At 42.8% G+C, this 54,029-nt stretch overlaps 2 protein-coding genes across 4 annotated transcripts; one reads left to right on the top strand and one right to left on the bottom strand.

The window, feature by feature from the left end:
- Positions 1-6,319: 6,319 nt before the first annotated feature.
- On the top strand, positions 6,320-37,243 carry RBP3 (retinol binding protein 3). Of its 2 annotated transcripts, none has more exons than XM_052798979.1 (4): positions 6,320-9,485; positions 17,037-17,227; positions 20,087-20,229; positions 37,173-37,243. In XM_052798979.1, the coding sequence occupies exons 1-4, from the start codon at positions 6,438-6,440 to the stop codon at positions 37,217-37,219; spliced, it is 3,429 nt and encodes a 1,142-aa protein (XP_052654939.1). In that variant the 5' UTR covers positions 6,320-6,437; the 3' UTR covers positions 37,220-37,243. The 2 variants fall into 2 exon arrangements, with proteins under 2 accessions (XP_052654939.1, XP_052654938.1); XM_052798978.1 differs by lacking the exon at positions 37,173-37,243 and adding an exon at positions 22,091-22,543.
- On the bottom strand, positions 29,729-51,029 carry ZNF488 (zinc finger protein 488). Of its 2 annotated transcripts, none has more exons than XM_052798985.1 (4): positions 50,656-51,029; positions 37,520-37,742; positions 33,127-33,355; positions 29,729-31,278 (listed from the first exon to the last, which is right to left on the bottom strand). In XM_052798985.1, exons 2-4 carry the CDS (start codon positions 37,736-37,738, stop codon positions 30,110-30,112), a joined length of 1,617 nt encoding a protein of 538 aa, XP_052654945.1. In that variant the 5' UTR covers positions 37,739-37,742; positions 50,656-51,029; the 3' UTR covers positions 29,729-30,109. The 2 variants fall into 2 exon arrangements, with proteins under 2 accessions (XP_052654945.1, XP_052654946.1); XM_052798986.1 differs by lacking the exon at positions 50,656-51,029 and adding an exon at positions 49,943-50,440.
- Positions 51,030-54,029: the final 3,000 nt, after the last annotated feature.

Below are 54,029 nucleotides of genomic sequence, written 5' to 3'. Positions count from 1 at the left end.
GTCATGTCTGCACTGGCTGCTGCCTCCGGGCTGCCTCAGGAAAATGCCATCCCTCCGAGCTGCCTCAGAGCTGCTCCTGTTTCTTTTTTGTCCTCTCCCTTAAAGCTTCTGCTGGACCATCAGTCATAATTCAGCTAAAAGCCTCACAGGACAACGGCTTCAGTGTAGCCCTGGAAAATGGTACGCCCTGAGTCAGTCCCCTCACTGAGGCGTATGGTTTGGCTGGAGCCCGGCAGACCGGCCCACCATTAGGCCTCACAAAAGCCCTGACACTGGCCCAGCACACCCAAAGAGCTGAGTGACGAACATCCCAGCAGCCTCGACCTTGGCACCGGCCAGCAACCAAAACTTCTGATCCAGCGGTGGGGTAGAAACCTACTTCTTTACAACAAACTAGGTAGCTTAAGATGCCAACAGCTGGTCTGCCAAGACAGGCTAGGCACTTCCATCCTACGTCAGCATGGCGGACAACAGTGCCAGGATGTGTTAGACCAGTTATCAGAGGTGTCAGGCCCTCAGCAGCACAGTCTGTAGGAATCAGATCAGTTTGGGGGCAGCTGTTTGCGGTGCCTGGCCACTAAACAAAGGCTACTGTGGATGACTGGAGTTCTCACCGTTTCAAATAATGACCTCAGGATAGGAGGGCTCTTGATGCAGTATTTAATATTCATTATTTATTATCGGCTAACTCTGTTTGGTGCACCATGCTGAACAAACATGTAAATCTATCAGAAATGTAGGCTCTAGAGGATACAGACAATATAATACAAACACATAATATACCAATTCTCCAAGGACTGCACATCAATTTCCCCTTTTTGTTGAAAAATTACTTGCCAGAATTCAAAATTATGTTCCTGAATTAGTTCAGGTTAGATAGCTGCAGTGCATTTTCCTGAAACTCTTCTGAATCTTCTGCTTACCTAGAATATGGCAGTTCATCTGTTCAGTGGAGTTGGTCAATGTGAGTTTATCACAGCTGTGCTCTGTGAGCTGTGATGACTCTCCACCTGCTCCTGGCTGAAATTAGAGAGGTTTCAAAATGGGAATATACATTTTCTACCTTCCCACAATCTTTCAATAAAAATATAAACTGTCTTCTCATTCTTTTTTTTTTTCCCTTTTCTCGTTCTTGGTCACTGTAAAAAGAGAGGAAGGGAAGGGAAGGGAAGGGAAAAGGAATATTAACAGAAAAAAATCAAAATCCAACGCATTTTGGATTTAAGTTTTTCTTATTACAAATGTAATCATTAAAGAACTCACTTCAAGTGCTATTTCCATTTTCATAAGATGGAAAGCTTTCAATATTTAAAAAAACATGAATGGAAACTTCCAACAGCTTTAATTTTAATCTATACAGGTTTGCATAGCATGAGAACTGAAGAACTTAGGGACAAAAACCTAACATTACTTCTTTTGGCATGGGAATTATAAAGGAATCTAAGAGTGATATTATTCATTATTTGTATTACTAAGGGGCCTAGAAGCCTGCTCAGGGACAAAGTTTCCTTTGTACCAAACAGTACAAGAACAGAACAGAACAGAAAAGACAGTCTTGGAACATACCTGTGCAATCCAGTCATGCCTGTCACAGACAGACATGAAGTAGCACTGACCCAGACTTGTACATCTATAAAAGTCAGTGAAGGTTTGTCTAGAAATATTTAACCAAAGTCCTGGAAGCATTAAATGTTTCATTAGCATAGTCCTGTGCTTGAGCTAATAAACGCTGCCTCTCAGTATTTAGGAGCACAATATCACCTTTACATTAATTCTAATTCATACATATAATTTAAAATATGGCTGCATTAGAAGGCTCTACTAAAACCAAAAGTAGTTTATTTCCAAATTTAACCTTTATCCTGTGGGCATTTCTGCCAGTGAAAAAACTGCTCTTGCTGCCACTTTCAGGTGAGCCTCATGCCACTGTGGTTTATCAGTGACCAAATGGTCTATATAGGCCTGATGAGGGAATGGTGAGATCAGCCACAGATGAGAACCAGGGAGTATTGGAGCAAAATATATAAAGCAAAAAATATATAGCAAACCATTTAATCTCACTCTGTGGAAGCTTTTTAGCATGTGATCCGAGTGATGCGCACCATGCATGCAGACTAGTGTGGGACAGATAAAAGAAAATACCTCTTCTCAGAGTATGTGGGAAGTTCATACCCACAGGAAGTCAGAAAATGAAATACTTGTGGACAGATTTTAAAGGATCATAAAGTTTTATGAGTTATAAAAACTAGACCTAGGCCTGAGCTATTGAGTTCAGCTCAAAACTAAAATCACAATAGGAATTTGGCTTGGGTTATATTAGAAATTAGAATTGATAGTAGAGTTACATTTTGGATCTAGGTATTCAGAGCTCAGTGAACAGACTTGTATTAAACAACATTTGATAAAAATTTAAGCTATATGCATCAAGAAATGTGTAAGTACGTAGTCATTTTCCAGAGCTTGAAGAATCCACACCACACAAGAAAGGATTCTTACCTTCTAACACCATCTATAAAGAATTACCAAGGTAGCAGTGATACATATCATATTGAATTCAGGGCAAGAGAAATAGATCACTGAACAGATTCAGTGTGGAAAAATAATTTTTTCCACTGTCCTAGCCTTTTAAGTCATGTGTGTTGGGAAAAGCATTGATTTTATGTTTACATTGTGAAGCTAGTTTTGTTTCTGTGTGCTAGTGATAGAGTGCATGAGGAAGAATATGTATCTAAACTTGAGGAATAAATTGAGCTGTGGATTGTTGCCATATCTTGGCTTTTACTGGGTAAAACTAATCACAACCCTGTATATATTTCTCAAAACCCTAGTTTCATAAAATCCTCAGCTACAGTTTCTAGGCCTTCTGATATGAAAATATTTAGAACATGATACAATGCACAATAAATTTTAGAAAAGCGGAGAAAATGTCTTTTTCTAATCTTAAAATTTTACAACAGTCACAGGCAGGAAAGGGCCATTTCATGATTTTTAACCCTAGATAAGGCCTCACTGGAGAAGCATATTGTGAATCTATGGAAACACTTCCTTAAGTGCTAGGAAAAAAATTATCACGTAATGAGTTTAGCAGTGGATATATAGAATTCATTTAGATTTGGAAGATGATTATCTGGCATATACCCTGATTAAAAATGCTCAGTTACTGTCTGTTACTGTCTCCTTTCTGAGTATGATCTTCATGGCAATTCGTCTATGTCTGTTACATTCAGAGTAAAATGAGGTGACTGTTAACACCTCATATATAACATCTGTAACACCCTATAGCATCCTTTGCACAGCAAGTTGAAACAGAGGTAATTTGTGTAATGCTTTGTCATTTCAAGTTATATTAATTTCTATTCTAAAAGCAGAAAGTGGCAGAGTACAGTGAAAAAGAAGGCCCTTCTAAAAAAATAAGGTTTTTTTAAGATTTGCTGATTTAAACAGCAGAATAAAATTACTTTCAAGAAATCCAGAAAATAGGAATTTCTCTAATTTTTGTGGTGAATAATTTAACCTTATTTCCGCCATTATTCCATACTTGGTAAATAGTTTCATATAAATATAAGTGTCCATTATGTACTATGTACTGAAGGATTAAAAAAGAAAGTTCTACATGTACTCCATAAACATGCAATGTCATTCTTTTTTCTGGGATAGAAAGCTGCATGCTTAAAGCTACTGTACAGACAGACAGAAATAGAGATCCATCCTGACATATTCTTAGGGACATGGATTATTGTACTTTTTTTCCCAATTCCTGTCACAATGGATCCACTTTGTAATCCTGCTCCGTGGCTCCTGGGCATGCCCTCCTCCAGCACCCAGCAGGAGTAAAAGGAATAAATAAATAAGAAACAAAAAAGGGGACCCATCAAACAACCCAACCCCCTAGCCCAGCAGGCAAAATATCTAACCCTTCCATGTTTACACATTTTTACTTCATTGTTTTAGATCATACATATGTTTTCTTTATCATTATGCTTTGTTTCCATCGTAACAAAATTAGTTAGTCTGTATCTTCCCTTTCAAGTTAATTGAAAGGTGTTAGAACACACAAAAATTGCAAGTAACATTAAAATGTTAAACACTCCAAAGTGGGAAATGTCAGAATTAAGATTATCTATGCATCATCCCCCTCTTGGTTGTATGCATTAATTACACAATCATAGCTCATAATATTTTTATTTCAGACGTCCCCTGCCTTAGTCAGTGCACAGAGCACATGGTGCTTAAGAATTAAGTTGGGGATTTATGAAGTACAATATCTTGTCTATTGAATTTATCATCTTAACATACACTACAGGGTGCAATTATTCCTGTGCTAATGGCATTTAGAGACGCTATCAGAGGTTGGAAGTAAAGGTCGGGTATGTGGTAGACATTAATGTAGCAAAAGAGATCCCTTGCCCCAAAAACTTTCCAAGCTAGACAGACAGAAGAGCCGTGGGTTAGAAAAGCAATAGAAATTGATTTGCCCAGGGTCCTGTCCACTGTATTGGCCACACAAGGAATTAATACAGCTTTGGCAATAAATCCTGTAGCTCAAAAGTTAATTTCTGGACAAAGTGTGGTTATGCTGGAGAGTTTTTGTTCCAGCTACCTTTGCCCTACAGTGCTGGATTATTCTTTGCAGGAAGAAAGCAAGACAAGCAATTCAAACTGGTGATAATGCCCAATGTGACATTGTCACAATATAGAACAGCCCCCTGAAATTAAGAAGATACAACAGATCTGAATCTCACTGCTTCTCTACCAATGAGGCACACAGTATTTTGCTGTGGCACACTTGGAGCTTAATTACTTATTTATACAGTGTCATCAACAATTTCAACTATATTCTAGGCTTCTCCTTTGACAAGGGAAGTGGCAACATTTTTTAAACTAGGGGTTTTTACAGATGATAGCACGGCCTGATTGCCAGAGATACCTGTGATTATAACATCAAGTTTTTCAGCTTTTGCCATAGACCAGTCCTTTCTCTAATGGACTCTTAGAACAATTTAACTGTTCCCTTTGACGATTTTACATTTGTACATTTACAAACACACAGATAGAAATCAACCATGGGGTGAAATAGTACTTGCATATATAGATGAGGCTATTCCTATATGGACATGTTAAAGGAAGGAACTTTACAAAACTCCTTTATTACTACAACTAAATGACCCAGAAAGAGGACTGCACTAAACTTTGCTCATGTGAGTGGCAGGCTTCACTCATGACACTTAAACATGACACCAACAGAGTACACCCAGCCAGGGTAGACCATCTCTAGACTCTTCCCTCCACATGTATTCATATGTAGCAACAAGTGACATTTTGAAAGCAATACAAAAACACACTCTTCCCAGATTCCCTAGTCTATTCTTGCAGCTACCTCCAGCAAGCAGAATGGCTGGGGTAGCAACTCATTTCAGACTTAAAGCCAAGAATCTGTTCTTGTATGCCTTTGGCATGTCATACTGGAGCTCTGAATGTTGACAACTCACATGGGTACAGCCTGCAGCTGCATCCCACATATTCTGATCCTCTTTCAAACTCTTAATACAATAGGGTCTCAAATACATTGTTAGCAGAAGAAAACAACCCCCCACGTTCTATTTTGGTATGTTGAGCCTAAAGTCTATTGGCTGGGAGCTGTCATCAGACATGACCATATGTTACTCAATGGTATTACAAGTAAATCCTAATTGAGTGCAAATTATGAAGATTAAAGTCACCTCAGATTTAGCTGTATTATGTTGAGGCAAATGTATTTCAAAGTCCTGTTTAAAATGCTGGCAATTCTCAGCACAGAAATTAACAGGCTGTCATTACCTTGGATTTTATGAGCTGTTCTAAATGTCTGCAGTTCCTTGTTTGGAGCCCTTAGTCATAGAATGTAAGAACGGTCCTTTGCAGCTCAGACTGAAAAACACCAAAGACAATGTATTGTCAACAACTTTTGAAAAAATATTAAATATTGATACAACTAAGTCACTGAAGAATCTCTTGGTATGAGCTTTTCATAAATAACGGTAAAAGACTGGATGACTGCTGTTCTGATTGTAGTTAAAATTGAAGTTTTGCATTTAAGCAATCTACTGTCAGGATAAGCCAGAACCAGTTTATAATAGGCAATGCATTACCTTTTGAAAACAATTAACTGCCATAAAGATATTCCTTGATGATTGAAGTTTATTACTGTTTCATAAGAGGGCTATGAAGTAGTAAGGAGCTGAACTTCATCTATTGGTGCATTTCAGATGATGCACTCCATTTTAATGAGATTAAAGGTTTAATGCAGATAAAAGATTTTTATCTGTTCAGTGCACCTGGATTCAACACAGGGATTTCAGTGTGATTCACAAACAGAGACTCATCGGAGAGCTACATTCAACCTGATAAAGAAGAGGTTCTGACTTCTTTCCTTCTTTTCTATTCCATACAGAGACCAAATGACCAGGACACATTTCTTCCTGTTTTCAGCACTGATCATGTGCAGCATATCTGCTGAGGAAATCTTTCAGCCAACGCTAGTGCTGGACATGGCTAAAGTCCTTCTGGATAACTACTGCTATCCTGAAAACCTAGTGGGAATGCAAGAAGCCATTGAACAAGCAATCAAGAGCGGGGAGATCCTGGACATCTCAGATCCAAAAATGCTGGCCAGTGTCTTGACAGCTGGAGTGCAGGGTGCTCTGAATGACCCAAGACTGGTGATTTCCTATGAGCCATCACCACATGCAGCTCCCAAAAAAGAAGCTGAGGCTTCCCCCACTCGTGAACAACTCCTGAGTCTTATTGAGCATGCAGTCACCTATGACAAGCTGGAGGGCAATGTTGGCTACCTGAGGATTGATTATATCATAGGACAGGAAGTTGTGCAGAAAGTTGGAGCTTTTCTAGTGGACAAGGTGTGGAAGACACTGATAGACACATCTGCCCTGGTGATAGATCTTCGTCACAGCACTGGGGGACAGATTTCTGGCCTCCCCTTCATCATCTCATACTTGCATGAAGCAGACAAGATGCTGCATGTTGAGACTGTATACAATCGACCCTCCAACACCACTACAGAGATATGGACACTGCCAAAGGTGTTGGGAGAGAGGTACAGCAAGAACAAGGATGTCATTGTTTTGATCAGCCGCCACACCACAGGAGTGGCTGAAGATGTGGCTTACATCCTCAAGCACATGAACAGGGCTATCACTGTCGGGGAGAAGACAGCTGGGGGCTCACTGGACATCCAGAAGCTGCGTATTGGCCCCACCAATTTCTATATGATGGTTCCTGTGTCACGATCTGTGAGCCCCTTGAGTGGGGGTGGACAGAGCTGGGAGGTGAGTGGGGTGATGCCATGTGTGGCTACTGAGGCAGAGCAAGCCTTGCAGAAATCCCTGGACATCCTGGCAGTGCGCAGAGCAGTGCCTGGCACCCTAAGCCACCTCACAAACATATTAAAGGACTATTACAGCTTAGTGGAGCGGGTGCCAGCGCTGCTGCGGCACCTCGTCGCCTCTGACTTCTCTTCTGTGCAGTCAGCAGAGGACCTAGCCACCAAGCTCAACACTGAGATGCAGACCTTATCTGAAGACCCCCGCCTGTTGGTCCGAGTCATGATGCCAGGTGAAGCTGCTGCCCCCCCTGCCGAGAAGCCAATTGCAGTGGCAGCCAACTTACCTGACAATGAACAACTGCTGCATGCCTTGGTGGATACTGTCTTCAAGGTGTTAGTGTTGCCAGGCAACGTTGGCTACATGCGCTTTGATGAGTTTGCAGATGCTTCTGTGCTTGCTAAGCTGGGACCTTACATTGTCCACAAAGTGTGGGAGCCCCTCCAAAATACAGAGAACTTGATCATGGACCTACGTTACAACCCTGGAGGCCCTTCCTCCTCTGCCGTGCCTGTGCTACTCTCCTATTTCCAAGATCCTGCTGCCGGCCCTGTCCATCTCTTCACAACCTATGACAGGCGCACCAACCATACACAGGAGCACAACAGCCAGGCAGAACTGCTGGGCCAGCCCTATGGGGCTCAGCGTGGCATCTACCTGCTCACCAGCCACCACACTGCTACAGCTGCTGAGGAGTTCGCTTACCTCATGCAGTCCCTGGGCCGTGCCACACTGATTGGTGAGATCACAGCGGGAAGCCTCTCACACACCCGTACCTTCCCTCTGCTGCAGCCTGAGCAGGGAATAACCCGTGGCCTAACTATCACAGTTCCTGTTATCAACTTCATTGACAACCATGGGGAAAGCTGGATGGGCGGAGGAGTTGTGCCTGATGCCATAGTGTTAGCTGAGGATGCACTGGAGAAGGCTGAAGAGGTGCTAGCTTTCCACAAGAACATGGGAGTACTTTTGGAGGGTACTGGGCAACTCCTAGAGGCTCACTATGCCATCCCGGAAGTGGCTGTTAAGGCCAGTGCTATGCTCAGCACCAAACGGGCCCAAGGAGGCTATCGATCAGCTGTAGACTTTGAGACATTGGCTTCCCAGCTTACCAGTGACTTGCAGGAGGCCTCGGGGGACCATCGGCTTCATGTCTTCCACAGCCATGTGGAACCAATACCAGAAGAACAGCTTCCCAACATGATTCCCAGCCCTGAGGAGCTGAGCTACATCATTGAGGCACTGTTCAAAATTGAGATATTGCCAGGCAACCTGGGCTACCTTCGCTTTGATATGATGGCTGAGGCAGAAACAGTGAAGGCCATTGGGCCCCAGCTGTTGCAGATGGTATGGAACAAGCTGGTGGACACGGATGCCATGATTATTGACATGAGGTACAACACAGGTGGCTACTCCACTGCCATCCCAATACTTTGTTCCTACTTCTTTGAGCCTGAGCCTCGGCAACACCTCTACACTGTCTTTGATCGTAGTACCTCCCGCAGCACAGAGGTGTGGACTCTCCCCCAAGTCACCGGCAAGAGATACGGCCCCCTCAAGGACATCTACATCCTAACAAGCCATATGAGTGGCTCAGCAGCTGAAGCTTTCACTCGCTCCATGAAGGATCTACACCGGGCCACAGTTATTGGTGAGCCCACAGTAGGTGGTTCCCTCTCAGTGGGCATTTATCGTGTTGGTAACAGTTCCTTATATGCTTCCATCCCCAGCCAAGTGGTGCTTAGCCCAGTCACTGGCAAAGTATGGAGTGTGTCTGGGGTGGAGCCACACATCACCCTCCAGGCCAGTGAAGCCCTGGCTGTAGCTCAGCACATTGCCAACCTGCGTGCCCTGGTGCCACAGACACTGCAAACTGTAGGCAAGCTTGTGGCAGATAATTATGCCTTTGTGGACATTGGGACTGTTATAGCATCCAACCTCACCAAGAACATCAACAAAGACAGTTATAAAAGGATTAATACAGAAGAGGAGCTGGCCAGGAAGGTGACTGCCAACTTGCAAGCTCTTTCTGATGATGAGCACCTGAAATTACTCTACATCCCTGAACACGCCAAGGACAGCATCCCAGGGATCATGCCAAAACAGGTATAGTTCTCTTGTACCCATCTATACTGATACCAGCTAGAATGGGAGCATTGAGTCAGATATCTTATATTATTTGTAGCCTATATCATAAACCCACCAGGATTTACCTGTACCCAGAAGAGAAGCCAGTGCCTGAGTGGGTTTTGGAGGCTGAGCGCTCTCTGACACTAAGGCAAGTCAGGGTAGTAGCTTTGGTAGTAGATGGTAGTTCTGGATGCATGCATTTGGGAACAACCTTCAGGCTGTGAATCTCTTTCAGTTGCCATCTGCCACAAGCAAATATGCAGGCTTCATGGTTAGAGAAAAGATATCTCATTGTCTCTGTGATCTCCCCTCTTTCAGTGCTATGGCTTTTCAAGCTTAATAAATTAATGCAGAAACCCACTGGTTACAAACCAGGTTTATAATTTAAGAAAAATTTGGTTGGACTAAAGTAAATGAATACACCTGCAAAACATACAGCCATATACTCTTTAATGGATTTTTCTCTATAAAATTGCTGTACCTGACTTCTATTATACCAGAATAACAAACAACTCCTTCGGTAGTGACAGTGGAAATTTGTTCTGATTGTATCTCATGCTCGGCATCAGACAGTTTCCCAGTGACCTAGAAATACTTTGGAAGAAGTATCTGGGTGGAAGTTAGGTGACCCCAGGGAGAAATTGATTTTTAATAATCTACTTTTGCCCTTGCTGTGTGGTTTGCATAACAGTCTGTGCTTTGTTCTGAGCCTGGGTATTTATACACTGGTCTGCCTTGGCAATCCTTTTTGTTCATTGTTGTGCTGGAGGGAGCTCCCAGGAGCACTTGTTAAAATTCCATCTTCAAATTAAAGGCAGGGTTAGGATAACCTGATCCCTTTCTTGGATGAAGTTAGCTCCTTTCTGGCTACTGCTCTAGCATGGCTATATCAGAGACATCTTTTCTCCAGGGACTCATAAAATTACTTTCTGAAGAGAATGCATTTGCCTTTGCAATGAACCAGAGTATACCAAGTGTCAGGTAACTATTAAATGTTTCCTGGGGGAGGAAATCTGTGGGCTTCCACTCTCTGAAGTTTTTGGCATGCATGATTTAAAGTGGGCATGACCTTTGTGGTATTATCTCCAACACTAAGGTTAAGGACAAAGTCTAATCATTGCCAGGGGAGTGCATTTTTTTAAAGTTTGTTAACCAAGAGATGCTGGCCCCATTCTTGCCTCTAAGCTTAAATGGAAATAATTAATTAAAGGATTTTTCTGTTCCATCAATCTCTTTCCCTCCTACATTTGCTGGGTGTAGAAAACTTCACTCTAAAGATGTTTTTGACTGAGTATCCTGCTAAATTATTAGCAACATACCAGTAGTGATACATCATAATTTCTCCCCATTCTACAAAGTTGGCCCATCTTGCAAATTAGTCACTGTTTTCACTGAAGCTGTTAATGGATATTGTTGGCTATTTTTACTTGTTCAAACCTTACTTACTTTATTCAGACCTTGAATGTTGAGAAGAGGATGTACAGGACAAATATCTTATTTGTCACATGACATGAAATTCTGATCCTGATAGAGCTAGTGAGGAAATACCATTATACTAATTAATGCCTCTGTTTACCTCAGTTCGTTGTCAAGCAAAATGATTGGAAGTGGTCAGGAATACATCCATAAGAAGGAAATCACATCAGCGTGGATGAAAATCAGGACAAATGTGAGATTTCTTCAAGGGGAAATAATGTATATACAGCAGAGGATCTCTTATGAGGCTAAAATACTTTCCAAAGTCATATGCATTCCCTCACAGTGCTTGAGAAAATTGGGAGACAGAGACACAAGAGAGCGGTGTTAAGACATTTTAAGGCAAAAGAGGGTGAGTGAATGAAGATACTGAAGTCATTGAAGTAAAAGCTTTTTCTAGTGATAGAGTTGAAAGAAAATTCACTTATTCCACAGAGCACTGGGCAGCAAGAGTACCTTCATTCCTGCCTTGCTTTTGCAGAGCCAAGAGAGGTACTTTGGGTGGAACATTTCAGGAATACTCCATACCAATACCCCAGAGAGCAAATGTCTTAAGATTACAGTGAAGCTTACATGATGGCACTAATTGCATTTGTAATTTTTTTTTTTTTGACAGTCCTATACATGGACGTAGTGGCTCTTCTAACCTGTATCACATTTGTTCCTCAAAAACCTAAAGCTCATTTTTCTCTTGTGCTACCTAACTTCCAAGCCACCCTTTCCCTTGACAGTGGGATTTTCTTGATAATGACCTTGACAGCGAAGCAGATCCAACACAATTAAATGAAAGTGATGATGAATAACTGCAGGAAGGATGGGATGGGACATAGGAGACAGACAAGTGAAATGCGTGTAGACCTTTGCGTCTGCTACACTAGAATAGCTGCTGAAGCATAATACAGGGTAGTGAATATGTCTCCTCTATGACAGCAGCAAGGTCAATATTAGCCAGAGTTGTCTGCTGCATAAATGCCACTTTCCAAAGTCAGACTTCCCAGAGGCAAATATTGTATATATTGTTTGTGATTCAGAAAATAGCATTTTGCTTATAAGGCAGAGCTCTGTAAACTTGCTGATGCTCAGTTCAATAATCCCTACTTCTTATTCTTCTGTTTGCCTCTCTCTCCTTCCAGTCATACCTTCCTTTCCATAGTGAAACACTTGTGTTCTTGAATATCTGAGTATTGTAGACTACTTATGGAAGAACTTCTGCCTGATTTTGGCAAATGTGTTACGTCAATTTTAAGTGACAAGAGTCTCCCTGAGTGACTCTTTTGGCCCCACGATAATGCCCAAATGCTTTTGATGCAGCCTTCACACCTAAGAGAATTTTTGTGTTAATGTTTTAGATAAGCAGCTGAAAACGATGATCAGAGTAAAGGACAAAAAGGAATCCTTTATAAAGAGAAATTGTTCCTGCATTTGAAGTCCTCCTTTTCCCAGATAAATAATATGTATCTATAGCAGAGTATTGTACTTGCTGAAGGAAGCAATAGTTACAGATATTTCACCAGAAAGTGGTATAGTTTGCTTATGTCCCTTCATTGATGAGTGAAATCAAAATGCTCAGCCTCGAAGTGTCAAGATAGATAGTCAAATTGCTACATCTGTTGCTAACAGGTGGAAAAAAATTGTTGTGGGCCCATACAATGCTGATTTATGTCAACATAACCACAGTAAAATCAGTGGAACTATACAAGTTTATGCAAGCCAAAAAAAATGTCTCGTGTTTAACTCTCATTGACTCTTCACCTTTTGCAATTCATGCTTGCTTCTTGTATTTGGTGCAGAAAAGAATATGACACTTTGTTAATCACTTTTGTTCTTTTTCTAGTACCCTTCATCTTCTGATCCTGATACTGAAGCTCAATGCAGCTACATTTCCAGTTACAATCCCACCAGAGAGATCCATTTGTGCTCATTTTTTTCCATTGTCATTAATGTTACAGTAGATTTGGCCATTAGTTTTAAGGATTTCCAGTGGGTTTTGGATGAAAATCAAAACTTAGCTATGAATCATGTTTTCAAATTTTGCTTTCAAATGTAATCTTCCAGGGCATTGACTAGAAAATAACTGCTCACTGTCTTGCAATGAGTATGTTACAAGCTGTGTATTGTCAGAGCAGGCTTACACACCGCTGTGCAGTGCCGCCCTTTGCAGGGTGAAAGTGCAGCTTCTCACTCTGCCCTGCACTCCCTCAATGGGGACTGAGAGCCTTAAATAACCTCTTTTAATCCTTTCCAGAGCACTGTCCCACAGAGTTTCAGCTTTTGCTTGTGGTAGCCCCCCCATCCTGGCTGTCTTGGTGCAATGGAGGGCAGGATTAGAATTCAAAACTACAGTTCTGGAAAAACTGAAGAAATGATCTGTGAAAAGCAGGATGAGGTTAAATAAGAACACATGCAGGGTTCTTACACAGTTTCTAGGGTGATAGTAATTGACTGCACAACTCTGGGAGGAAAACAGCTTGTTTAGGGGGAGTCCTGTAAAAAAGTATATGGGTTCTTCTGCGTTCATAAGCTGAACACAAGTCAATAGAGTCAAGTTGTTACAATAAAAAATAATAATCATCAAACTGGAATGGATAAGGAGGAATATAATCAGTAAGACATGTGAAGTCTTCTGCTACATTCAGCTCTAAAGAAAATTCAGCTAGACTATACTATGTGCAGTCTTGGGCAAAAGTTTTCTGGAAAGATGTGGCTCAAGTGGGGAGACAGCAGAAAAGAGGAACAGGAGTAAAGAGAAAACTGAATAAGAGTCATCTTGAAAAAGTTTAAAAGATTTGAGTTGTTTATTCCAGAGAGAAGAAAACTGAGAGGAGACATGAAAACAGTCTTCAGATACATAAGAGGACATTTCAAATATGAAGAGAATAGTCTGTTCCCTCGTCCGTGGTAAATAGGCCAAGAAGTAACGCACTTAAATTGTAGAAAGTAGTGAACTTAGCTGTTTACACTAGATGTTAAAAACATCGTTGTGATAGTGAGGCTAGTGACGTACTAGACTGGATTGCCTGGAAATCACCCAGTGATATGGATGTTTTTAAGAGCACGTGAGAATCAGTTGTCAGGGATATAGCTGATCCTGCTCAGTTCTTGAGCTGGAGGACCTACTGGGATGGACGTTTCCATTCCAGCCTGTGAGGGTACACAAGGAACCCAAATGTTATTCTAAGAAAGAAAGGCGTAACCCTGCCACATAGCCCCCAAGATCTCATGGTCCTTAAAGCAATCTCAGGATTTGCAATGGCTCAAGGCTGTTGGCTGATAATATTTTAACAGCTGCCAGTTGACAGCACTAGCAACCTTAATGGAAATCAGAATTCCATTAAAATGGTCAGCACAAAATTAGCTAGGAAAATACAGGTTCCATCTAAACAGACAAAACAACTTAGGGCAGAGTTGAAAGGGGAGAAAAGAGGAAAGAGAGGCACAGTTGGAAAAGTAGTTTGCCCATGGTTGGGGTATGTGTCAGTAGCAGAACTGGGGATGAAACTCCATGCATGAGTCCCAGGGCAGCATTCTAGGTCCTATTTTGTGTCACATCATTTGTTCCAGTTAGGCCACTCACTTGTGGAAGGAGGCTGCAGAATAGGGCTGGAGACCCTATATAGTTAACGAAAAACAATTCTTCCTTTGCTTAAGTGGTGTTAGCCTGGAGATCCTTTAGTCTAGCCACATTGCTTATAGTGTTCTTACTAAGGCACCTGAGGGTTTATATTTAACATCAAGTCATTTGTATGTAAACATTGCCTGACTGAACAGCAGGATCTTACTTTCAGCTGCATCCTGTCCCAGCTTGTCCTTGGCCTGCAAACAGAGCCCTGCCTTCCAAAGGAGAGCACACTGTTGCTCTCTGAAGCTAGACTTACTTCCTTAGGTACCAGCAGCACATGGCCCATGTGCCAGTGTCATGAACCTGCAGTATTCTAGGACAGTAACTCTCTCCTGTCCGTCCCAGCCTCCTCCCCTCTTTTGCTTAAAAAATAGGAGGCTTGCCCCACCCCCAAATTACATTCTGAATGCTTTTCATCCAACTTCTGGTCTTAGAGCCTTTAGAATAGATATACTTTCATACCTTTTCCTGCAGCCATGAAGGTGAAGAAGAGTTGAAATCCTTGTACATTCATTTTACCCCATGAGACCTGAGGCTTTAAGAGCAACCTGCCCAGCTTCAAATCTGTAATGAATTTCCAAGAGTTAGTAACACTGCTAGCAAGTACTGAAGTCCTCAGTGAACAAAGATGTGATGCAGCACAGTAAAAGAACAAGTAGAAGAAAAATTTACCAGACAGACAGAGAGGTTGTACTTAATCAACATGCTTATAGGTATGCATCTAGCAATTATTGTTGGAGACAGAGCTAAGAAATCTGTGTGTTCAGTTAAAATATCATTAGTAAGTGGCTGTGAGTAACACATCAATTTTATTTGTAGATGTTACCAATGAATGATGACTTGTTTCTCCTGGGGGGATCAGTACCTCTGAACTAGATATAAGCTGTGTCAGTACAATGCAATGCATGCTGGATATATTCTTCAAAACTGTGATTTGTTAATCAAAGTACAGTGGGCAGATCAAGTAGCATTGTTGTCACTGGGAAGTGGATTGGAAATGACAAACTCAGTAGTGCTGGACTGATATTTTTACAGTCCAGAGACAATGGTTATTTTCACAAGGTACAGTGAGAAAGAAGGGTACAGAAAAGGACTCAGTAGAGTTTGCTTTTACCATCAGATCAACAACTACTGGCCAACAGGGCTTTTAAATTAATGGCTGAAATTTTGGCATACAGAAGGCACTGAATGATGAAGCAGTCCAGGGCAGCCAGAAGTGTGATATGGTGGGTAATTTTCCTGCAGGTAAAGATAAAGTGTTTGAGCTGTGTCAAATACAGCTGCATTCACACACATTGGAAACCCTCTTTCTGCTGTGGCAGACCTGCTTTTGGCAGGAGCGCAACCCCAGGCCAGAGCACTACACGTAGGGCAGGAGATTGCCTGACTCCTCTATAGTTGCAGAAAGCCCAAATACCTCCCAAATCCTGTGGCATATTGCAGGTTGGGAGAGCACCTTTTAGCACATGACTCATTGCTGACTCCTTGTACTTCTGAGTGTAAAAGTATGGATTGTCTGGGGCTGAGCTATGGCAGAGGGCAACTGGTTAAAAAGCAAGTATAAAATAATTTTCACAGCAACCCAGAGGAGAAAGGCCAAATTGCTGAAGGTCACATAAGCCTCATATATCCCAAAGCCTTATCTCCTTAAACTGAAGGAGAGTCTTCCATTTTCATATGCATGCATGCAAAACAGAAGTTTGGCAATAGGAGCAGGCGATGTCTCAATGCATGTAGGGGTTACTAGGATAACTTTATTAGTTGACTACACATTGCTATTAAAAAAATGTCTGCCATTTAATAACATAAGCTAACCAAAATGAAATTAATCACAGCCTAACACGTGAGACTCCAGGCACATGGCCACCATATAAGAGATTTAACACGTCTGCCTCATGGGTATCCTAGCACATGCCCAACACATCAGGTTCCTCACTGTCACAGGGGCTGGGTCATTAAGAGTGGCTGGGGCCAACCTCACCTGTAGCCAGCTGAGGCCAATCAAGAGATTATAGAAGTCCCAAGTGCCTTATTTAGAAAGAACTGCTAAAGGAAACAAGGGGGCTTGGGTGGCAGGCTTGGGATAGTGGCCTATGCTGCAGGCTGGTTCTTGTAGCCTTCTCAGCCTCTTTGGTTCAAGGAAATTCCTGTATTTTTGGAAAATAAACTGAGCCTTGACAAATAGGTGCCTGATACAGATTCTGGGCATGCTATTGATGCACCCTATACTGGGCAAACAATGCAGCAGCCAATGCTAATCTATGTTTAATATGCAAAAATCTTAATATCATTCATTATGTTCTTCAAACTTGGTCATATTCCTCACATATGTCCCACCTGGACTAAAATTGACCCACGTAACTCTTTTTAAATCTTGTGCCAAGCTATCAGTGCCAGAAAATGATTTGTTTTGTTTTTCCAAACTCTTTCAGATCCCTTCCCCAGAAGTATTTGAAGATCTGATTAAATTTTCATTCCACACAAATGTATTTGAAAACAACATTGGCTATCTGAGATTCGATATGTTTGGAGACTGTGAACTTCTAACCCAGGTGTCCGACCTACTGGTAGAGCATGTTTGGAAGAAAATTGTTCACACAGATGCATTAATCATAGACATGAGGTAAACCTTTGAATGGCAAATAACCAAAGCTCTTTCAAAACAGCATTTTATTTGTAACAGCGAATTAGCTTTACATGGCTTACTGTCCTGTTTACAGGCTAACATTGCTGGGATTAAATGAGAAAAGGAAAACAGCCAAGGAAAACAATAACAGTCTGGAAGTATATCTCAAGATAAATTGTATCATCACTTGAGATGTTTAGAACTAAATAGGCAAATTTAAGGAATATGTTGCAGAACACAATCCTGGATGTCACATCTGTTTTCTTTCTCTGATTTCTTTCTAATCTAGCTCTGCATGTGCCTTGTATTAATTATGTATATATATGGCTTAATTAAATCTTTTACTGCGGCCAGTGGTCAAGTGATTGAATAGTCAAAAAACCAGCCCATGCATAAGGTTGTGTTACAACATCTAGTTTGCCATATTTGCAGTGCTAAATTATCCTGGGCAACCAGCCCTGTACAGAATGACCCTTGTGCACAGAGCACAAAGGTGGCTTAAACGTACTGTATCACTCCTAGACCCTGCTGCAGCAAGCTACAACATCATATGCACGCTCTCAGCTTAGAATTCTGTTGGACATGCCAGCGTGTCAACAATGCTCCAAATCTTATGAGCCAGAAAATGGATCTATTTGTTGCCATCTACCAAAGCAGATGAATATAACAAATATACATTTCCCATACAATATTTAGGTAAGCCATTCCCTTGTTTTGGTCAAGAGGTAATGTTTGTGAGCCCAGAACATTAAAAATATCAACTAAAGAAAAGAAGGCCTTTGTAAAAACTCATTTTTAATGCTAGAACCACTTATGTCCATTGCCAACATGGGCCTTTCAATATTTGGTAATCTTCTTAATATTATTCTGGGATCTTCAGCATGTGCAAGAAAAGATAAGCACGGCAATGAGAGCAGAGAGAGAGATCTCACTGTGTAAGCACAGAGGAGGCAGGGCAGCAACCAGAAAAACACACCCATGACTGAATTCAAATTCAGTAAAGGCACCACTGTCTTCCAATAGACTTGAGATAGCAGTGGGACTTTCATCTTTCTTGCCCCAGTTTTCTCCCAGGCTAAAACTCATATCAGGGCCAGGGTCAAAAAAAAAGCAAAGGTGAAATCATGTCTCAGGTACCAAATGGTCTTATTATAGTTCTTTTCTTGGGTTGCTTTAAGTTTTTTTATATTTAATGTATTTCCAGCCCTTTGAGTGCACAGAAAAGACCCAGTCTCTGAAGGCATGTAAAAGAGAACCCCAAATATTTTAACCTTTGAAATTCTCCCTAAACCAATCTTGTGATTTTAAGGCAAGGCTGATAATTTCAATTTTGCATGGGATTAACCATAATGAATAATGTTTCTCATCTTACAAGTTTCCCTCCCTGGAACAGCTGGGCCACTCATGAACTTCATATTTTGATCATTTCAGTTTTGCATGGGATTAACCATAATGCATGTCTCTCACCCTAATAGTTCCCCTTCATGGAACAGCTGTGCCACTCATGAACTTCAGATTTTTAGCCTTCAGAGTATTGAGAAGAGACACTGCTAAACAATGGCTTCCCTAATGTCACACAAGAAGTCTGTAATGAAGTACTTGCCTCCAAAAGTTAAGCTAAAACTCTTCAACCGCCCAGTCATTATTACTGACTAAAGTTTCTACAGTTTCACTGTCTGCAAGAGAGTCCCAGGAAGAGCTCTCCAGCATTGCCTCTAGCTACCTGCTTGCCACTGACTTCAGCCATGATGGCAGCTGTGGGAAACTGGGCTCTGCTGGGTCTAGCTGCCTCCTGGGTTGTGCAGCAGCATCAGGACCTCCTGGCAGCACAGCACTATCTGGGACACACTGAAGAGGCTTATTTCAGTTCTAGCCAGTCACGGTGTGAATCCAGCATACAGCTCCCAAATACTGCAGAATAAAGAGGTAGCTTCACTCTTTGGGACAGAGGCCTTCTGGATTGTCTAATCCTTTTCTGGAGGTGAAAAAAATTTAGTCATAGACTGAACCGAACAAAACTCATTTTCTAGCAGGTTTTTGCTGGAATGTCTGTGCCAGGCACTCCTAACATCACCTACAGGAAAGCACTGTATCTATCTCGTACTAGTGGGCAAAGTACAAACATTTCCAGTGCTGTATGTGCTCTAGTATTAGTGAAAAGTGACAGACAAAAAATAATTTGGTATTCCATTGTGTGTATTCATAGCAGGGGTTCTCCGATGACACTTAGGCTCTTCAGTGGATTTAATCTTCAGAGACTGGTATGAAATTAAACTACAACCACAGTTTTCAAACATGACTGTCCTAAATGAAGCAGCTAACACAATCTTTAGGCACGAAAAGAAATGGCCTGATCTTATAAGGTGCCAAGCACCAAGTATTCTCATTGTGTGCAGCAGGAAATAAGAAGACGACAGTTCTACAAACATATATTGCTTAAATTGGGATCTACATTTATATATTAGGGTTTAGGTATTTACTCATGCTGCCTATGTCAGGAACAGCATGTGTTACTCAGAGTAGAAGAATAACAGGAATCTGATGTTTCTCTGCAGATTAAGAGTCTTTGCTTACTTTCTGAATTTTTTCCAGGTTGAATCAAGAAAAAAATAGATCATTCAGTTTTATGTTTGCTTTTGAAGTCAGTTGTGGGCAATAACAGTCCGAGACTCTTAGACAAGATTTTGTTTCTCTGATAAATGCGCAAATGCTGATAGGGGAGAATGAATGTAAATGTGCCAAAATGTAGCCATAAGCCCTTTCAATACTGATGTTAAGGAACAATACTTGGAAGGGAGAGTTACTGTCTGCCACAAATTTTCAGTTGTTTCCTTAATATATTTAATTTTTTAAAAGGTACAATATTGGAGGGTCCACCACTTCCATAGCAATCCTATGTTCATACTTCTTTGATGAAGGACACCAAATTCTCTTGGACAAAGTTTATGACAGACCCAGTGACTCAGTAAAGGAAATATGGACCCAGACACAGCTCAAAGGTAAAATGACTATTTCTTTTTAGAGTAGCTTTTCATTTCAGATGTCCCTCCTTGTATATTTTCAAGTGAGCCATTAGGCACCATAACTCATTTGGTGAAAACACCTGCCACGATTAGCTCCAGCTGTGCGGAGGATGTAAAAATAAAAATGTTCATTTCAGCCATGTCCCTCAATGCCATCTATAAGTAACAGTTTATCACTCCTAGGAATGGGGTATGTTAGGCACAGAGGTTTGCAAACTGGTCCCCAGGAGTTTAGCTGAATACTGTGTACAGCAGTTGTGACTTGTTGCTTTTAAAAGTTGCCAAAATTAAAAATAACTCCTGTGCTGCCTAGACCTCTAGTAATATCTCTTCCAATACTCACACTTAGTTTTATATGTAGGTCTTGACTTTCTACCTGTGTAATCCACTATTTCAGTAGATGAAAACACCCACAATAGCCCAGTTTGTCCAGAGAATGCAAGAGAGCAAGAAAAGCTCTAAATTTTGCACATCTGAGTGAGTATGGAGTATATGGCAATGTATCACCCCCCCCACACACACACACACTCCCTGCCTCGCTGTTCATGGAAGTTGAAAGGATGCTGCAACATGCAGAAACAGAGCTCTTCAGTGCTCATAAAGTGCAGTTAGAGTGCTAAGAAGCCTTAAACATTGGTTTTAATTATTTACCCCTTTAAAGCTAAGACAGTACCAAAAAAGGTGTCACAATGGTGTCTGCAATTATTGGCTTGGAGCATGCTAAAGTGGTTAAACTTTGTCACAGGCTGCAGGGCCCATCTATTTTCCCAGGCAGTCAGAGGTGGGCTGTGCTAAGGGATATGATTACTATGGACACATTCCAGTTCCCATCAAAGAGAACAGGCAGACTCACATTAACTTCAAAGGAGCTGGATCTGGTCCTGTATTATATATATCTACTGTGAAAAGGGTCTTCTAATGGTTATTATGTCTATAGTGAAATAAGAAGAGCAAAGATGGTGTGAAAATTAATTACCATGCTACTGGCCCCTCTCTTAGTTTAGTATGAGAATTGCATGTCATACTGTAACTTACTTAAAGAATGACATTTTTAGAGCACTTTAGAGTAGTTTTCAAGTTATCAGGTCCCAGTTATGACAGACTGGCCACTTTTTCAAAGGAACTAAGCTCTCAAAAAGTATCTAGCGTGTTCAGATATATTGAAAATAAAGTGCAAAAAACCTCCTACTCCTATCAGCTGGTTTATGTAAGAAAATGAGATAACTTGGCTCAGATCCTAATAATAAAGGGGTATTTGTTGAAGGGTTCGGGACAAAGGCCATACAACAGCTTCCATTTATAGACTATAAAAAGCCTGTGGGAAACCACTATAACTGTAATTTCATAAAACGCTGCCTGCATAGTTTGCAGGCCAAGCTCTATGACAGGCATGTTCCTACAGCAGGAATGAGAGTGAAACTGAAGATGCTGCTGGCTGAGCTTTGAGTATTCCTGCTGGAGCAGTGGAAAATGTCACTTTCCTCACCTGCCTATCCCACTCCTCTGATGGGATCTAGAACTCCTGTAAAAGTCAAAGCCACAGAAGAGCCAGCAGTAGTAACCATGAGCTGGCCTCCCTGCTGCTGGAGCTCATAACCAGAAACTGATGGCACAAGAGCACCACATAGTGTGACAGTCTTTTTTACAGTATAGAGGCTGGGCTAGTGTAAAAAGTTCTTTAATACTATCATAGGTATAAAGCAAATTTCCAGACTTCTTTGGTTTTTAATAGCAGGTAGGGAATGAAGTGTGTTTTATCTTGGCTTCTCTTGCTCCTTTATGCAAATAAATCTCAGAAAATTGATGCATTTCTGATGCTTTTTGTCCCACCCGGCAGGGGAGAGGTATGGCTCTCAGAAGGGGCTAATAATCCTCACCAGTGCTGTGACATCTGGGGCTGCTGAAGAGTTTGTATACATAATGAAGAGACTGGGCAGAGCTCTTACCATTGGGGAACAGACCAGTGGTGGCTGCCATTCCCCACAGACATATCAAGTAGATGATACCAACTTCTACATCATCATCCCCACGTCCAGATCAGTCATCTCTGCAGAGAGTACTTCTTGGGAAGGGAAAGGAGTGCCTCCTCACATGGAAACACCAGCTGAAACAGCACTCATCAAAGCAAAGGAGATGCTCAGTGCTCAACTGCACAGCTCTAGATAGCCCAGTGGGGGAACGTGCCCCTAGTGCTTAGGGAAAGAAAGCTACCTCCCCAAATGTAAAACCTAGAAAGGAGTGGGAGCTTCATTTCAATCTCTATGGTCAGTGATTGGTTCCCTGTACATAGCTCAAAGTGACTCCTTTGTCAACATGCTGACTTTTTTACCCCGTTCTGTGGAACCCAACTCTTTCTGGGCATGGTGGAGATACTTGGATAATACACTGGGGTTTCTGGATTTCTCTCCTGTGGTCAAATGTAAATGTTAGTTGTTGCAGTGTCTGTTTTATAAGATTTAGCTCCAAATCACAGATTTCCTTTGGTCCCTTAGAAAAATCCCAGCTGTTAGTATTGAAAGTATGTGAACCAGCTCAAAGCATTTATGCAAAGATAGAAAAGGCACCTCTGCTCCTTTGGAAATTGTGTACATTCTTCTTTATACATCTTAAAGAATTAACAGTAGTTGGGAGAGTGTTTTCCAAACTGCAAGAGCTAAATGAATTCTCTTCTCTATTTCATCATCTAGATGTACCAAAAATAACCAATCACAGTCTGTCAGGGTTGCCCAGACTCCTGGTATTTCTTAGGTACATGCCTGCTTCTCCCCTAGTACTTGGCAGAGGGATGGGGAATGAGCAGGAGAAAGGCAGTACATTGACTCTTTCACCCAGCGCTCAGCTGATCCCCAGATCAACAGGCTCGTGGAGAAGAGTCATATGTTTTCCCTTAAGGCTAAAAACAGATGGCTGTGTGTCCTGCCCCAAAGACAAGAAGAAAGCAGAGAAATATCCTTTGCACCCTGCTAACAAGCTACTTATTAAGGAATGGTGTATTCCAGGGCAACTAACAGAATTTTTGACATGAGCTTAATCAATGCACAACATTCCTTGTCTTTCTTACAATTCTTGTCTAACCATCTGTCTTTGTAATTATTTAGAAATATATGTAGCTCTAATCTAGATCTCAAAATTTCTCATCTCTACAAAATGCCAGCTGTAAGGTAATTAATTTAGGAAAATGGTCCCCTGAAATTTAGTCAGTCTGTAGTAGTTACACATTGTTGTTCGCTTGCTCATTTGTAAGTTACTGCCATTTTTTTAATAAACTGTGTTTAAACATCTGACTGCAGAGAATCTCTTTCAGTATTTACAGGAAAATAATTTTAACAACCAAATAGACTTTCCAAATTTTTTACTACTTGTTTGTCTTACCACACTATGCTCAGTGTGATTGCTAACCTGGACACTTTTGAGTCATTTCCATGTTCTGATTTTTATGCACTAGCTAGTTGTTGAACTTCTCAGTGTTGTGGAAAATATTTAAATGAATTAAAACTCATACAGAATTTTGTGTAAAGTGATATATGTGTGAAGAATATTAAAGATTCTTAATACGGAAAAGACTGGAGTAGTCAATGAATGAGTAAACAACACTAATGTATTTCTTCTAATGTCTTTTAAGCCTCTTTAATATCTAAATGATCCAGATATACTGCTTTGTTTTCCTAAAAACAATCAGTTGTGCTGTCATGTACAAACAATACTAGCTGTTAAACCCAACATTTAAAAACTTTAGCCATCCATTCAAGGACCAAAAGCTATACCATATGGGCACAAATAGCAAATAATTTCTTCCCATAGTAATATGGTAAGTACTTATGAATAATAAATATGACTAGAAATTGGAATCCAGCTGGGAAAACAAACAATGAAGATGCATTTGCTGGTGAGTCCATTTGAAATCAATAGTGCTGTTAGTTCACTGAAGTAATCTATTTAACTGGAAAATTAATGTGCAACCTTCACAAATTGTATTAATTGACAAAATATTTACTATTTCATAGGTCATCTACTGGCTAACTGGCATTGAAACTATCAGGCTTAATAAAGGCCAGTGTGTTAAAAAACAATTTTTTCCTGTCTTCACAAACTGCTATGTCATGTTTATTCCCGTCTCAATGAGCTTAGAACCTGAACATGATGTAGTGCCAATTGTGTTAAGATTGTACTTTTTGCTCAAGGTAGGATCACAGGAAACACCTTGTTTGAAGACACTGAGAAGACCAGCTTTCTTATCTCAGAGTAGAGAGATAACAAGCAGGATAGATGAACTATATCCTATCCTATCTCACTTAAATACAGTGAAGTTGAAAGGAGGTCAATTCAGAACTGACAAAAAGGAAATACATGTAAAGGCAGAGCCTGCAGGACTCACTGAGGCAAGTGGCACTGAACCTAGTGAGATTGTACTGTTTAGAGTACCAAGCACCTCTAGAACATCTGGAGTTATGATAGGTAACAGAACTTTCCCTGAAACCTAAACCTGCACTTTCAGAACTAAAGCAGACCGCTATCATCTATGTGGTCAAGAACTTTTTTTTTCCCCATAGCTGCTTTCTGTATGGACCTTCCACCTTCTTCTACAGTGTCAAGGAAGACAGAGATCCTGAGCTGTAGGGCCCACTTTGTATGTATGTCCCCCAGGTTTGGCTCCACCTGGCATTTTTGACGTTTCTAGTGACCACTAAAACTGTGAGCTCAAACCAAACCATGACCACAGCACAGTGTTATCAACAGACCTTACAAAACTACAGACAGTAATTGTATAGAAAATTAGACTGCATTGAAAGGTTTGAACATCACAAAACTATGAATGAAAATTAGTTATGGAAAATCCACGGTTTGTGATTTAAATGAGAAAGTTAGACAGAAGTTTTCTTAGGGAGGGACAAGAATTTCAGAAGTGCCCTTCCACAACACAACAGGAAACATGCTGAAACTTTCACCCTTCTCTCTTCTGGTTCCAGAGCTGACATGGACATTCAACATTTTATAGCACCATTTCCTTATCATCCCACCTAGAGTAACTTCCTGAAGTTTCATCCTAATCATGTTCCTTTCAAAGGCAGGAAGAAAGAAGTTGGTGTATCAGGCCGCCTAGCAGTATGATCTTTCTCCTTTTAGCATTCACAGAACCCTGACCAAGAAATGGCAGCGAGCTTATTCATTTTTTTGCTACAAAATGATGCATTCTTGCTCTCTGGAGAGTGCTTCTAATGTAGTCTTCCCTGATCATACCACAAAAGCTGCCTTAGTCCAGTGATTTTCAAACTGTGCTCTCTAGACCGATGGGAGCCCACAGACTGCATCAACTAGTGAAAAATTACCCCCCAAAAAGCAAGTAAACATATAGTCTCCAAAAACGTATTTGAGTGCTGTTTTGATGGAGAAACACTTCATTGGAAAAAGTTCAGGGATCAATGAGTGAACAAATATCCTAATCCGGCATTCCCTACCAGTAAACTCACAACCCACTGCAGATACACAGCCTGAACAGCTAAGCTTGACAGCATTGTGTTACATCCCTTTTCACTGACCCAGACACAGATGTTGTGAGAAACAGTGGTTTGATCAAAATGACACAGGCAGTTGCTAGCAAAGACAGGAAAAGAACCAGTCAGCTGACTTCAGATTGTCTCCTCCTGTTTCAGAAAACAAAATCCTATTTTTTTTTTAATTCCAAGCATTTCTACTTGTAGAAAAGACACAGATCCCTGCTGTAAAAATCACAGTATTGCACTGGGACAGAATGCAGTCCTTCATGAATTCCTGAAGTCCCTTCATTTCTTCACGAACCCCCTGCTCTAGTGGAGTGCCTTTCCTCCAGCAGGATTTCCTTTCATCTGCACCAATTTAAATGTTCAGACTTCTAGACATAAGGTAAAAAAAGCTTCCAGCATGACTCAATTATAGGAAGTTTGTTTTTCTTTGTCTCGTTAGGCTTCCTTCTGCCTGTGCAATGTTTGGTTCACTCAGCTTTAATAGAATACTTTCATTTAAAGAAATAAAATCTGCAAAAATTTTGGATAAGCCCCCTGGTTTATGTAACCCAGCTTAGATGAGACACTCAGTTAAACTTGAGACACCTAAAAGATATTCCCTCTGCCTGCACAAGGGGCTTTACACAAGAGCTCGTTTTACACATAGGGAATCAAGTTCTGGTTCTGTTGGCATCTATGTTTTGCTCTGATGTCAGCACAGGTATAGCAGGCAAGAAGATGTCATATTGGTCAGTTGGGTGTGTAAACAAGTCTTAGTTCACAAAACATTTTAGCAGAGTATAAGAAGCAATTTGTTCACTCAATTTTTATGCCAGTGGCCACCTGCAAAGGAGCAAGGGCAGTACTGCACATATTTGCCTGCAGTTCCATGTTGCAAGAGGAAAATCCCCAATCTTTACATGCTAGGACCAAACTGCGCTGCCCCTGCAGCTGGAGGAGGTGAGGACAGTACCAGAAATAAAGCTGATTAAAAACCTCTCCTCTTCATTTTTACATTTTGAATCAGGTCTGCCACTTTTCATAACTGGTTCTCTTGCCTTTCTGTGCACAGAAGGCATTTATACATTGCTTGTCATCACAGTATGTAAGTTGCTGTGGCTGAGATATGCCCACCAAGAAACTGGGTAAGAGTTCTTTTTTTTTTTTCCCAAAGAAAACAACTTCATGACATAAAGGAAAGCGCTCTCTCCCTCTAGCCTTGCTGCTTGCTTAAGCCTCATACTATAAGCAGAGTGAAGAAGTTTGATTACTGGTGACACCTCTAAGGATGTAGATCTAACACACCATTGGAAGAGGTTTTGAGATTCAGCAGCTGTTTTCAGTGGATGGTTTTCCGCACTTTCTCAAGCTCACACCAACACAAAATCAGAGAAAACACGTAACTGGTTAGATTTGGTACTGCTTCATTCTGATCTAAATGATATGCCAGGTGTAGCGTGCTTGAAAAACAGGCCCTTGGAGCAGGGTAATGTTGAAGTGATGTGCCAGCATAATACTGGGGAGCATTACACAGCTGGTCCTGCCTTTTTCCAGAAGAAATCTGAAGCTAGGTTTCTAACCATAAAACTGTTAAGAAAACATGGCATCTTTCAGTAAGTACAGGAGAGAACATTTTGCAGCAATGGTACCAAAAAATCTTTAGTCCTATTTATACTGGGCCAGGCTGATCTTAAAATAATTGATGTAAATCAGGAGCAGCACCATGGAATTATTCTGGATTTGCACTGGAATAAATGAGATCACAATCTGGCCTAAGCTGCTGATGGGAACTATAACCCTAGCCACATATGAATGCAGTTACACCATGGAGTCCTTCATTACACTTTATGGACACTGACTTCACAGTAAACTGGCTGCCACCCAGATAAAACCAGATGGAGTGAAATTTGGCCCATTAAACCTTGCCATAAATATATTCCTTACACAGTAAATGTTATTGGACACAAAATAGAGATGGAAAGATTAGAAGGAAACCACATCATCCCCTGCTCAATGCAAGGTTGTTCCCTGTGCTCCATATTTCAAAGTTTTTGTTCATTTTGGTATTTAATGACTCCAGTGGAAGAGCTTCCACCACTGACCTTGGAAAGCTGTGTTACAATCCAACCAGACCTCCAGTCTCAATTTATGTCTTCTGAACTCAAAGGCATAATGTACCAGTTTAATCACTTTATGTTGGGAAAATAAAGCTGGGGTGCACAGCCAGTGGTTGGCCTGCAATAAGTCAAATGTTTATGTTAATAGGAAACAGCCATGTATTAATGTTCAACAGCAATATATTGGGAAGAATACAGTCTCCTGACTTATGGAAATCTCCCAAGAGATGACAATGAGTGTAATATGTTGATCTCAATTGACAGCCTGAGACGCTCAGGCTGTCTTTTATCACCGAGATGTGTTTACTTGCTGATACTTGCATTATCAGCCTAGGCATCACCATGGAACTCAAAGAAAACTTCTGTCCAGTGTGCAGCAGACAAACACTGGACTATATCATCAGTATGGTGGAAAATAATAAGGAGCATATTGCAATATCCTTTACTCTTAGCTGGGAAATGAGTGGCTTCTGATCATTCCCTCTCTGAAAGGAAGAGATAGCAGATGAGGCTCAGAGGCAGGCCACAAAAACATCAGACAACCTGAAAAAATACTATACAAGAGAGAGATAAATGCTCACTTGAAGAACACGTTGTCATAAGCTATCAAGAGCAAGCCTCTAAATGGATTTAAAAAGTAATGAAAGGCTAATTAAATGAGCTGCAGTAACAATAGACAGGATTGTTGCTTCCACACACTCACCCAGAGCAGTATGAACTCATCTGCTTCTGAGACTAAGCAGAGCTCAAACCAACGTAGGTAAGAGAAAAATGTCTCATATGGACAGGCTATAGAGAGAATTTGGCACTTCCTTTTAAAAAAAGCTGGAATTGGCCCATGTAGAAACCAGAGGATAGACAAGCTGGTCTAACGCAATGCAATTGATGTATGCCTGTGTGATTTTGTGAAGGACGTTCTTCTTCTAGCTGTTAGCAGAACAGAACCTATCATCCACAATTAAAGTGTGCAGATTCTATCTATCAGTAGCTAATAGTAACTCAAATACTCTAGTTGCTTCCTTCAGGATATCCAAAACCTGAAAGCCACAGGCCAAACTCTAGCCCCACCGGCTCTATATGCCTACTAAAGTCACACAGATCTTGCAAGCACACATTAGGGCAGAATTTGTGCTCTCTGTCTACACAATAACATTGACAACAGGTCACATTTTGATACAGATACAGGTTGATTTGACTTTGTAAAAGATATTTCAAAAGTGGCAGAGCCTAGAACAGAACTCAGATATACTGATCTACAAGTCACATCCTCTTTAGAGGTATACTGGTCAGTTGTTGATGATCACAAATTTCAGACAGTCTTAACTTCAAATCCCTTTCAAAGCCAAGGAGACAGTGACATATAAGTTTTTCACTCAGATTCACAAATCTGATAAGAGAACTTATTCAGCTAACATAAAGGAGTAAGAGTCCACCAAAGCTGCTAGAAACAGTAACTGCTTTTCTTTTAGCATATAAGCTCTGACTGGAGTTGTTCAGTCTAGAAAAGAGGAGGCTGAGGGGAGACCTTATCGCTCTCTACAACTACCTGAAAGGGGGTTGTAGTGAGGAGGGTGCTGGTCTCTTCTGTCAGGTGGCTGGAGATAGGACAAGAGGAAATGGCCTCAAGTTGAGGCAAGGGAGATTTAGGTTAGATATTAGGAAAAATTTTTTTACTGAGAGGGTTGTCAAACATTGGAATGGGCTGCCCAGGGAAGTGGTTGATTCACCATCCCTGGAGGTATTCAAAAAGCGAGTGGACAGGGTACTCCAGGGCATGGTTTAGGGGGCATGGTTAATGGTTAGACTCGATGATCTTGAAGGTCTTTTCCAACCGAAATGATTCTATGATTCTATGATTCTATGATTCCTTATTCAATGAGGTGGTTGTCACTTCTGTATTTACATTGTACTGCACAGACACCAGCAAATCAAATACAAGCAAAGAAAACTCTGTTTGCAAAACAATGATTTTGTTCCCAACTCTTTGCAAATTAATACTGCATGTGCATTCATTTCACTATTTTATTTCCTCAAAAATAGATTGACAAGGGCTAGGTTGAGTTTTCAAAACTTACAACCCACTCAGACTCTTGTAAACATTTTATATTTTTTTTGCAAAGCATCTATTATAAATTATTGTAAACAGTGATTTCCTGTAAGACATTAATGTAAACTCAAAAAGAAATGGATACAAGTGAACTACGTTTCCCTTCTTTACCCAACCTGCCCAGTCCCTTGGTGAGATCCATCTGCACAGCTCTAATTATGAGAAGTCATGTGCCGGGATAAATGATGGCGTTCTCGGAAGTACTCGTGACAAATGGGACATGTTAGCTTCTCCTCTCGTCTCCTCTTGCACTGGGATTCAGTTGAGGAGTATTCTTTTTTGTGATGTGACCGCATGTGGAAGACTAAATCGGATGTCATGCGAAAGGACAGGTTGCATTTGGCACACCAGTTCTGGGCAGCCACTCCAAAGGACGTGAAAGTAGGGGGAAGAAGAGTCAAGGAAGAGGAGGAGGAGGAAGAAGAAGTGGTGGTTGTGTTTTGTAACTGTCCTCCTGCTTGTTTGGGCCATGGTTCTGAGGTATATGGGAAAACATTGCTCTGAGTGATGCTTGTCTGCAGCATCTGAGCATTACACAAATCACTGACAAAGAACTTGGAATTGAGAAGCGTGCTGCAGTACATGATGTCTGTGGTGGCAATGAAGCCAGACAGCTCCCCCAGGCTCTTTGGTGACTCACTCATGGGATGAGAAGAATTTATTGCAGCTCTTTCTGCTAGACACTTACTGGGTTTGCTAAAAGCACTCTTCTGTTCTCCTGGGGCTCTGGTGGGCCACACAAAGGAGAATGCACTACCAGAGGAGTTCAGCAACACTTCCTTTGATACCTGCTTTTTACCAAGTGGGACCATGCCATCCTCCCCTTCTGGCTCCTTCGGTCTCTCATTCCTCAGCTTCTCCTTCATCCTCCTGACCTCAGTGAAAGCGCTCTGCTTCTGCTCTAAAGCATCCTTCCTAGCTGACTGCTTCCCTGAACTAAGCTTCCAGAAAGACCCAGCCAACGCATGCTCTCCCCCAACCTCTTCCTTGCCCCCATAGTTATGTTCCTCACTTAGATTATTGGTTTTCTCCAACAACACTGTTTTCCTGCTCCTGTTGTTCTCAGCCTCTTCAGATTTTGCTCTCCTTTCTCCTGTGAGACCATGGGCATCATCTTTACAAGCTGCCATTTTGACCTCTAGATCCCTTGCCAGGCTGTGGAAATTCGTGGTCTGCTCAGCTAAGTTGTTCTTTTCAGTCTTAGGGTTCTGGAAGTTTCTCCATAGCAGGGCGCTCTTCTCTGGGACACATAGGAAGCGGACATGGGAGAGATAGGAATGCTCACATTTAAAGATTCGGTTGCATTCTTGGCATCTCAACTCTGCAGAAACAGACAACAGATGATGAGTTTTGCAAAGGTGGAATCATGGATGGATGCAGAGCCTGACCCTGCCATTGACACAAACAAAAAAACAGAAACATCTCTTGTGTCATACAAGATTACAAACGGTAAAGGTAATGCCAGTGCAGAATCAGGTCCCTTGCTGCTATGGAAAATGGTTCACTCATATTTGCCTCCATGCACTACTCACAGAAATGCTTTCATTTAGACTTTCAAGCCAAGTTTGTATTATGTAAAATGGCCAGAACACAACGGTCTAGATAAAAGCATATGGACTTCATGACAATTTGAGGTCTGAACCCAGATTTGTGTCTACATTTCCTGAGTAAGTCACTGGCTTTAATACAGGCTGAATGTTAAATTCTATATACCCAAGTAATAATGTGTTTTAGACCTGGACTCAAAGATTTTGACACGAGCGTCTATTTTCTGCATAGGACACTCTGGAAGTTTAACACCTTTCACAAATCATCTGACAGTAATGCCTGAAGCCCTTACTCATGCTCATTTGGCAAACTGCTATGTGCCTTAAGGCACAGATGCCTGTGGCACAGAAAATAATGTTCAAAGTGAAACAATGCCAGTGATGGGCAGGAGGAATGGGGAACACTGTTTTCTTCTGGCCTTCAGATGGACTGCATCTCTGGTTCACTGGGACTATTGATTGTCCATGAATTGACGGTATATAATTCAGTGACCAAGACACATATGGCACATCTTAACCTTTGTAAACAGTATCCATGCTACGTTATTTCACAACACACAGCAGTTTTTAAATGCAAATGATGCCACACAGCACCTGAGGCCCAGGATACATAGGAAAGTTCATACATTGGTTGGGTAGAACTACAAACCCCTAATTTGTGGGCTCAGCACAGCTTAGATCACTTCCCAAACTACAGAACTGAACTTTTTACAAGAAAATAAGGCTGCTGATTGGGGTGGAACAGTGTGTGTCTACACAGAAGCTAACAGAATACACTGAAATTAGTTAAAATGATTTAGTGGGTTCCTGCTATGAATGTGTCTATGTTAATTTAATATTAATTTACAGGCAAATACATTACCATATAAATTTACCAACTCATACCTTTACCAACCTACACCTTTACTAATCAACCTATATAAGCTGTGTTTAAATCAACCAAAGGGAATGTATAAAGAGTTTTGTTCCAGTCTAACTAGATCAAAGTTTGGAGCAAATGACAGCTGGAGCCAACCTTGGCATGGACCTGACAGTGATTTGCTTGGTCTCTCTGTATTCTAGATTTTTATTTTTTCAACAATTGCCAAGTCAATTTATATTAGAGCAATAAATTTCTAGCAACGTCTCAGAATTAAAATCATGCCCTTTTCCCACTGTGTCCCACGCTAAATAGGCAGACTGTGCTATATGCAGTACCGTTTGGACTGATATGGAATTTTATAGCCCTGCTCATTTACAAGATTATAGCTGAACACTAGCCTATACCTGATTCCTCAATGAGCTAAAAAAGGCATATTTCTAGGTGATATTTTAGGCTTCTAGGATTCCAAGGTGGTCAGGTGCATAGACTTCCATTACACAGCTCAAAAATTTCAGCATTAATCCCTAGCGCACCATCCTCTGCTGGAAAGGAGCAGTGAAAATGGCATTGAGAACTGCAAATTTTTTCTTGCTCTATGCCTCCAGCTCAATCGCCAAAGCAGAAGGTCTTTTTTCTTAGCTGACTGGCTACGGATTTAGACAGGTTTTATTTCCTGTATTACAAGATCACCATGTACTAAAGAAGTTGCAGACTCACTTCAGTCCTCAGTGACCCTTGCCGTCAGCAGTTTGGTACTTACCATTCTGTGGACTCTGTGCTTTTATCTCATTGAAACCCAAGAGGCAGGAAAGCTCCTCATCATACCAGACAAGCAGCTCCTCATTTTTGTTGATCTTCCTGGTAGAGCGATAATATAACTGACTGTTTTCTAAGTAAGCTTCCAAGTTCTGCTCCTTGCTATTGGCAGCTGCTTGTACAAGTCTCATCCAAGGCAGTCCTGTGGGACTGTGCACAGACGTAACGTCTACCTGTGAGACAGGACACAAAAAAGGGAAGTTTCAGGTCTTGGGACCCAAAATAGGTTTCAACCAAATTCAAGAATAAAGCCTGTTTTCTGCCTCACACAGACCCAGTATGCCAAAGCTGTGAGCCCAATTTATATGCCAGTGTCACCAAATCCAAAGCCATCACAGGGAGAAGGCTTCCCTGGTGTGAGTGCCTAGAGCTCTGGGACTACAGCTGTATCGGAGGGAGAAGGAGAGACCGATGTTCACATGTAATCTCTCATGGTAATACCAGGGCTGGTACGTTGGTCAATCTCTAGCCCACTCATGGCAAGGATGATGTCCTCTGTCCGATGCAGGCTGTCCCATGGGACTGTGTCAGGTGTGGATCACAGAGGTACAGAAGGTGTGCTCCTCTGTAAGTTGGGGGTCTCAAACCCAAGGGAAAAAGGGATATAAGTCAGGAGAGGTGCGAGTGCTGTGGTCTGGGGGGTATGAGATGTGCAGACTCCTGGATCGGTGCAGTGTGAGCCCGGAAATGAACACAGTTGCATGTGGAGTTTTTCAATGATGTAAGAGGACACAGATCAGGAGCTGTAAGAATAATCTCGGTTATTTGATTCAACACCCCAAGGAGACAACATCTGCATATAAAACTGTTTGGCTAGATTACATAAAAATTAGATTTGAATAAATACAACTAAGAAGCACTTATATGCTTTCCTTTTCCACTTTTATGCTTTTCCCACTTACATGCTCTTTCCTTTCTCAGAAGTAAAATTATATATTCCTATTCCTGCCTTTGATAAATCAATTAAATTCATTTCAAGGTATCTGAACAGATAAAACCTCATCAGATTAATATTTTTTATTAAATTATTTCTGACAGTTGCGAGGGGTTGATTTACTTTTAGTATGCGTGCATTCAGAAATACCAAACAGATTAAGTTAAAACATGTTGCTTAGGTTGCAAGGTCAGGCACTCAGAAGTTAAAAAAATAATATTAAGTCTACTGCTCAAATTAAATTTCCCTTCTGTGTATATATTACAGCATAGTCCACAGTCACATACACTCCTTTCTCCATAGGACTCCTGAGTCATTTGGTCACAGGTTGACCATGCTCTGGAAATAATAAAACGATAAAACATTTGGCTCTGTCTTCCTCATTCAGTGTGTGGCTCCCATCTTAGTTACTTTATTGCATTTGCTCTGAATAGGGAATGATTTATTTCTTTATAGGTTTTTCCTTGGTGTTTACCACAGCACATCTATGTCCTCTGCAGTATTTGAAAGATGGGGAAGATTTTCATAGCTTGAAGGCTGAAACACAGGGCGTTCAAGGGCAACATTTACATGCATAAAAAGCCTCAACTAATTTTGAAGGACTAAGTCATTGTTTAGAAAGGAAGTTTGGAAATGAAAAATGTCTGATGACAAGTATGATCTAAATTTCACCCCAAGCAATGTATAGCTCTTTGTTTCCCACTAATTGCAGGGCAGCCATTCATTGGTGTTTGGTATCAGAAACAGTATTTGGGGTATTTCTTTCTCTGTTTTTAACTCTCCCTGACTATTACCTACCATGAAAAGCATGACCACATTAGTAGCTTGAAAACAAGAATGAACCATTAAGGGACCGTTAGGATAAGAGTTAATTAGTATAAGGGAGAAAATAAATTAGCATGCCCTGTAACTGGTTCTCTCTAAACGCCATGGTAATTAACAATGATTGAGAAATACAAAAGTCTGACAGCGACACAAGCACACCCACCCACACACAGTGGTTGTAACTAATAGCTATGACAGAGGCTGTCATTTATTAGTTTCTGTGTTTCAGAAACACTGAGCATCCACCCAGCTCTCTAAGCAAAGTCAAAGGGAACACAGCTCCTCCAGGAACCAGGACTCCAGGGAAAGAGCTGAGAGCACTTAAAGAAGGTGGGGAGGAGTAAAGGACAGAACATAAGATCTGGGTGCCGTCAACTAGAAGCATGCACCAGCTTTAGTTTTTCCATGTGTTTAGACACACTACAAACCCTACAAGTCCACCCTCTTCTGGTGATGGCAATCCCTCAGATGAATCCTTTGCACCCATGTAAGAGGTAAAGGCTTCACAGCTGGGCTTCCTTGATGTGGCTTCCTTGATAGAGGCTGGAGGATAAGGGAGAGAATAAGACTCTTCCTTGGAACCCACAAGAAGCTGTAAGGGGCGGAGGAACTCAGTGGGACATACAGCTTTATAAGGGGTCAGTTTGCTTTGCTGGGGTAAATGGCTGGCTGGAAAGAACCACCAGCGCCAATGGTTGCCAAGGCATTTTCTTTGCCCAAGCATACAAATTGGCCCAAGGACCTCAAGTTAGGGTCTCCAAGAGGATGAGAGAAAAAACATAGAGCTCCCTTTTGGACTAAACATAAAAGCCCAAGATGAGGAAACCCTTGTTAGAAATAATATTCCCCAAAGTCTTGCAGGAGTGCTGCCGAGCTATGATGATCATGAACCTCAGCTGCGAAGAATCCACCTTGCCAAATTATTCCTGCCTGTAATTCTGTTTGTACCATAGCCAGCATAACAAAATCCATTTCTTCTTTTGCACCTCAATGCCTTGATAACAATATAGTATCATGATTGAATTGTTAATTAATTGTCTACACACAGTGTTGGGAGCTTAACAATAGTTCCTGATTTCTGGAAGGCTTACTTTTAATTATGAGTAGCTAACAGGATATGGGACCACCAATTGCATCTGAAACAGCTACTTGCACAGAATTTGAGGTATTTACTGCCAAAAGACAGAGATCTGAGCCAACTCAGGCATCCAATTTCACGGCTGCATAACAATGACTTAGCTCAAACGTAGCAAAACACTAAAGCCATCCCTTTGGAGGGCTCTTCCAATGTAGAAACCCCTTGAGGCTCTTTCTTGAGTCTACATTCATTCCAAAACTCCCAGGAGAAATACAGAAATATTCCATAAATAAAGCCTCATTTCAGGAGAGGTCTTTCTCCAAAGAGCTTGTAGTTCTCCTGGAATACTAATAACACTGTCCAAGCATGCAAACTTGTGCCAGAGACTCAAACAAATAGTCAGAAAAACCCTAAAGCCTCTTCTTCTCTTTCTTGTTTAAAGTAAAAGTGTCAAACAGGTATCTCCCACAGCTGCATCTTCCATATTACACGTACTCCCTGGGATTTGTCTCCTCCAGAGCACAGAAATCTTAGGAGAACCTGGATCTCTCCCAAATCCATCCATGCCATAGCGTGTGGTAAATTCACTTGCCTCACATTGTAAAACACTACCTCCCTGTCTTCATCTAGACCAGTGGTGATTAAAATGCACTCCAAGACCCAGAAAGCCAAAGTAAGAGGCCAGCATGAGACATATGCATTGTCCAAATGAAAATCTTATGATAAACAGTAGCTAGGGAACAAAAAAGTTCCAACTAGAGCTGGAGAGTTAACAATCCATCACAGTCCTGGGGTTTCTGACTTGCCCTACATGACAGTTCCTTTTGTTTCACAGACATATCTCTGTGGCTTCTCTACAGTGACTGAAAAGTGCAGCTGTAACACAGACAGACATATCTAAGGTAACTTCAGGAGGTCCATGTACTAATAGCAATAAGTTGTGGTTGCCTGAAGATTGTGCAGACTAGTTGCCTGACTGATAACTTCTACAGTTGATAGAGCCTGTGCTGAGATCACTGCTATTGTGATTTTACTTTTATGGATAACTGGCCAAATTGAGTTAATGCTTGCTCAGATCTGTCAATAAATGCTGTGAATGTACCACCTACATGAATCAGTGCAATGCCACAGTCTTCCCTCTCTGCTCTCACAGGGCTGTCACACCTCCTGATAAGCCTCCTTTGTAAGGATGAAACCTGAGCATGAAGATTCTAAACTATTTGTCCCTCCTTCCTCCTATTTCCAGTCAGTGCTGAAGCAGGTCATCCATCATCAGCCTAGAAGTGGGACTTTGTATTTTTCCTGCAAAGGAGACAGTTTTCACTGAGGTCCCTCCAGTCTACAGCTCGTAAATCAGAAATGCACTAGCTACTTCTCCCCTTTGAAGGAGCTGTTAGTTGTGCTGAACAAAACAAAAATCTACCCCTTGGCAAAGTTACCTTCTCAGCGATGGTGTAACCCTTTTTGATATGACTGACATTAAATGCTGCTTCCTCCTACCTTAAAGACATAGTGGATGTTCCGTCTATCAGAACACTTCAGAGCAATAAAAGCTACAGTGTCCAGCAGGGTGTTCTGGAGCATGCATGGTCCAAAAACAACTTCTTCGGGAATGTCTTGTGTGGTATGAACAGTCGCCAATATGTCTGGAAAATGGTGATGCAGAAGTTTGTTGTCAGTTGTCCAAAGGAATTTAGGCAAAGATGTAAGTTCCATCATAAACCTGTAAAATAAACAAACAAGAAATCGCATTTGGAATAGAGATGGAAATGGAAGGGGGCATCACTACTTACAATATAAAGGCTTCCAGGAGCTGCAGGTGAATTGTAAGAGCATGTCAGCACATTGTTGGTTACAGAGTTTACAGCTTTATTAACATCCAGTTCAGAAAGATAAAAATGACTTTGCGAAATCTTAGATTTGTAAAGAAGTGAGTTAGTTACTCTTTTCTGGAATAGGCAGACACTCTAAGAGTTCAACTCCTGCTACACTGCTACACTTTACAGCCAGGAATAAGAAGCTTTGGGAACAGTAAGGAAAATTTTCAGTGAGTGGAACTCAGCATATTCTTGTTCGGCATATTCTCAGATATCCTTCTTATTTATTAGTAGTAGTTTGTCAAAGTGTGAAGAAAGGTAGAGAAGGAGAACAACAACAACAAAAGCAAGCACTTTCTGAAATGCATTTTGAAAAAGCTGTGCTTTTTCATTTCGGAGTGCAACATCAGTCTAGTTTCTGGTTAAGCCGGTACAAAACCAGGAATAACCTGAATCCCAAGTCTATCCAACTCGAATGCACAAATTCTGTGGAGATTGACAGAAGGACTATTTTCATTCCATCTCAAAATATATATGGGATCTTACTTACCTGCTGTTGTTGGGAAAATCGAATCAGATTATGAATCTTTGCACGGTGATACTCTTAGCATAATGTTAGTAGAGACAGCTGTCTTTAGAAGATGAATTTTCCTACCCTGAATGTAGAATATTACATTTTTCAGAGCAGAGGTGACTTCTGCAATGTGAGCCACAATCTGAGAACTCTGTATGCAGTGAGGAGGCAGGTTTGAGTTATTTGTCATTTGAAGCTTCTCTAGGTTTTTAATAAAGATATTGCCACCCCCAGCTCCCAGCTGGAGGTCATAGAAAACCCCTCATTTATGCCATCAAGAGCTGGATCAGGTCCATTAGGCAGAGAAAATTAAAGAGAACAGCAACAAGCCCTGAAGAGGCCTTAGCCTAATAAATACTGAGATAGAAGGGCTGAAGATCCAGTCTAATCTTTCTCACTCTCTGCCAACAGAATTGATTTGTTACTCACTGACTCATGACTTAAACTGAAGTGATATAAAGTGCTCAGGAGAGTTGCACTGATTTAACTAAGTCAATTTCTAAATCAGTATAGTTAATTCAGTATAATTTCCTCCTGGTTGGCAAGGTCTAAGGCCCTACCCTGAAAATATTAAAATACATGGTTACATATGCAGTAAGTAGCAAAAATCTGAAGGATGAAGGCCTAAACCAGACAACCAAGGCAAACAGTCGGACGTAAAAGGCAAAAGAAAGGTCAGATGGCTTACCAGAAATTAGTTGCTAACAGAAGGATAGACTGGGTTTCTGCTTTCTGTTAATGATGAGTTTCATGGCCTGGTTTCCCAATAATCTCCTAAAGTTACTATTGGTGCGAGACCAGAATGATAGGATCTATGTGTACAGTTGTATAATATATAGCAACTACCAAAATAAATACAACATATTCACATGTCTGTGTGTGTTTCCATTTAAACTATAGCAATTTTTAATAAATGAAAACAGTCAAGGCATATTTATTTTAAATAATACCAAAAATAAAAGTTCCAAACCAATCAGAACGTAAATTTGAGATCTAAAATGCTTAAAAGTCTCTCTAAGTAAGAAAAAGTTTAAAAATCAATTGCAACTTTAGCCAGTTGTTTTCTAAAGAATTCACATTCAGGAAATTCCTAATCTCTTCTGATATTATTTTACTTATCCACTTATCCACTAGAAGACTACTCCTCTTACTAAGATTTCCCTTTCTGTGAAATTCATCTGAATTTCTCCATGTAAACTAAGAGAATGCCGTGCCTTGGCACACTGCTGTCACTCCAGAGGAAACAGAAATCCAGGGCCCTCAAACCTGAGTTTTCAGTGGGGAAGGATGCTGGATTTGAGCACACACACTTCTAAGAAGAGGGTGGGTGCTACCTGTGTGCAGTCAGTCTCTTCCTCCAGAAATCTGAGCCCAAGCACAGACACAAGGGTCTGAAGAAGCTACACTGCTCCCAGCTAGCTACTGCTGCCTGCTACTTTTCTCTGTTTCAGCGGCTTTTCAAAGAGGTACCGTAAACCCAACCCTAACAAGAACCACTTCTCCAGACACTGAAAGTGTGCGAATACCAAGAAAAAGTGTGAGATCGGTGTGTAACAGCACCACCTAGTGATTGCTGCCCTAATATATGTCCCAAAGAAAGACTCCCAAAGGAGCAGGACGCACTTCAGCACTGTTACCTGCAAGAGGGGTCTGCAAACCATCAGCTCCCAGAGCACACCCACAGCCCACACCTCCAACCCAGACAGCTCTTCTGAGCTCCCTGCTGAAGGTGTCAACAGTTCCAGGCAACGTCTGTGCTGCTTACTGTGCTGCCTACTCCCCTGCCCCAAATCCTGAATACAGAAGGGCTTCCATACACCCAAAAGGAAGGGCAGGACCTAAGCCCCTGGACATCGGAGTCTCTGCCTGTTATGCACTGTCCCACAGGCCTGCCTGCAGGCTAATCCTCCCTTCTGAGGAGAAGAAGGGAAGCCATCACTCCTCATTAGAATCACTGCCCTATGGCAAAGGTATCTGGCTATGGGGCAAATAAATCAATATTTATTCTCCAGCATATAAATCAATATGTGCACATCTTCAGTTCCATTTAATTCACCTAGATTGATGGGATATGGGAAATGCAGGTTAATAAGGAATACCAGATATTTTCTAACAGATCTTTCTCCTATCCAAACTCAAGCATCCCTCAAACTCAATATGCCATTACAGTTTGCTTGTTTCTAAGTGACTTGTGAATTAGTCGAAGATCTGTGATGGGCAAAAAAAATCCCCCAAACCTACAGGCATAAATGCCAAAGTCTCAAGCGCTGTCTTGGCAGCCGTGGTTGTATTCGACTCTTGCACGGAAGGGTCAACTTCATGAAAAGTTATGAAAGGATGTACTGTGCGTACACAGCAAATGAGCTTGTTACGGTCAGCCTTGCGCCAAAAGGTTTTGGCATGGGAAGATCAGTCTCTTCAAATAATTTGTCGAATGCACCATCTAGTGCTACATCTCAGTATAATAGTGTCCCAAGACAAAGTGACAGCAAGACATCCCTGAGTCCCTGGTGCATCACCACAGCTTCTGAGCACCCTGTCAGGCATGAATTGCTTCTCTCATGAGTAGGTCATTCTCTCTTCCACCCTCTGCTCAAACAGGAGGTTAGGTGCCTCCAAAGGTACTGGGTTTTATAGGGTCTGATCAGGGTTATGTCAGGTATGGAGCGTAATTTAAATTTACAGCGTTCTCTTTTTGAAACAGAGAAGGTAGGCTGAAGATGTGCTGCTGGTACTCCGAGTGGAGAGTGGTGATACTCTGCAACATCTTTAGCAGAAAAAGGGTGAATCTTTTTTCTACAGTCTCCAAATAGCATGAGAAAGCTCTTCCCTCTGCTTTCAGCCTGTCTTACAGAGGCAAGTTCATCAGCTGAGGGGTAACAGCAAGCAAGCATGACTGTACTGCTTTCAAAAATGAGCTGCAAAGGGATGTGCTGCACGCTGTGGGCTTTCCGACCTGGGCCAGCAGTCACTCAGAGGTCTCCTGGCAAAGCGCAGATTCATCCACAAGACAGTACTGGAACAAGTTCTGCCTCCTGCACAGGTGAGGGGTGGTAGGGGGGTTCTCTGGTAGCTCCAGCCCTTATCTTGGATAACTGAAATACTGAGCTCCTCAAAAGTAAAGACTGAGTCTTGAAACATGACTTGAGAGAGAGAAATTGAATTGATTTACTTTCTGAACACTCTGGTGGAGCACAGGAAACACAACAGATGAGCTGAAGGGAGATAAAAGGACCATGGACAACAGGAGTAAGAGGACAAGGGGAGCTAAGTATCTACAAAAGCTTCACAGGCATCACTGCAATATTAAGGCTGGATTGTGCAACTCAGCAGCTACAGCATAAAACAGGGTACACACACACACACATGCAGACAACCTAGGCAATGTATTTCTGCATTGCAGACTTTTTAAAATGGCTTTTTAATGGTTGTTGCTGTTAAAGAAACTTATCAGGCTGCATGACACTTTTTCAGAAAGTTTACTAACAGAGACTTTACCTTCGTCCCATGAATATGAGGCTGGTAGTGTCTGGAAAATGCACACAGAGGTGCCTTTTCAGCAAAGCTCAGGAAAGTTTAGCAGTATCCCAAGCCTAAATCCGCCCACTGCTCTTCCCCTAGTAAGTCCACTAAATATTCACTGACACTTTACAGGAGTAAATCTCAACAGGGTATGGACATGAGATTGCCCGGGGCCCTAATCAGCTCTGCTCTTTTCAGTCTTGCCACCACTCATTGCAAACCCAGAGATAGCCGAGGAATGACTGTGTGCCAGGTCAGGTTAAACTGCTGCCAGAAGGGCATCTGCTGGATTCTCCAAGGGGGTCAGCAGGTGTGTGACTACACTATGGCAGCATGTAGTGCAGAAGGCTTGCTGCGTAATAGTCAATGCAACCTCATAGCTTGAAAGCACCAGTAGATAGCTTAGTGTTGCTGGAATATAGCAGCACTGCCCGCAGCGCTTAAAACACATGACAGAAATGAGCTAGAACAAAGTAAGATCACATGTAAGTAGGCCAGAATATAAATCTGAAATACCTCTCAATTTCAATGGAAGTTTGATTTGGATTGCGACTGACCTCTACATATTTTTCATTTGGTTATAATCTAAAGCCAAAACTTCAGCCACAACCAAGAATGCTTTTTTTTTTGCAAAGCTTTCCTCAGTTTTCAGGAACCTCAGACTTGAACCTGAATGAAAATTCTACACCAACCCATGAACCCAGTACTTGAGCTCTTGTTTAATTCTAAATCCAGTCTCAATGCAAATCCCACATCTTTGCCAACAGTCTTCATAGTCTAAGGAAAGTCATACTTATTAAGAATCTACAAATGGAGTCATAACGAGAAATGGAGAAGGTATACTAGAGTGCCTGGCATTTTTCTCCAACAGGCTGAAGTAGGTGAATTGCTCACATTCTTCATAGTGAGCGAAGGACAGAGAAAATGATAATAACAGAGAATTCTTCACTACTTCAACTAACCAATTACCCTTCTCTTATGCTATTGATTTCCACATTTTGGCTACCGCCTTTAAGAAGTGATAATTCTGCTGTGCTCTCATTTCTTAAAGATTCACTAGTTGTACATCTGAATACTTCACTCTTTTTCTACTATATACCAAAGTTTACAGAACTCTGTCATAAGCCTCTTTGTGAAGGTCGTATCTTCAGCTCTGTATCATGCAGGCAATGATATGCTTGCCTCAAACTGCCAATGCTGGGAGTGCCATTGCCTCCCAGAGACATGATCCTCCTCATGCAACATAATCCTGCTGGTTTTGCTCATGTTCTGCATAAGCAGTTCCTATCCCTCTGGGCTCACCCACACACGTCTCTGAAAGGGTGAAATAAAATGAATATTTATAGTGTTTTAGTAGCACATTAGAGTCAGATCACCTGCTAGACGATGGGTACTCTCCATATTCTATCTGTCACAGATGCAAATTCTTCATATGGATGAGTTTAGGGACTTGCTGTTTAATGGACTCTTCATCCCCCAGAGAGTATCTGATACACATATACCATGTCCCTGAGTGATGGATTTTGCATCTTGATTTCTGAGAAGTGTGACAGATCTGTCAAACAACAAGTACCTATGGGCAGGCAACTCCCTATGGATTATGCAACTGCGGATGTTCCATCGAAAAGCACATGAAATAGATGGTGCTCACAGCAACTGCTCCCAGCTTGCTTGCTTCCAGAAGCAGCACACAAATTGCTAGTCATCTTTTGGTTTCCTGAATGCTCTTCCAAGCTGGAACCCTGCAGATAGCCTTCTCCTCCTCTCTCACCACTTCCTAGCACTTGCATATCATCCCATTAACCAACTAGGGTTACAACTTCTGCCTTCCTGAAAAATTTTTACGTAGCTCCCTCACCTCATGCAAAAAATAGGTTTCTAGAGAGGGGAAGTGAGAGAAGGGCATAGGGACAATTCTGAGCTAATTTTCAGATCCCTGATTTTCTACTCTATGGCCTTCAGATGTCACTGCAAGCTCTCCTAAGAAATGCCTGGAAATGCCCAAATGTAGAAAGACCAATTTGAGCAAGGACTCCCCTGCCTCCTATTTTCATAGGACTTGGCCCAATTCTCCTTGCCACAGTGACAATGTTGAACTGTGGCATCACTTGGAGTTTCTTGGTGGTCATAAAAGCACCGATAGCCTTGCTTAATATTACGATCAACTCTGCAAGTGTGAAGGAAACAAATGAATCACCTTTGCAAGAGGGGAACCTTTTCAGCCAGAACTTAATTAGTGATATCACTTTCAAAGCAATTACCCTAGTTGGAAAAAAAAATACAGCATAGAAGTTACTCGTAAAAACTAATGCAAGTATTTGATCCTGGAAAGCATCATCCCACAGCCTCCCCAACCATTTTTACATCTACTCCAGACTTTCTCCAGAGCAGGGATTAACGTAAACTGTATAGCTCTGCATTTGCCATGTCAACAAAACTGAAAGAAAAAAAAAAGAAATGTTAAATACCAGAACTATCATTTCCTTCACCTTTTAACTTACTCCTCTCTACTCAAAAGTGTGACGGCATTTTCCCTGAAGCGCATAACCTGTGACTTCATGCCAATGCACTCCTGTGGCCGCTGCCAAAACTGCCTTTGATTTCAATAGGAGGTCTGTTGGTCTGAGGAATCCATGATCAGACATGCAGTGTCACACACAATAAACTACAGATATTAAAGGAATTGAGCTGATGCAGATAGAGTGCTTCTGTCTGCAGCATTTATTATTCTCTGTTGTTATAAGGAACTGAAGATTCTTAACACATGAAGGGAATTCCAAGGGAATCAGGGAAGGAAAAGTGAAAAAATCCACTTCTTGGGTTTTATACATTTGCTTTCCTTCTGTGCGAGGTTTTCTTCTCTTTTTATTCAAGTTGTGAACTGCAAAGGAGAAGAATGAAAACTAAAGCTGAGGGAAACAGGCAGGAAATCAAAGAAAGGAATGGAGAAATCTTGTTTTAAAAGATAAGTAATTCCAGAACCCACAAAATAAATCCTGAAAGATACTGCAACCTGTTTCTTCCATCTATTAAATTACAAGCTGAGAAGGTCCTTTTAAAGCATGAAAAGTCTGAACAAGTCATTTCTTTCAGCTCACTGCTGCTGTAAGACAGAGCTTCTGTGCTTCAGCCTGGGTGCAGATCTGGGAGCTGTTTCTTTTTGGGCATGAAGTGGTTCCTTCATAGCTTTACTGCTGAAAAGCTCGTGTACATGAAGAAAATTGTACCAGTGTACATGGAGAGAACAGGCAGATATAGCTAAGTGCTGCCATTGCCAGCCTGATTGGGATGAACAAAGCTAGCTGTGGGTTTGCTACCCCTCAGAGAGCCATTATATCCCAAGCAGAGTAGACAAAAGTCTTCGATTACCTTAGAAAGGAAAGAATTGCTGTTGATTTTAAGAAAGAAAACTAGTCATGTGTCACTTATTTCTAAGTCTCAAGGTTAGCAACCTGTCCATCTTTGAGAAACAGCTCATAGACAATATTCCTTGAATTTCTGAGCTCTGAGTATGTTCTTTCACCCTCCCATTTTTACTGGAGGCAAATTTGGATCCCAGCAATGATTCTGCATAGAAGGAAGGGGGCAGCTGATCCAAAGAGGGCCCTTTCCTGCCAGTGAGCCACTTCCCATCTATGCGTTAAGAACTGCCCAATTAGCACTTATAAAGTAATGGAGATAATGATGATAAAACCTGTGGAGACTGGAAATTTTTTGCTGTCCAGGGCTACAACTGGGGCACACTGTGGGTACCTCTCTTCTCAGTTCCTCATAGCCCTTGATGTACTGCTGCTCTGAACATATCCCCTGTACTCCTGGGATGACTCAGTCCCTGCAGATTGCCTGAGCTAGGCATCTAGGAAGAAGCAGAAGGAAACACAACTATGCACCAAGGAGGAATCTGCTGACTGCAGAGATGAACTGAATCTAAAGAGAGTGGAATAAAATTGGGACTGAACTAGCTTGATGCATGAAAATGCTTTTCCCTTGGCATTCCAGGCATCCCCAGCTTTCTTTCCTCATACCTTCTGGTACAGCAGCTGCACAACTCTCACCTGACAAGCCCCCAAAATAGTGGGTAGAAACAGGGAAACTCACTGCCTAGCATCCCCTGAAAGGATCGTAAGGCAGCTCAGAGCGAAGAGCCTGATGTCTGCTTTGAGCTTCCAGAAACTGGCGCCTTCTGGAATGTGAGTTCAGTTTGGAGGTTTTATTGTGAATCAGAGACCTGCAAGCTTATGGGGTGCTCACAATTTTGTTGTTGTATCATCATGATATCTGCAGGGAGCAGTTCTCCAATTCTTACTATTTTAAGGCTCTATGGTCTTCAGACTGTCTTCCATCACCTGAAATCCCCAGTACATGCAATGTAAGCTGACAGCTCTTGATGAACCATCATTATATCTTGGCTGGATACCCAGCCTAGTGAATCATGAAGCTGCCAAATCTTTTTATTATGAACAATCTCTCAAACTTCAGTGGGAATAATGAAGAAGACAGAACTAAAATCCCTGCTTGGAAATGAGTAAATATATTTGCTTTAAGCAAGTCTTGTGACATACAGGAGCCATTTGGAAGTGCAGATTAAAAGAAAAGCTTCCAAGTTTCTTCTTGTTTTCTCTGAGGATAGGGAAAGTTGAAGTGGGCTCTCCTGATGCATGGTAGCTGCCCCACAGACATGTAGAGCTGCCCCTCCAAAGTAGATGCAGATTGAATCACTTCTCCAAAACCACCACAAGGATGCAATTTCCACTCTTTACCTAAAGCGCAGGAACAAAATGTCTGAGAATGAGCATCAGATCTAGCCTGATGAGAAAATAACTGAGATTTGAACAAGTGCCAGTAGGGTCATGTACCCTAGCCCCACTGACTTTCAAATGGTGGCTCAGCACCAAACTTCCCTATGTTCTTAGGAAATTTACACACTGAACCCCTATTTCTATTGCCACCATCTTGCATGGCCGGAAACAGGGTAGGCAGGCGAGGAATGGACTATCCCACATAGCAGGAAAGTCTGATCAATACTGATGTGCTGGGATATGTGATGCAACAGTATCTGCATAGCTCCGCGTGAAACCTTCTTTGCTTTAGCAGACCTTGTAGTAAACTGGAGGTTTTCAATCTGGTGGAACATGAGCGACAGAGTCACTGAGGTCTCTGTTCCACAACTCCCAGTGCTTGAATACAAGAAATGCAGTGCAAGCACTGGGGGGGTTCTTGATGTTTCAAGCTGGACAATGAGCAACAGTCATTCCATGCTGCCCTAATTAGAAAGGATGAAATAGGTTTATTTTCTGCTAGCCCAGTGGTTCAGACAGACTGGGTCTAGGAGTTTGGCTCCACAATGCATAAAATGTCAATACTCCTTTCCACTTGGGTTGGCCCCAGAGGCAGAATTTGTGCTTCTGTCTGGCACTGCATCTGATCCAATGGACCCTGGTGGATGGTACTGGCTTGTACAAGTCATTCATAAGTCAGACAATCCACCTGTGGATAAAGAGGAGTTGACTACAGCTCTGTGGTCTGCTGGCTTTGAAAGACTTAATTTTCCTGTGCAGGGCACAGTACTGAAGGGCTGATTCTTCACTGGACTAGAGCTGTTCTGTCTAATGGAAGCATTACCTTTATCCTCCCCTTTGCTCTTGTGGTTTCAAGGCCTAAAACCTAAAAAACAGGGTTCCTGTAGGATAAAGGGAGCATGTTTTAACTCTTCAGCCAGGATTAAGGACTACCAGACTGTAAATGTTATCAATTAAGATAATTTCAACTGCATAGTACATGCAGTACACTGTATGGATATATTTCAGTTCAGAGTACACAGTATTTCATATTCCAGACCTGAACTGTGCTAGTGGTCACCTCAGAGACTTGGTCTGGTTTCTGCTCCTGCTGCTCTGACATTGTTCACCATTCAGCAAGAGACATAATGCCCCAAAATGTCACAGGAGTTTCAAATTTTACAGGGGACAACCAGGAAGGGAGAGAAAGCAGTTGTGCCTCTACTTTTCTCACACATAAAAAAGCGTACAACAAACGCGCATTTTAAAGCAACAAAGTTATTCCATGGGAGGGGGAACAGAGAAGGCAACTATTCATCTGTCAACATAGTGCGAGGAAGTCACTTGTCACACAAATGTGTGCATTCACTTTCAGCAAAATCATTGTTTGATTCACATAAATAACAGCCCTGACCATGGCAATTTGTGCTAACGCATTTGTTCTCAAACAGATTTGTGCATATGCTCCTTCACCTAGACAAAACCACCACTCCCTACATGTAGCCACAGAAAATGGAGAAACAACCAACCCAATCCAAACACAACCAGACTGAACCAAACACAGACAGACTGAGCCAAAATGTGTAACTTGTGAAAACAGTCACAAATCATTTTTCCTCTCTCTTCATACAGTTCACATTCATGTTTCCTTTTCACAAATTAAAAGAAATTATGTTATCTGATTGATGTTCAAGACATAAGGTAATATATAAGCTACTTTCTTGTTTAACAGTCCTGCTGTTTATTTCTGGTAGCTCTCAATTTAAAAAAAATGTTGTATCTGTTCAAATGTTTCTTTCTGACAGGAAACTAATATAGTGGTGTGTAAGCATATACATATATATGTACACATATATATATACACACATACATGCATTCACAACTATACATATAGCTATATAATCTTTTGCGATTTTGCATGTTCATCATCTGTATTTGAAGAGAAATATTTTCAATCTGAGAGCAGTCACTTTCACATGGTTAATACTAGAGATTTCTTCAACAGTACTAAGTAACAATAACTTACATTAATCTTATTTACATTAATGCTAAACTTACTACATAATGTCAACTCCAATAACAGCAAGTAACTGAGCTGAAGAACACTATGTAATGTGAAATTGTGGGGAACAACATAAACAACTTATTTTGCACTACAATGAAGCACAGAAACCTTTTAATGGAAAGTGAATTTTGCAAATTAAAATAGGTCTGACCTAAAATTATTTGTTTCCCAACAAAATACTTTGTTCTTTGACCTGGTGCTTATTAATAGCATTTGCAAGTAACATACGACTGTGCTGTAGGAAAACTATATTCACAGATTCACAGCATTACAGACATGGAAATATCCACATATAACATACTAGGATTTAGCCAAGTAATTTCTTCTGTAAAATCTTCTGTACAATCTATAATTCTTTACACAGAATTTATGTTTGTACTTTCTCATCTGGTTATATTATGTTCAGATAATAGAAGCTAAAGTAATATTTTGACTTTACATTAAAATTTCTATGGCTATAAAGCTATTTTCTTCTATAAGATGATATCCCTATAGAGTTCTATAAGGCAGCTGTACTTTGCTTTGAAATACTGGAAGATGCTTAAATACAGAATAAATTTGCTTTCTCAAAGAGCAGCTTACGCTTTGGTGTAGTTTTACACATTTAGAGGAATAAATCCTGAATTTAATCTCCCAATCTTCCTATTGCCTAAAAAAATCCCTCTCTCTAGTACCAATTATATTTAATAAATGGTAACAATAGCTGTCAAGCACTAAATTTTGCATTTTTAAAAGCCAAAAATAAGGGATAGCTCCCCAGCAATAATGAATTATTAGATTCCGAATTTCATGCATGCTTTTTATTTAAGAGCAACTATATTAAAATAGAAAACTATTTAAAAACCATGTCTTCCATCAAGTTTTTACTGACATTTCTTCCAACTAGTACCTGTCAGATCACACAATAAAGTCATTAAAATGCTTCAAACATTTCTAGTGGACTGAATTCCTACAGAAACCTTTTCATGGAAGGATTTGCAAATGTAAAGACCAATGTGACATTTTAAAGTGACAACAATAGCAGCTTCTAACTTACTTAAGCAGTAGGAAATTTCTGCTAAGGAACATGGATATCCTTGTATTAGATACAAACAGAGAATAACAATGTGAGCTATTCCAAAGACAGTTCATCGGTTTCTTAAAAGCAATTAGACCCTAAGTAAGTACCTAAAGCCGCCGCGATGCTCTGATCACTTGTCGAAGTTGGAAGGCTGAGGAGAGCTGTAACCAAGAAAAAGGGCAACTGATGCTCGAGAGGTCTCGGCGAGAGAAGAGGAGCCGAGAGGGAAGAAAAGGGCTACGACCGCCGGGGTTGCCGGGGGGGGCCGCCTTCCCCCCGCCCCGAGCCGCCTCCGCATCGCCCCCCGGCAGCCCAGGGACGGCACCCGCCGCCCGGGGGACTCTCCTGGGGGCCCCTCGCCGCCGCGCTGAAGCGGGAGGTGACGAGGTGGGGGTTAAGCACTCGTCACCCAGCGGCAGCCCCGCGCCCTCGCCTGCTCCCCGGCAAAGCCCCCCGGGGCAGCCCGGCCCCGGGCACGGCAGGTCCCGGCGCCGCGGCAGCGCCCGGGCTGGTCGGGGACCCCCTCGGGCCGCCCCGCCCTCCCCTCGGAGCGCACCGGCCGCCACCGCGGCCCCTGGCCGCCGCCCTTACCGGCTCCGGCGGGGGGGGGGCAGCGCAGCGCTCCGCGGCCGCGCAGCCTGGGCGGGAGGGACGGCGCGGCGCGGCGCTGCCCGCTCCGCCGCGCGCTGCCCGCGCTCTGCCGGCGGCAGGGCGGCCGCCCCGGACCGGACCGGACCGGACCGCCCCGCCGGGCCCCCCCCCCGCCCGCCGGGCCCGCCCCCCGGGCCACCGCGGCCCCCTCTGCCCCAGCCCCGCTCACCTGGGGGTCCCGCTGCTGGCTCTCCGCGCACGGGGGCTCTCCGGCACCGGCGTCCCCGCCGTGCCCCCTTCCCGGCGCTCCTCTCCCAGGATCCCGCTACGGCCGCGTCCCCGCGGAGCCCTCACCCCACCGCCGGGGCCGCCCGGCCCCCCAAGAGCTGCGCCGGTAGTTCCTCCCCCGCCCCGCCGCCGCACCGCCCCGGCACGGCGGCATCCTCCTCCCCCGCGACGGCTCCCCGCCCAGAGCAGACCCCGGGAAACGCCTACCCCAGCGCCGGCCCCCCGGCCCCCCCCGCCGGCCCCGAGTCGTCCCCCTCCCCCGGGACCTGCTGCTACCCCCGCCGGCGGGGGCGCGGAGCTCTTCCCGAGGCAGAAGGCATCCCGGGAGCGGCTGCGAATTCAGCGCAGGCTGGGAAGGGGGGGGCCTCAGAAGGTGGACGGGATTCCCCCTTGTAACGGTACTTTTAAAAGAGGAGCTTCTTTTAAAATTGGGGGTAAAAACCCCCAACCAAGCAAAAACAATTCCAAAGCCTTCTTGCCAGTTGTCCTTTAGAGCATCTGACAACACTTTTGAATATAAGGCTGTTCTGGGAGCTGCAGGTATTGAGAAGAATGGCTCAAAAGGAAAATTACTGCTTCATAGAAAGTACTCGCAGGATACGAAATTAGGAATTTGTTTGAGGTATGAAACGATTTGTGGCACAGCTGGTATGTAAAATAAAACCATCAAACGTCTTGTCATAATCCAATATTCCCTAAATCTGGACTAGCGACATTGCTTTTGAAAGATGTCGTTCCATATAAATGCCTTTAACGCCTGGTAGAAAATTCTTATGAACATGTTGACAAATGAAATAACCCGGGTTATTTGATTAGTGTCCATGTAATCTGAATATTGGCTTGTATTGGGAAAAGAAACGTCAACACTTTAATGCTTTTGAAAGGACGGATTTTCGCCGCAATTAAAGCGTAATCTTATACCAATAAAGAAAGTGAATCACGCTCTACGTGTTCTGTGCTACTGGAATTAAAGCAGATGAAGTGAAGGGTTTGGGTTTTCTTTTAAAATGCAGCTCGGGCAGAACGAACAAAGTTACAGAGCATAACGGGGGCTTGGCAGCTGACCCACCGCGGTGGGAAGCCCTGCATCCTACCCACCTCTCAGGGACGGGTTTATGTGCCGGTGGCACCTCTCAACACTTCTTCGGAAACACTTTCTGATGTGAGGTGCAGGGGTCAGGAAACCGAGATGAACAATTCCCACTGCACTTCATAGCGCAAGAGTTCCTATTGTTGCAGCCTTTACGCAAATAGCTACAAAAGGCGTAGGAAGGGACAGTCAGACGTTGACGCCTGCCTTACGGAGCTTGAATCGCTGTGGGATAGTGCGCTGACGTAACCTGTGTCCCCGGGTAAGATCCGCATCTTACGGTCAGCTCAGCTGATGGTTGGTTTGGTTTTCCTTCGAGCAATACCCGAGCAAATGAGTCCGGGCGCCCGGTGCACCGGCAGTCCCGGGGCTGCGACCCCGGCCCGGCCCGGCCCGGCCTGCCTCCCCGCCCTTGGACAAAAACACTAACCCCCCCCCCCCCACCTCCCTCCGGTTCCGGACCTGTCAGGCTTGCCCGATGTATGTGACAGCCGCTGGAGGGGCTTGGATCGGAAAACCTGGTTTGGGAGAACCGGAGGCTGTGGCGGCGGGGGGCGGGTCTGCAGAGACACCCGCAAGCCCCCCGCCGTGCCCGACCCTCCTCGCAGGGGCTGGCCGAGGAGGGAAGGGGGGCTAGCAGGGCGCTAGCCCCACGTTCCCCAGTATTGTTGTTGTTGTTGTTCAGCACTAACAGTGGTAGTCGCTAGCCAGCGCTAATCGCGGTGGCATCACTGCTTTTAGCCTTAAAACATGCCCCCTCGCTGGGACCGCATACGCTTCGGAGAAGGCAGGTCAGGCAGCCTGTTCTCTTCGCAGAGTAAGATGATTTATGGGTGATCAGAGAAGGGCAACGCACACCGTCAGAAAATCGTTATACCCGATTTTTTCTTTGTAGTGCCTTATTCTGCTTTGGAGACTCCCTTGAAGCCTGCCGCGTTATTTTACGAAAACAATCCGATATTCAGGAAGCACCGAGGGAATCTGAAGCTATTAGCACTTTCATTCCGTTTTGGAAGGCCGCGGTGGCTGCGGGGGAGGACGGCTGCTTGGGGCAGGGGGTAGGGAGGGCGGCCGCGACGCGGTGTCGGGCTGCGGCTCCTGGGGCCCGTGCGGACTGCGGACGCTAGTGGGCACCGGCGAGGCCGAAGCCCGGCGGAACAGGAGGAAGGGGGATTCCTGCTGCCCGGCAGCCGCTTGCTCATTTTTTGTGAATGTCACCAAGGAGGATGTGGGTTTCTTGTATTTCTCCATGATCTAAGTAATCGCTGGGTCTCAACTGGCCAGTGCACAAAAACCTTTAAAGTGGTCAGCTCAAGCAGCGCATTCAACTTCTAGCTGTGCGTAGTTAAAACTGGGCGAGCGGCTGAAAACCGGTGGACCCTCTAATCTTTGCTTGATAAGTCCCCGACGGCCGCCGCGGTTGGATGTGTCTGAACTCGGTCCAGCCACAGAAACAGGGAACTGAAACCGAGATGCTTTCCCCGCCGCGCAAACTTTATTTCAGACTTGCGGCCGGCAACCTACACCGCCCAGAACACGCGAAGGGCTGCTGGAGGGGGCACGGGGTCCCACGGGGAAGGAGCTCTGCGCGGCGGGGGCAGGCGCGCCGCGTCCACGCGTGTCCTCGTCGGGCGCCGAGGGAAAGGGCTTGCCGGCTGCGTGGGAGCACCCCGCTGCCTCCCGATGGAGCCGCACACCTACCGCGGAGCCGGCAGGGCCCAGGACAGAGCTGCCGTGTGCTGCGGAGAAACGCCCCCCACGCCGCAGCCCGTCCAGGGCTTCCCCGCAGGGCAGCGGGCTGAGCCCCGCCCGGGGGGGTCGTGCGCCCCTTCGGGTACCAGCTTTGTCGCGGGGAGGAGGTGTCACTTTTTGCTGTTGGCACGTAGAAGCGGCTCCTGGCCGGAGCGTTATCGCTCCGCTTCCCGGGTGAAGAGGCCCCCAGCGAAGCGATGGGTGTTTGGGGGGCTACTGCCCGATGGGGCTGCGTGCCAACACCCCACAGGGGATGGATTCCCTCGACCTTGACTCGCGTTCAGAAGCCTCCCCCCAAGAGAGAGAAACGTCTAGTCCCAACTCTATCATGCAAAGTGACTCTGCGTGCATCCCTCCCGGTGGCTCTTTTCATTAATTAGGGGCTGCAAAGCGTCGGGGGGAGGGGGAAGTGGCTAGAAGCCACTAATTATTCAAACTTTGGAGACAGCATCCAGATGAGCTGGGTCAGCTCT

The sequence above is a fragment of the Harpia harpyja genome, chromosome 10 (assembly GCF_026419915.1).
Source record: "Harpia harpyja isolate bHarHar1 chromosome 10, bHarHar1 primary haplotype, whole genome shotgun sequence".
NCBI lineage: Eukaryota > Metazoa > Chordata > Aves > Accipitriformes > Accipitridae > Harpia > Harpia harpyja.
The sequence above is the reverse complement of the archived record's forward strand: the minus strand, read 5'-3'. Positions and strand labels throughout refer to the sequence as shown.

Excerpts from the sequence above, each read along its gene's own strand:
- RBP3 (XM_052798978.1), top strand. The coding sequence starts at position 6,438 with ATGACCAGGACACATTTCTTCCTGTTTTCAGCACTGATCATGTGCAGC. Across the intron at positions 9,486-17,036 it reads CAGGGATCATGCCAAAACAG|ATCCCTTCCCCAGAAGTATT; the intron begins GTATAGTTCTCT and ends AAACTCTTTCAG. Across the intron at positions 17,228-20,086 it reads GCATTAATCATAGACATGAG|GTACAATATTGGAGGGTCCA; the intron begins GTAAACCTTTGA and ends ATTTTTTAAAAG.
- ZNF488 (XM_052798985.1), bottom strand. The coding sequence starts at position 37,738 with ATGATGGAACTTACATCTTTGCCTAAATTCCTTTGGACAACTGACAAC. Across the intron at positions 33,356-37,519 it reads ACATCCACTATGTCTTTAAG|GTAGACGTTACGTCTGTGCA; the intron begins GTAGGAGGAAGC and ends CCTGTCTCACAG. Across the intron at positions 31,279-33,126 it reads AGCACAGAGTCCACAGAATG|AGTTGAGATGCCAAGAATGC; the intron begins GTAAGTACCAAA and ends CTGTTTCTGCAG.